Source organism: Triturus cristatus, chromosome 3_1 (assembly GCF_964204655.1).
Source record: "Triturus cristatus chromosome 3_1, aTriCri1.1, whole genome shotgun sequence".
NCBI classification, from domain to species: domain Eukaryota; kingdom Metazoa; phylum Chordata; class Amphibia; order Caudata; family Salamandridae; genus Triturus; species Triturus cristatus.
The window spans coordinates 978982289-979054377 of record NC_140583.1 but is presented as its reverse complement, the minus strand read 5'-3'; positions in this window follow the sequence as shown (position 1 = coordinate 979054377).

The following is a 72089-nucleotide window of genomic DNA, read 5'->3' as shown; positions in this document are numbered from 1 at the left end:
AAAGCGGTTTTGTATTGTAAGTAAAAGTTCTTTATTCACCAACACAGCTCCGCAGGTGGAGTGCAAGAATGCATCCGCTGCTGTGGATCACCAGCTGTCAACTGTCATCAACTGCCAGCTGGTGATGTCACAGCTGCCAACAACAATGGTACGGTGTCCTCGCAGGGACTCGCAAGAGCAAGTGACACAACGGTGTCCCCAAGTGGTCAATACAAGTACACAACAAATGTTCCTACACAAGACAGGAAGTGTGCTTGACTTTTCAACATATCACCTTATCATATATAATGTTCCTTACAATCTGTTTTTGTTAACCAATAACAATCATACCTTTAAAAAACAAAAATATACACCCTACCTTTCAGTGTAGAAAGTTGTTATACAACCAATGATTTCTTGTCGTTTTTCAAAAAACGTTGCCGTGGATCCGCGCACCCACCGCGAGAGAATCCGTGCATCCAACACGATAGGATGCGTGCACCGTGCGCGCATTTCGCCGCTTTTTTTTTTTTAAAAAGGGGGGCCACATGGGGTCCTTCTGGGACCCCCTAAGCAGATCTAGAGGGTCAGAGTATTTCCACTCTGCCCCCTTCATATCTTTTACACACTTATTCCCCTTCCATCTTCAGCCTCGCTTCTACCGAGGCAGAAAATGGCCGCCAACAGTTCCTGGTTTCGAATGTAGAGAGACGCTCGACAGCCAATTAGCATTCAGCGCGCGATCGGGAGGGTGCGCGCTCCGTTCGGGGAGGGTGCGCTTACGGTGCGAGTACGGTCCGCAGATCCTCCCCGGCCATAGATATCACTAACTTTTTTACCCTCATTTTCTCAGGAACTACTGAACAGATTCATACCATTTATGCAAAAGGCACGAGTCTGAAGTGAGGACTACCTCTTTGCCAAATTTGGTGTCATTCCGTTCAGCGGTTCGGGCTGTAGCTACGACAACAGATCCTATGGGAAATTGCATGGGGAAAACGCGTTTTGGGACCCCCCTTTTTTCTCGGCCCCTGCTTGGCAGACCACCGCGAAACATTTGAGGGTAGGAGCGGAGCTGGAGATAAGTTTGGAAAATTTCGCGAGGATTCATCAACCGGCGCCAGACTTATTGGGAATAGAATGTTGCGGATTTCCTATAGAAAATAGGTCCTAACTATAACTATCTACTGGCGACCGCCAGTAGATAATATATATATATATGAAAAAATGAAGCAGAGAACTGTGGGTAGTTCTCAAGTTTAGGTGGAAAGCAGCTCCTGTATAGAGCACCCTCAAAACCAGCAACACTGTAGATCTGCTCACCTCAAATGTCTGCTTTTCTATCAAAATCTTTAAGCATAGGATTAGCTCAGTGCCATCCACGCCGAGATAGAAAGGGACAAAGTCTTTTGCCATTTCTACAGATCAGTCTTCAAGCATAGGATGAGCACAGTGCTGTCCAGGCTGAGCTGTAAAATGACAAAAGCCATTTATCACTCCAGGCACAGTATTACTGCTTTGAATTGGTAAAATACCAACCAAGCCAACCTGAAATGAGTAAAAGCAACCCCTGACCCAGTGTTTTGCTCTACTTAGAGCTCTTCAGAGAGGTTTTTTGAATAATAGTTTTATATTATATATATGTATCTATAAACCTACACACACATATATATCTGTGGGCATGTTTCTATATGTATATATTTATATATAGTATTAAATATTACTTACATTTATTTAATTTACATTATATTAATGTTCTACATTAAAATACTTAAGATTTATTATTTTAAACTATATATATATTTTTAACGATATTAGTGTGACACTGTGTTTTTTTTCTCGATATTTTTGTAATCAATATTTAGACACAATATTTCCGTATCTTGATATTGTTGTGATCGATATTATGGCAGTGATTCCATACCTTTTAACCCCATCGCTGCGGCACAAATTCTGCCACGGCGCTGGGGGGGTGCGGGGTGAGCGCGGCGCCGCCATGCTCGTGACAAAACCACGCCGTCATGAGTCACGGGCGAGCTGTGCTCATGACGGCGTGGTTCTGTCACGACTCCGCCCACTCTCTATTTCGCCCGCACAGGCGGGGAATCAGTGCCGCGTGGGAGGAGTGGCCGCAGCATGACGGAACCACGCCGTCATGAGCACACGCCGCCCGTGGCTCATGACGGCGTGGTTCCGTCATGAGCACGCAAGGGGTTAAACAGAGACTCGCTGAGCACATGACTTCTAAAAAAGTGCTTTTCTGCTGTGTTTGTTTCTTTCTGCAACTGAGAGCCTCATTACGATGTCGGTCGGAAAGCATTCCGACTGACGTGGTGTCAGAATGTTTTCCAACCGACTCGGGTTCAGGGAGTCCGACCGATTATAACGGTTCCGAACACAGTTCGGTTGGATTCCCATTGACATCAATGGGAGCCTGTGCTCCGACCAACAACACAGGCTCCCATTGAAGAAAGGTGAGGTTGTGGAAAACTGTGCGCCCTGTGGTGGGCACCCCATGGTGCCTGCCACACTGTGCATGGTTGCAAATACTGGTTCCATGGGTACCCCCACAGACCCCAACCAGTGGCCTCCGGGTGAAGGGGGGTCTGCTACTGGCCCCCAAAGTTGGATTCCAACGGCTGATCCGTGTCAGACATACCAAGTCTGAAAGGCTGTCCGAATCCGTCATCGTAATCTGTCGGTCGGAAACGCGGTCCATTAAGCCGTGCGAGTTGGGTCCGGCCGGTTGGAACAGAATCAGGTGGACCTAATGGTCACCTACCATCGTAATCGGTCAGTCGGAAATGTTTCTGAGTCGGTCTGAAGCAAGGGTTCCGACACGAATTCGGACAAACCGAATGCCATTCGGAGCCTTTCTGACCAACATCGTATTTAGGCCTGAGTCGTAATGGGCATGATTCCCACTAAAAACCTGTAATGAAGAACAAACTATGCAGAATGTCAGGCTCCTCTTTGCTTTGCTAGTCAATGTAATGACTGTCACTGAGGTGTTCCATCTTTGCTAGTAAGTTAGGCATAAAGAGTGATATTAACATAATACTGGTATCCTGCCGTTCCTTACCACTTGACATTATGAACTTTTATGTCTGTATCGTATCTGATTTAATTGTCATGATTCATGTATGTATTAAATATTGTGTGCTACTTTACGACATGAAATAAACACAAAACATTGTCCTTTGGTGGTACAAGAGAAAGGGGAGATATTCGTACGGTGGCTGAATAGCATAATGTGTAGCAATGAACCCAAGGTTCAAATCTTGGCTTCCCCACGTGACCAAATTGTGTTATGTTATGTTATGTTTTATATTTTGCAGAGAACGCAAATTACTATGCAAGTGTCTTGACACTGAAAGAACTCGTTAGATAAATTAATTTAAAAAAGGAGGCTAACTCCTATAAAGCCAGGTCTTCAAGGCATTCCAAAATCATTTGCAAACCACTTTATTTTATTTCACTGTATCTCATTTTGCCTGGGGGTTAGAATTGAGAACACCTTGAAAGAATTCAGTTCATTATGGTGAAGGCGATAAGCTTGGTGGGGTGTTAAAGTGTAAAAGCTAATAATTGTAACAGATGTCAATACAGTCATAGGGCCCGATTCACAGAACTAACTTAAGACAAAATCCTAAACTTACTACCATTTTCGTATTCACAGAAGGCACTTACTCATTTTGGTATTCACAGAAGACACTTACTCATTTCGGTATTCAAAGAAGTTAGGAGTCCTAACTTTAGGACTCCTAAATGCCTTCTGTGAATACCGAAAGTCTTAAAATTAGGATTTTTCTCAGTTTAGGAGTCCTAAAGTTAGGACTCCTAACTTTACTACTACTAAACTGAGAAAAATCCTAATTTTAAGGCTTTCGGTATTCACAGAAGGCATTTAGGAGTCCTAAAGTTAGGAGTCCTAACTTTACTACTACTAAATTGAGAAAAATCCTAATTTTAAGACTTTTGGTATTCACAGAAGGCATTTAGGAGTCCTAAAGTTAGGAGTCCTAACTATACTACTACTAAACTGAGAAAAATCCTAATTTTAAGGTTTTCGGTATTCACAGAAGGCATTTAGGAGTCCTAAAGTTAGGAGTCCTAACTTTACTACTACTAAATTGAGAAAAACCCTCATTTTAAGACTTTCGGTATTCACAGAAGGCATTTAGGAGTCCTAAAGTTAGGAGTCCTAACTATACTACTACTAAACTGAGAAAAATCCTAATTTTAAGACTTTCGGTATTCACAGAAGGCATTTAGGAGTCTTAAAGTTAGGACTCCTAACTTCTGTGAATACCAAAATGAGTAAGTGCCTTCTGTGAATACCAAAATGAGTAAGTGCCTTCTGTGAATAACAAAATGGTAGTAAGTTTAGGATTTTGTCTTAAGTTAGTTCTGTGAATCGGGCCCATATTATCTAATATAACAAAGTGTAACACAGCATTCAAAATTTAATTTAATTTGTAAATCCCTTTAAAATATGATGATTGATGTGTCATTTTCATGCCTAAACGTTTGATGGCTCAGCTCCTTCTTTGGCTCTTACAGCCAAGGCAGACCTCTGGCTCGACTCTGCTGAGGACTCTGCTGGCTTGCCCAACTAGAGCTTTTACAGACTGTGCAGCAGCAACATCCATCCTGGTGTATTGGTGGTATGATAAACCTTGTTCATTTTCCAAGAATAATTCTTGTTTGAGAACCTGCCAGTAAGGGATGCGCAGATATAAGCTTAAATGAGCCACTGCCCCAGTCATAGTGAATCCAAATTGGAGAAAGTTGCTACATTAGTCATTAGTGCGAAATGTCTCTCTGTGGTGCCCATCTTTGGGAAATGTTATGATGAATACTGGGAGGAGGTGAGTGGCTACTTCCACTTTATCTCATCTATTAGGAATACTCCACCATGGATGTCATTTTTAGTGTAAATGCCATGGGAGGAGTTCCTCAATGTAGAAGGATGACGTTCTGACCCTGAGCACCAGAAAGTGTTCCGTGGCCTTCCTCAGGACTTCCTCTTAAGCTGAAAGCTGTTCATAGTACCAGAGCAGAAGAGCTACTTTACACAAAGAGGCCGATTATGACTTTGGCGGTCCAACCACCGGGCCGTCATTGAGGTGGTCGGGAGTATGCCGCCAAGACAGCGGCATCCCGACTGCCTCATTACAAGTTAACCGCCGGCCAGCGGTGTTGCGGCAGCGGTGCCATGGCAGCAGCATGCTTCAGCTCATAGACATCGGCACATCAGTGTACTGTGTACTATGCACCATGTCGTGCATGGCACACATTGCACGCACAACATTACAAGAAGAGGTGGGCACAGCATGTGCCCCATGCACACGACCCATGGACTACAATGCCCTGGGGCCCTGTTTGGGGCCCCTTCCCTGCCTTTCCTCCAAGCTTTTCATGGCGAGGTTCCCGACATGAAAAGGTCGGCGGTAGGGCAAGCCGTAATATGTATAGCTGTTCCGGCATCGGCACCATCACCAGAGACTGCTGCTTTCCCCATCCACCGCTCAGTCAGGATCCTGGCGGTGGTGTTGCTCTTGCGTCAGCCTTGTGACGATTGGATCGCCAACCTCGGAATTGGTGCTGGACGTCTGAGGAGGTGACAGTTGGACTGCCACTGCGGGTACAGCGGTATTGTGACTGCCGTACTACCAATGAGGCCCTTAATCTAAGAGGATCAATGTTTGATCCTCACTCAAAGCTGGCTACAATATTCACACTAGTGATTTAAATGGGCCGGTGTACTCAGGTACTGAGTATCTGCACTTTTTTTATTTGAGACAGTGAGTACCTGTACTTCGCAGCAGAAGTGAGATACTTTTAATTACAGAGTACCAACACCTCTCAGGCAGGTACTCCGGTATAGGGTACCTACACTTATATTTTTCCATTTCAAGCACTGTCACTATGCCTCTAGTTTAGAATAGGAGCAGAACTCTCTTCACATCCAGAAAACACTGCATGAACCTACTCCAATCGCCCCTCATTCAGTCCTGTATTACACAGATATAAACAATTGCTTTACCAATAAGCTCAACAGTTGATCGACACAATATTGACCCAATCAATGGACACTCTATTAACAATCTAGTACCCCAGCACAGCAGAGAGCAATACATATCTGCGAAGCAAGATTATGTCAATACTCAAAGCCACTTCTATAACGATGACATGCGCCCTTCTTACATCATGAAAACTACTTTTCCCCTCTGAGTAAAAAGGCACCATTCATGTGGGCCTCTGATGCAGATCAGTTCTCACTCGAACGTTTCACAAAATCCACCGTTAGACCCCATATTTCTGAATGAATGTATCCTTTGTAACCAACGGAAGGCGCTTTTGCAATTGTTTCTATATAACCATCTACAGCCTAACAAAAATCTAAAACAAAAACAAGCACTGGCAAAGTCAATAGGTCTCACCCATACGAGGGCTATTGGCTTTGTCAGCGTCTTTCATCCAAGTGGTACAGCAGCTTGGCTACTGTGCAGTATGACAGGAAGGTAGAAAAAAAGTGCTATGACGCAGATAGCACTGTTCGTGTCATACTGCTTTTTAGGGCTCGCCCCTAGTGATGCAGTGCGCAGCACTGCTTGCGCAGGCGAGTGCCCTTTTATGGAGGGTTCCAAAATGGACCCTGGAATCGCACATGCTTGTGCGTGTGCAATTCCTTTTGGTCCACGGTATTGGCGTTTGCGGTCGTCTTTTTTAGACAGACAGCACACAATAGGCCAAAGGCGGTCGCGTTGCTCCGCCCATGGCCTATTGGTGTCTGTTACCCGCACGCCGACATCTGTTTTCAATTATCGTGCCCAGACACGGGCGCGATCATTGAAAAAAGATAGTTTGCTGTGGCGCGCTTACGACTCGCGGGAGGCAGCCAGAGAGGTCGCTTGTTTAGCTGAGGCGCCAGTTGTTTTGGCCCAATTAAGTCTGAGGATACGCTGTCAGCATTTTGTGTATGGATTACATGGTGCAAAGCTATGATTCCTGGAAAAAACACAAGCCTGAAGGGGAAAGTTGCCAACCTCGAATGCTAGGGCTGCAAACATACTCGTATATAGATGCATAATAACCTTGTTTAACCTTCCTACGTCGAAGTAAGGGTGCGTCTACGAGACAAAAAGCACCTGCCACCAAGTTTCTGGTGCAGACAACACAAGGTGAGGCTGGAGGAGAGGGCCCGTCAGTGAGTGTATGAAGGAGGAATTGGTCTTGTGTCTGCTGCAGGGAGGGACAGCGCCACTCAGGTACACTCAGAGCCTAACACCGGGATCTTGGGAAGGTTTAGTTTACATTAGTGGACGGTATCGGAACGCATTTTACTCAGTGCTTAATTTGCGCCGCTATTTGCGGGCGGTGGGCATCGCCACTCGTTTTTCGTCATCAGATTTAGTGCCAGAGCGGGAGTGACGAAGGGAGAAAGGAGAAGGAAGAGAAAGATGGGAAGTGAGAGATGGAGAAAGAAGGTATGAAAAAGGACCTGTAAGAGTGAAATTAAGAAGTGCGGGTTGTGCAAAAACAGAAGCATTAAGGGAGATCAAGACAAGGCAGACTTTTTTTTCTACAAATTAATCACTGATAATTATGGATTTCAAATGTTCACAATAAGCCTAAAATCACCAGATGCATTTGGGTTGACTATATTTCCGTGTTTTTGCTGTCTGTGTAGTAAGTTAGCCAGTGCAAACATGCCCCCAGTAATGATATATTCAATATATTTCGCATTGTTGGCGAGTCGATGCCTGCTAGATAAGAATGCCTCGAGAGAGCAGGTGCACCGCGGGCCTGTTTATTTCTACAGTTGATGTTGAAGTAGTGGCACCAGCTAAACTTTGCAGGCGTCACGTCTACGCATGCGTAACCATCCCCCCCACCCTCAGGGTAAGGTAGATGTGCTAGTTGAGTGTCCCAGGCTGCTGCTGAGAATAAAGAACTTTCCATGGGAAAGCAGGCCAAGACAGATATTCAAATAGTGCAGAAAGCTACTTGTTTGACACCTTTATTTGTGTATAAAATGCAGATCGCAGATTCCAGTCCTGTGCAAATCTGCTCGAGGGGATAGCGCACCTGCTGAAGACATGTGTGACCAGGGGCGGAGAGCACAGGTTCCAGTCTCAGCCATAGTGCATGGAGGGGCATGTGTACAAGCACCACAACGTCACTTTTAACAACGTTGTGGTGGCGATTGGGGCTTAACCTTATTTACAAGGCAGTATTAAGCCGTGGCTTAACGCTGCCTTGTAAAAAAGGCCCCCTTTCATGCTGTATTTAATGTGAAAGGGGTGGGCAGTGGGTGTTGTGGTGGGCGTTCCACTGCAACACCCATTGATTTTGACGCTGCCCCCTATGTACAAGGGGAGCGTACATAGGAGGCAGCGCCAGAATTAAGACCAGGGAAAACCTGGACTTAAGTTGGCGAAATGAGTAGAAATGCATTATTATGTCTTGTTTTTGCTTTTTCCATGTGTGCTGCCGTGTGCAGCACACATGGAAAATGCAAAATGCCTTGGATTGTTTATGTACAGGAAGGTTCCCCTTCCTGCACATACAAATCTTTTTTAAAAATATGCCATTTTGTGACTTCCATGTGTGCTGCATTAAGCAGCACACATTGAAGTGACAAAATGGCATTTAAAGATTGTGTATGTACTGGAAGGGGGACCTTCCTGTACATAAGCAATCTTTCCACTGCACGCAGACACCCTTGCACTATGGTGCAAGGGTGCCTGTGTTGGCGCTACAGTGCTAAGAGTAGCTCCAGCGCAGGGGAAAAGGCAAGGCTGCACCATATCGTTGTAAATATGGTGCAACCTTGCGTTTCTGAAGTGGCGAAGTGAGGCGTTAAGCCATGACGGCTAACGTCTCACTCCGCCACTTCCTTGAACATATCAAAGTCTGATCAGGAAAAATAACTGTTGGTTCCCAAATATGAGTGCCAGTGGGCCCCACCGGTTCACATTAAGCACCGGGTAAAACACATTTTTTAAATTCTTAGCATCCAGCATCAATACTGAACAAGCATTTGCAATGCAATAGGTCCCGCATTTGTGAGACTCTGAGCTATTGGCATTGAAAATGACAATGCCTTTTATGTATGTGTTTTAAAAACTTGCAAGCGGTCATAAACACGAACTTTTCTACTTATAGTCGTTGCTTACCAGAACCAAGGCTAGCAGTAACTGCGCCTCGTTTACTGTGAGACTCGCTTGTCGTAAGCAAGGACTACAAGTACAGAGTGCTTATTTACGCACCGCTTTCAGGTTTTCAAAACACATAAATAAAAGGTATTGTCATTTACAATGCCAATAGCTCAAACTCTTGCAAATGCGAGACCTATTGCATTGCAAACGCTTGTTTCTGTTGTGATGGTACGAGGATGTGCTCCTTTTACGACAATGGAGGAAGCAAGAATAAATAAAAAAGAAGGGGCCTGGGTGTTTGTGCAAGCGTGAACAGCTGGAAGGGGTGGGGGGAAATGGGGCAGCAACACAGAGAAGTTGTGGGTGGAAGGGGAAAGAAACAACACAGACAAAAGATTAAATATTGGAAAAGTACCCAAATCACAGCGCAAACAACTGAGAGATGACAGGGGTGGGGGCACCAACACAGAGAAGTGGTTGGTGGGAGGGGTAAGAAGCAAAACGGGTAAAAATAAGTAGCAGGATGTGAAGTCTTGCCTGTGCTGTCCACATAGGAGGCAGCAAAAAAGAGTGGTACTGAAACAAACGAATGGTAAGCAGTGGACGGGCTCAAAGCTCTTTTTGTAAACAATAGTGTTTCTCAAGCGAGAGTGCATGCACTAGTGCATGGCTCATGCAGGCTCAAACCTAAAAACAAAAAAACAAAAAAAACAAGAGTCGAATGTGTTGCAGTTCAGGTCAAGAAGAACATAAAGACCAAGAATGATAGCATTCAAGTTGTTTGTTTTAGTGCATCCATGATCCGATTCAAGCCTCTTTTCTGAAGTAAAGTGCATTATAGCATGCTGCTCTTTATTTAAAAAGTATAATTTCAGAAAATATATTGCTTTATTAATTAAAAATTGTTTAACAAAAATATAGACAATATTGCTTCAATTTTTGTACTCGCCAACCTTTTCAGAAAACATCATTGCACCAATCGGCTGCTGCAAAAAATTATACTTTGCGCAAAAAATCGATTGCTGTAAACATTGATGCCCAAATGCACAAGATGTTTTCTCTAAGTAATCTGACCCTGTGTTGAACAGTATCGAAGGTTTTACAGAAATTTAAATTGAACACACCCATCACTCAACATTACATGGTTTTATTTTCCTCTTGTGAAAGCATGTCCCCATACTCACTGCAACCTTCAAGTTATCTTCCTGTCTTTGTATTTATGCCCTATTTACTTGGCATCATTTCTTTTCTTCCGTCACACTCGGGCATATTTATCAAGTAGTTGCGTTGCCCTTGCACAACGCAAAGGGGCTCAAGGGCGATGCAACTACTAAGTTAGATTTATCAAGCCACGCAAGGGCACCAGGCCTGGTCCTGAGTGGCTTGATAAATCTAGAACAACGCAACACAGTTCAAGTCGCTGGGTTGCGTTACTCTGCCTCAGGGAGGCATTCCATGGGTGGTGTGTGGGTGTTCCCATGCAACACCCATGGATTTTGGCGCATTCCAGGTTTATCATTATCATCATACGCATACCAAGGGGAGGCGTAACAAGGAGAAATATCTGTACCTCTGCAGCACACATGGAGGAAAATGCCTCAGGGGATTGTTTTTGCGTAGGAAGGTGTTCCTTCCTGCAAAAAAAACAATCCTGCTTTGGCTCTAGGCAGCACATTGTACGCCAGCACTGGGAAAAGTTAGAAATGCGTGTGCCGTAGTATGTTAACTATGGCGCATTCCTGCCAGTGTTGGCTGATGACCTTTAAAAGTGGTGGGGGTAATCGTTGATTCAAATTCCAATGAGCTTCTTCTTGAAGAGTTCTCTCACACTTTCTTGCACTAAGAGCCTCATTTACAAAGATTTAAGGTAGGGTAGCACCACAAGTGTTTTTGCTGCGTTGCCCTACGCCAAATCGAAAGGGCAGGGATGCAACCTATCTTCAAGATACGGTGCATTCCTGTCCTTTCAACCAGCGCCAGCGCACAATTTGGTGCCTAGTGCCAACACAGGCACCCTTGTTCTGCATTGTTGGCAGGATATTTGTGTGCAGGAAGGGGAAGCATAAGGTTTAGGAGCTGCCCCAGGTTTATGGGACTTGGTAAATCTGAGGCAGCATCAAAATCCATAGGTGTTGTGTGGGGACACCCACTGGAATGCCCATAGAACGCCTCTTTGACACAGAGGAAGGCATGCAGAGCTTTGCTCTCCCTTGTCTTCCTCCATATCTATGAGGCCATGCAAAGCCACACAGGGTGGCTTTGCGTCGCCTCATAGATATGATTGAGAGGCCTGCACCACCGGAATGTCTAAAAAAGTGACACTCCAGCAGCGCAGTCTTCGAGTAAATAATCCCCTAAATTTACTGCCTCACTTTGACTCACTCATTCTCATTCTCTCTCACTAATTCAGGCAGTCTGACTCATTCTACTCTGACCACTCTGTCTCACTCAGTCCCACTCATTCTCACTTATTCTGAATTACTTAGTTTTACTGTGCCTCATGTGCAGTAACACTCAGTTTCACTCACTGTCAATCTCACGCACTCACTCACATTTATTCGTCCTTACTGTCGCTCATTCTCACTCACTCTGACTTACTCCTTCACTGACTCTCACTTTAGGTCACACACATACTCACACAAACATGGTCACGGTGCTGGAATGACGCAGGCACCTTCATGCACCTGTGTCCGCAGTTGCTAGATCAAAAGCAGGTCTGCGCTGTATTTTAATTGTACCAAGAGTGAATAATTTTTCACTCTTGATACAATAAAAATGGACCACAAAACAAGAAGGGTGTACTGTAGCTGTAGAGCCCATAAATGAGAGCTGCCACTGGTCCAGGGACAACCATCCATCAAACCAATCCATCCACTCAGTCATCGGTCCTTTCACTTATCCACCCCATTTCATCCATCTATCCATTCATCCATCCTTTCAATCATTCAACTTTCACTTATCCATCCACCCTTTCACTCCATCTATTCATCATACATCCATCCATCTACTCCTACATCCCTCAATTTACCCTTTCACTCAGCCATCCATCTTTTCACAAACTCATCCATCTATTCATCCATACATCAATTCACCCTTTCACTCATCCATCCACCCATCCTTTCATCCAGACATCCATCTATCCTGCCCTTCACTCATCCATACATTGTTTCCTCATTCAGCTTTACATACATCCTTTTACTCATCCATCATTTTGCTCATCCATCCATATTTTCACTCCATCCATTCATCCACCCATCCAACATTTTACACTTTCACTCATCCATCCTTTCACTCATTCTTCCATCCATCCAGCCTTTCTCTCATCATCCATGTATCCATCCTTTCACTCCTCCATCCATTCACCCTTTCACCTATCCATCCATCCATTCATTCATCCACCCTTTCACTCATACACCCTCTTTCCCTTTCACTCTTGCATTCTTACATCCATCCTTTCACTCATTTATCCATGCATCTATCCATCCACCATTTCGTCCATTCATTATTCCTTTCACTCCCAAGTTCATTATGAGTCTTTGTCTGCCAAGCTGCAGACAGAAGAGGCGCATCAAGAACCCCACAAATTCTGTAGCTGCTAAAGCAGGAAGGGGCTTGGGGTGGGTCGTGACGATGCCCCTGATGCAGAGGCTCAACTGCACACTTACCACTTAGTCCACTAGTGCAATTGTTGTCTGCAGCTGGTTCCTTCCTTCTCCTGGGTCTCTACTGGTAGAGATAAGGAGCACTCTGTGTGCTCAGCTCCATAATGTTTTTTTTCAAAGTGAAACCAAATGCAGTATTAAACAAGTGTTACTGCTTGGAGAGCAGCCCCCTGCACCCCTCCTACAACCAGCCCCTCTGTGTTAATCAACAAATTTTTGCCACCCATTCCCTCCTTGTCCTCATCGGCCTGCCCCACCCTCAGCCATTGAGGTGCATGGAGTTTTGTAACTCCTCCCAGTGCCACAGTTCATGCGCCCCAAAAGCAACAAGATCCATAGCATTCTAATTTAGCACTCCCTTTCATGTGATGTCACTGCTGTAACTTGTGCCTGCAGGTCAAAGATAATCCCTCCAGTCTGATGCTTGCACATTAGGACATCTGCAAAGTTCACTAGAGTTCCCCCAGGAGATTCAGCACACCACTTCAGAGCAGTCATTTCTTTTCAGCTGCTCTGTGTTTATTCTCCCTGTTCTTGCCTCTTCTTCGCGCGTGGCAGGGCAATGCCCCTTATGCTCATGAACAGCAGTCACCCCTAATTCATGCCCTTTCCCTATCACGCAGTGCAGCAAATTAGCTTGCTATGCTGCGCTGTGTGATATTTATAGAAATATGTCCCTCAATTTCTTTCAACTCATCTGAGGACCCTCGTCATTGCTTTGTGTTGCGAATGCTGTAAAATGTTATACTAATAAGGTTGGCTTTTTCCTGATGTTTTCTACCCCTGATCCCCTTTTTCAGACTCTTCCTCCATCCTGCTTTCTAAACTGCACATCATGTGTCATGAAGCTGAGAGCTTTCACCTCTGCTTGTGCCTTTGGTAACTTACCTTTGTCTTCATCTCCGACCCGTGTGAACCCATGTATCTGACATTTTCACCACTCTTATCTCCAGTACCTCTTTTAGGTCACATTACATAACTATGATTTTCACACTTGCATTTGTGTACTTTCTTAGCATATAATGGAGCACTTGCAAGGACTAGATATGTTGATTCCAGTACATCATTATGTAAATGAACCCTCCTTTTAGGAGTTCTTTAGAAAAAAATATTTTCTTCGTAAGCATTGCAGTCTCATTGTGGTCTCTACCTTGAAATGTCTTCCCTCTGCTAATGTTCTTAGTTTGAGATACACTGATGTGCAATACACCCAGTTGACTAACCTTCACACTCTTTCAAGAGAAGATCTTGCACACGTAGTCCTCTCCTTGAAGGCTACATCCCTTCAAGGAGACCTTCCATCATCACCCAAGACTGAGACATCTGGAGAAACTTTGCCACCACTACTAGACTTCAAGAATCCCTCTCTTCTGAAAAACACCTTGCCCTTTGGCCTCAGGACCAGACAGATCCCAAACAGAAGCCAAACCTAGGCCACAATGACCTTGCAAACAACTCTCCAATTGGGGAAGAAAAAAGACTGTCTAGTTGAAGGTCCAAGCCCATCCCGCAAAATAAAAGTCTGGCTTCAGGCCGCTATAGCATGGAATCAGCGCGAGGTTTTCTGTACTCTTCAGATTACAGATAACGGTGGCCCCTGCTTTCATGACCTGCACAAGCCTTCAACACCATCAAACCTCATCTCTCATAGATACTCTAATGCTCTCGAAGGGTTTGATGACCTCACCATGCAATAGTTTGAGAAATTTGTGAAGAACAGATAACAGCTGTTCCTGGACGGTTCCTCCAGATCAGAGTTCATCCCCGTAACATGCAGGGCTACCCAAGGCTCCATTCTCTTGTAATACTAGCCAGAATGTGTATGGAGCCCAAGGTAGTCCTAGTGGCTGATTATGATCAGCATTCACTACTATTGAGATGGTAGCTAACTCCACCAGAGGGTCTACCCTAGAAATATGTTATCACCTGATTGATGGATTCATTCGCAGCCTTCCAGGGTGGATGTTGAAGGCCTATCTTTGGATGGCTGGTTACTCATCTCTAATGCCAACATCTGATCATGAAAAGGCTATTTGAAATACATCTGGATGGCTTCACACTGCAATGCCCCTACAGCTCCAAAGTTGTGGGTTTTTACTTTGATATAAGCCACAATTTCAGGATGCACATCGCTCACCAGACCAAGAACGCCTGACCCGGCATAGACTGCTCCACAGGATGAAGCTCTTCCTACCTGAAGGTGATTGCAGAACAATCAGCAAGGGCTGATCATCCTCAGTGTAGTGGTGTAAGTACTGTACTGACCACCATCCTCACAAGTGTTTCAACATGTTTCATGCAGCAGCTCACCTCAAGAAAAGTCTTTGGAAAGTTTCACAGGTCAACCACAACTCTACAAGAGATTCAGTGGCTCCTTCTTCTCACCTGCACCCCCTTCAAGACCGCCTGCATCATCTGTTAGACAGTCATAGTACAACTTTGTTCCTGGAGACCAAGATAAAGACATCTGCAGCAGCATTGCCAGGCTGAAATTCAGGAACTGCCGGAAGCCCAAGTGCAGACACCAAGCTTGGGCCTGCTACACACTGTGGCTGTGGAACTTCACCCCAACTGAAATCCACCAGATACCAGCCCCTTCCACTTCAAGGCACACAAAACCCTGCTCTTCAAACAACATTTTATTGTAGGTTAGACACCCGTCAGATACTGCACCAGAAGGGAACCATCTGTGGCAAATCCCACTTCCACAACCATGCAAGGAGCGAAGCTTCCATTGTTGCAGTAGGTGCAGTGGCACCAGAGCACAGAAGCTCAAGGGGCCCACCAAATCCTGATTATTGCTATTGTTCACAGTACAAAGAGAAGCTAGAGGGTCCATTTCCTTCCTTGCACTAGGGGTCCATGCCACACTGGCTATGTCATTGAATCCAGACTTCCTCTCCCCAACCTAACCCCCTTCCACCCTGTTACTGCTCCAGACTCAGACACTCAAGAGCATATTTACAAGGGCTTATTGCCACAGGAATGTCACCTTTTGTGATAAACCCTTTTGACAAGGCAGCGTTAAGCTACTTAACGTGGCTTAAAGCCACCTTGTAAATAATGCCCCCTTTCACGCTACACTTAGCGTGAATGGGGTGGGCAATGGGTGCTTCGGTGGGCGTTCTACCGCAACACCCATTGATTTGACGCTGCCTCCTATGTTCAAGGATGGTGTAAATATGGGGAAGTGCAAAAATTAAGACCAAAAATAATTGGTCTTAACACAAAACGAGGAGAAATTATTAACTTCTCCTCGTTTTTGCTATTTGTATGTGTGCTGCACATAAGCAGCAAATAGCTATGAATGACTGTTTATGTGCAGGAAGGGTCACCTTCCGGAATATAAACAATCATTCCCTCAACGCAGGCACCCTTGCACTGTGGTGCAAGTGTGCTTGTGTTGGCGCTCGGCAGCTGAATTTAGCGCGAGCGCAGGGAGAAACGCTGGGGTGTTCCCTATTACTGTAAATTATTGTAAATATGCCCCATAAACCTCCTCCAGCCCCTCACCCACCCATCAACCCCCGACCAGAAATCTTTGCACCAACCATCCTCTCCCTTCTGTTTTTGAACTGCACTAATGGTCTTCTATACAAAACAAACATTCCTTATCATTGCCACATTAAAATCAAATTAAAAGAGAGCTTTTAAATTGAATTGTTTAAAAATCTATGAAATCTACAGTTAATGACTGATCAATAAATATACGTTAAGTCAGCAGCAACATTTATATAAAAAAACATTTTACCGTGCTACCACAATAGTCAGACTTTCCTTCTCGTGTATATTAAAAGACCCCCCCCCCTTTCTCCCCCATCTGCTGACCATCACCAGCATCAAGGAATTAAGCAGGTCTACATGTCCTAAATCCCAAAGGAGCCAGCCTGGGCCTCATGTGCATTGTTCTTATTTCTGTGTGTCAATTCAAAAAGTGCATAATTACACAGATACCCGTCACATTGGCTTAGGTTTAATTCAGCTGAAGGAGCTGAGCTGCAGATACCAGAAGCATTATGTCTTAAGACAGAGGCTGAATCCTGTCAACAAGTTTCTGCTGAATACAGCTTCCACCCATTGTCGGAAGGGCAGTCAGATGGGTCATTATTCCCTAGGCCCCACGCTTGTGCCTCAACATCCATTAATAGATTGTTAAAGCAAGCCTGCTCTGTTTAAAATTAAGGACGCCTCTAACGTGGAGCATCTGCTGCCTTCTACCAGTAGATGGCGTCAGAGGCTCTGTGTTTGATGACTAGGACACCGCACAATCGTTTGACACGCCTAAATCTCGAGAAGGATGTGACATTTAAGAGGAATGTAGGGCTTTACTGAACACTCACCATTGCTACGTAAATTGTTCCCCTTTACTTTACAGTACGTGTCTCTGTTACTTTGCAGTTAGGGTTTCTATACATAAGTGCGCCTATCAAGCACTTAACTTCATATATGCAAGGGCTGAATTTAGACTAGTAAATTAGCCTGGATTTAGGCATTTAAACCAGCTCAAAATCTTTATAAAGTGATTTGATTTACATTGTTTTGAGTCCCAAAACTAGACAACTTGGCGCTCTGGAACAATAAAACAGGAAAACCTAACAGTAAATAAATACCGGCATTGGCTTTACCAATTGTTTCAGACTGTATCCCTGCGGCTTCGCAGCATGACTAAAGACATTTAAAAAATGCCTTTGAGGCGGCCATCCGGTCTCGCATTTGCAAAAGTTAGACATTTTGGCGATGTAAATGACTAAGGGGCATATCAACAACAACCGGCGATAATTATCGCTCAGCGCTCTTAGCGTGAGGATAATTATCGCCGGCTAGCGCGAATTATTATCGCTGAGATAGCGTGCTATTAGCAACGCTTATCTCAATAGCGATAAAAATCTACACGCTAACAGGCTAACGTGAGATTATCGCTGGAAACCCAGCGATAATCATACGTTACCTTGTTGATAGGGACAGACAAACTTAGCCATGATATCCTCCTTCCATAGGATATCATGGCTAAGTCTGACATGGGCATATCAACAAGGGCTTTATCTCTGCTTTTTTGGCTTTAAAAGCCAAAAAAGCAGAGATAAAACTAGCGCCCTATCAACAACAGGGTGCTAACACGCAAATTTGCATGTTAGCACCCTTTTACTCTACGCTTCCCCTTGCATCTCTAATGAGATGCAAAGGGGGCGTTCCAGAGTAAAATAATAGGAGAAATGTCGCTAAGCGAATATCAAGAATGTCGCTAACCCTGTTAGAGACAAAAAAAGCAGCGCTAACCGCGGTTAACGCTGCTTTTTTTACGTCTGCTAATTTTCAGACTTAGCCATGATATCCTATGGAAGGAGGATATCATGGCTAAGTTTGTTTGCCGCCGAGCTCTTTGCCAGGGCCGGTTTTCGGCCGATTTTGTTACGGGCCGATTTTGCAAAAACGGCCCTGTAACAAAAACGGCTCCCAGGGGCCCAAAACCGGCACCCACCCGTGCGGCGCACCGGGGGATTGCCCGGTGCCCGCTACGGCCAGTCCGGCCCTGGTGGTGTGTAGTTTATTTCCTCAGTTTTCAGAAGACACGTACTAAAAGCCCGACCCCAGCACGTCCCACTACGGGAACCAGAGCCGGGGTAGGAGAAGGGCTAGTTGCCACGCCGCCTATCTCGGAGTATGTGAGCATGGAAAACGCCTGCCGCTCCCGGTAAGAGGAAGCACGCTATAGTCTTGAACGCCTGTCTTTTCTTGAATGCCTGTCTTTTCCTGTACCGTTTCTCCCGCATACAGGTCGTGAGTAATGACGCGCTCTGTTAAAACGCTCCAGTCAGCTGAGACCTTCAGTACATGGGGTGAGTGTTTATCACTAGTCTCTTTTTGGACAAATATGCATGGCGTAATGCTCCACTCTATAGCGCCTACCTCACTCATCCTTGATTGGAGCTAGGCACATAAGACAGCGTCATTTGCCTGCACTCAACTATGTGTTGGTTTGGTTTGTTTTGTCTTGTCTTTTTGTCGTGGAGTGCTACAGGTTTAGCCTCCTTTTTAACACGATGACGGTTGAGGTACCTACCCGATTTTGGGACACGCATGAGAGCAAGATATGCTGCTATAATCTGTGTTTTCTATTTTAAATAGCTCATTTCCAGCATCGCTATTCAAGCCATAACTTCCGAGATCCCACCCAAACTCCGGGTGGTATTTTGCTCAGGAACTAACTCCTGATATCCCACTGGGGCACAATGTTGCATCACTAGTAAGTCATTAATTGGGATCCCCATAAGATATAACATTTTGCACTGTTACTTGAACAATATGTGGGATCACTTTATGATATACTATCATGCGCCTCTGAGTCTTTTTGTCACGCTGCATTTAAAAGTGTTTTTTAGGTCTCGCATACGCAGCACGCATGCGCTGCTTAGGAGGGCCTTTAGCCTCCGCTCTGCTCATTTTCAAGCACACACTCATGCTTGTGGTGGATCCACCTTGTGGTAGTGAGCAGGGGCGCGCTACAAGCACGAGTGCAGTGCTTGAAAATGAGCAGACTGCGCGCTCACGCACGCACCACTCTCAGGCTCACCTCCTGCTCCCCCTCTCTCTCACGCGCATTCCTTGTTTTGTCATCTTGCGGATGACTCATCTCCACAATTTCCCGATTTAACTTTATCACTGATAGCACTTTTTAATCAATTCCCTTTGGGGAAATTAAAAGTGAAAGCCCTTAATTTTTCAAACAGTCAAAATATTTGAAATGCGTTTCATTTGTATGTGTCTTTTTAAATAGCATCCGATATTTCACTCATACAGTGGAAGTTTTGTTGAAGCAAATGTCTTGTATCACCATGCTGTATGGATCCTAACAGCAAATGTGCCAGCTAGTTGAACACCACATCCACCACCACCACCACATCCACCACCACCACGTCCATCACGTCCACCACCACGTCCACCAACACCACCACCTCCACCACCACCATGTCCACCACCACCACATCCACCACTACCACATCCACCACCACCACCACATCCACCACCACCACCACGTCCACCACCATATCATCCACCATCACATCCACCACCACCATGTCCACCACGTCCACCACCTCATCCATCACCACCACCACGTCCACCACCACATCCACCACCACCACGTCCACCACCACTTCCACCACCACCATGTCCACCACCAGGTATACCATGCCCACCACCACCACCACATCCACAACCACCACATCCACCACCACCATGCCCTTCACCCCACCACATCCACCACCACCATGTCCACTACATCCACCACCATGTCCACCACCACCAGGTCCACCACTACCAGGTCCACCACCACTACCATGTTCAGTACTACCCCATCCACCACCACCATGCCCTCCACCACCACCACCATGTCCACCACCACCACCATGTCCTCCACCACCACCACGTCCTCCACCACATCCACCACCACCACGTCCACCACCACCACATCCACCACTTCCATCACCACATTAACCACCACCATGTCCACCACCAGGCTCACCACCGTAATGTCCACCACCACCACGTCCATCATCTATTACCATGTCCACCACCACGTCCACCACCACCATGTCCACCACCACCACATCTACCACCACTTCCACCACCACCACATCCAACACCACCACCACATCCACTACTACCACCACGTCCACCACCACGACATTCATCACCACCACGTCCACCACCACCACCATGTCCACCACCTCCACCACATCCACCACCACGTCCACCACCACCACATCCACCACCACCATGTCCACCACCACCACCACGTCCACCACCACCACGTCCACCACCACCACGTCCACCACCACGTCCACCACCACATCCACCACCACCACCACATCCACCATCACCACATCCGCCACCACCATGTCCACCACGTCCCCTCCACCATGTCCACCAGGTCCACCACCACGTCCACCACCACCATGTCCATCACCACCACATCCATCACCACCATGTCAAACACCACAACATCCACCACCACATCCACCACCACCACCACCATATCATCCACCATCACATCCACCACCACCATGTCCACCACGTCCACCACCACCACCTCATCTATCACCACCACCACGTTCACCACCACATCCACCACCACCACATCCACCACCACCACATCCACCACCACTTCCACCACCACCATGTCCACCACCAGGTCCACCATGCCCACCACCACCACATCCACAACCACCACATCCACCACCACCATGCCCTTCACCCCACCACATCCACCACCACCATGTCCACTACATCCACCACCATGTCCACCACCACCAGGTCCACCACCACTACCATGTTCAGTACTACCCCATCCACCACCACCATGCCCTCCACCACCACCACCATGTCCACCACCACCACCATGTCCTCCACCACCACCACGTCCTCCACCACATCCACCACCACCACGTCCACCACCACCACATCCACCACTTCCATCACCACATCAACCACCACCATGTCCACCACCAGGCTCACCACCGTAATGTCCACCACCACCACGTCCATCATCTATTACCATGTCCACCACCATGTCCACCACCACCACGTCCACCACCACCACATCCACCACCACTTCCACCACCACCACATCCAACACCACCACCACATCCACTACCACCACCACGTCCACCACCACGACATTCATCACCACCATGTCCACCACCACCACCATGTCCACCACCTCCACCACATCCACCACCACGTCCACCACCACCAAATCCACCACCACCATGTCCACCACCACCACCACGTCCACCACCACCACGTCCACCACCACGTCCACCACCACATCCACCACCACCACATCCACCATCACCACATCCGCCACCACCATGTCCACCAGGTCCACCACCACGTCCACCACCACCATGTCCATCACCACCACATCCATCACCACCATGTCAAACACCACAACATCCACCACCACATCCACCACCACCACTTCCACCACCAGCACATCCACCACCATCACCCCCACCATGTCCACCACCACATCCACCACCACGTCCACCACCATGTCCACCACCACGTCCACCACCATGTCCACCACCACCACCACATCCACCACCACCACATCCACCACCACCACCAAGTCCATCACCACCACGTATTCGACCACCACATCCTCCACATCCTCCACCACCACATCCACCACCACCACATCCACCACCACCATGTCCACCACATCCACCACCACCACCACCACATCCACCACCACCACATCCACCACATCCACCACCAACACCATCACCACATCCATCACCACCATGACCACCACCACCATGTCCACCGCCACGTCCATCACCACCACATCCACCACCACCACCACATCCACCACAACCACTACGTCCACCACCACATCCACCTCCACGTCCACCACCACCACCACGTCCACCACCACATTCACCACCACATCCACCACCACATCCACCACCACCATATCCAACACCACCACCACGTCCACCACCATGTCCACCACCACCACCATGTCCACCACCACCACATCCACCACCACCACGTCCTCCACCACCACCACGTCCTCCACCACCACCACCACCACCACCACCACGTCCACCACCACCATGTCCACCACCACCACATCCACCACCACCACCACATCGACCACCACCACATCTATCACCACCACATCCTCCACCACCACCACATCCTCCACCACCACCACATCCACCACATCCACCACCACCATGTCCACCACCACCACATCCACCACATCCACTGTGGGAAATTGGCCTGGCATATGCTGTCTCCTAGTTATAGGGACACCTTGCACCAGTCCAATTCGACTCTTATTGATGATAGGTTTAAGACAACCTTTAAAGAAAGCTATCCTAGTGGTAGCTGTGGAGAGCAGCCTTCAGACTAAGTCTTGAAGGAGTGTTAAGCTTATTGTTTTACCATAATAACCTCTTGAATAACCAAATGAAAGAGTAGCCCACACAGGTATATATATAAAATATATGTATTTATTCTAGACAGAATCCCACAGTCTCTTTATGAAGCTGTGGCAAAGTTACAATATCAAACAAGCATTGATAGACACAATAAACAGCACTATTAACATTGGGCCCCAGGGGGGACCAAACCATATACTTAAAAAGTGGAATAAGAACCACGACAATTCTACAGGCAATGCCTAGGGCATTCAGGATCGCTGTCCCCTTAAGAATCCACCCCAGGTTATGAGTAAGGGGACCCACGGGAGGCACGTGCAGTGCAAGTAGCTGCTATCGGGATCTCTGTTACAGCCTATGGAGAATGTCGCGGTTGGAAATAAACAGTTTAAAAATACTTCTAGCAGGAGTACAAAGTTAAAACGTTAGACTTAAGCTTTTGAGATGCCCACTACCATGAGAGTACCGAGGTACCACTGTTACCTGCCCCAGGGAAGCCGGGTGCATAGGTCGTTTCTGCTGTCGGGTCGCGGGCTGATTTTCAATGGGAAAATAGTCAAAAGTTCTGCTAGCCAAAAGCGTCGATGATGCCGTGAAGATCAAAGATGTGAAGATTGTAGAGAAGAACCTGAAAGCAGAGGGGACAGAGTCTGGGTCACGGAAAAGTGACCAGGAGGCTCAAAGCAAAGAGCCCTTCGATGTCGGATGCTTCAGGTGGAAAGTGGTGTAGCTTGGATCTGCAGCCACGGGCTCCGGTAGGCTTCAAGGAAGGCCAGCTTCAGGACGGCAACTGTCCCATATCGAATGAGGGTCGCTGCGGTGTTAGTGTCCAGGTTGGATCCACTAAGCCTTGGCAACCACAACCCACAAAGAATGAACAAATCTGCTACAGTGCAGACCCACGAGGTCTGGGAGAGGTCTCCTTCAAGGAGACTGTAGAGCAGGCCTGGAGCAACCAGGGGAACTCTTGTTTTCAAAGATAGACCTCCGCTAGGGCCCACAAGTCGAGAGACAAGGGACCGCAGGAGGCGGCAATTTGGCGTGCGTAAAAGGGCACCCACGGGCCACCGGAGGGGGCTAGGGTGCTGGTCTTTGGCACAATTGCTGTAGAGTGGTTGGCTCGTAAACGGGCCAAAGCACAACTTCCCCACTTGTCAGGGTCGTGTGCTATGCAAGAGGTGGCTAGTGTCTTGGGGTATTGGGGATCTCGGCACCCACGTGGTCCACGGTACCCAAACTCGTTGAGCACACTCACTGGCCTCTGGGATGCGCTGGAAACCCACCTCAAGCTTTCTGGAAGTCGTCAAAGTTCGTGAGAGCAGCGAAGTTCCAACTGGGTCGCTTGCAGTGTTTCAGGTGCCTGCCAAGCAGGGGGATAACTCCTTTATCCCAAGGGAGATTTCTTCCGTCAGCTGGGCAGCAGCAAGTCGAAGGTCAAGACTGTAAAGTTCAAGATTCATCTGAGGCTCTGGGGCCACGTTATTCACCTTTATCCCCAAGATTAGGGGAGTGTCCAGCGTAGTGTCCACCAATGGTAGGTGAGGCGGGAAAGGGTGGCTACACCCTCTCCCCTTTGTGTGTTTCCCACCTGGGCGAGGGGCAGGATGCCCCTGAACTGGTTCCAAGCGGTGTATGCAGAATGAGGCTTCTGCAGCTGCCTACGTGCAACTCTGAAAGGACTTTTGGTGCACCCACCCTGTTCCAATCCACATTATCCTGTCTGGGGAGATGCTAGCACCTCCCTGCCACAGGAGCCCTATTGTCCAGCTGGCGAGGCTGGGGTTTTCCCCAGCAACAGCCAGCCAGGGTCGTGTAGGTGGCGGGTAGTAGTCATTTTGTGAAACTTGTGCACTTTTAAATTGGTGTCTGAATTCTGCCGCTTTTCCCATATCGCCCCTCTAGCAGGGGGGAATCGTACCCTCATGCCCATGGCTGGACTGGGGGTATGATTCCTACATGTTTGACACCAAACACGATATGGTTCTGTGTAGCCATTCTCAAGTTATCGCGATATCGCAATAGACTTATAATGCGGTTAAGTGTATATGGTATGGCTACACTACAAACAACCCAGCAATGATTTTACGAAGGTTGCAGAGAGGCCCTACTCATGTAGAGGTCCCCCCTCACACATACCCCAGTACCCTGCCTTGTAGGACTACCAAGGCCTGCTATAGGGGTGACCTATGAGAGTATATGTGTTGTAATGGGGTGGGAGGGTGGGATATAGGATACCTATATCCCTGTAAGGGGTGCTAGCACCACCTTACCCAGAATATAGTAGTGGTCTGGTGGTGTCAGTTTGTATGGCTGTCCCAGGGTGGCACAATAAGTGCTGCAGCCCTGGTAGGCCTACTGAGGGACCCATGCCCTGGGTACCTAGGGTACCATCTACAAGGGACTGTCAGGGCATCCTCAGAATCCAATTAGTTTGTACATAGGGTACTTCACATTAGTTTTCGGGAGAAAGCAGATAGGCTGGGGTCCTGGATAGCAAGATCCCAGCCAGACTAGTCAAAAACCACTCAAATACCAGGCAAAAAGTTGGGGGAAACCATTAGTCAGATTCCACCTTCCTACATCCACCAACACCATGTCCACCACCAGCATGTCCACCACCACCACCACCACATCCACCACCACCACATCCACATCCCCCATCACAATGTCCACCACCACCACATCCACCACCACCATGTCCACCACTATGTCCACCACCACCACATCCACCACCACCACGTCCACCACCACCACATCCTCCACCACCACATCCTCCACCACCACCACGTCCTCCACCACCACCACATCCACCACGCCCACCACCAGCATGTCCACCACCCCCACCACCACATCCACCACCACCACGTCCACCACCACCACCAACATGTCCACCACCACATCCACCACACCCACTACCACCACGTCCACCACCACATCCACAACCACCACCACCACGTGCATCACCACTTCCACCACCACCACATCCACCACCACCATGTCCACCACCACGTCCACCACCACATCCACCACCAAGTTCACCACCACCACGTATTCCACCACCACATCCTCCACCACCACCACATCCACCACGACCACATCCACCACAACCACATCCACCACCACCATGTCCACCACATCCACCACTACCACCACCACCACCATGTCCACCACCACCACGTCCACCACATCCACCACCAACACCACCACCACCACGTCCACCACCACCACGTCTACCACATCCACCACCAACACCACCACCACATCCATCACCACCATGTCCACCACCACCACATCCACCACCACCACTTCCACCACCACCACCACATCCACCACAACCTCTATGTCCACCACCACATCCACCACCATGTCCACCACCACCACGTCTACCACCATCACCACATCCACCACCACATCCACCACTATTTCCACCACCACCTTGTCCACCTCCACCACCACGTCCACCACCATGTCCACCACCACCACCATGTCCACCACCACCACATCCACCTCCACCACATCCACCACCACCACGTCCACCACCACCACCATGTCCACCACCACCACCATATCATCCACCATCACACCCACCACCACCATGTCCACCACCACCACTTCATCCATCACCACCACCACCACGTCCACCACCACATCCACCACCACCACGTCCACCACCACGTCAACCACCACCACATCCACCACCACCATGTCACCCACCAGGTCCACCATGCCCACCACCACCACCACATCCACAACCACCACATCCACCACCACCATGCCCTTCACCCCCACCACATCCACCACCACCATGTCCACTACATCAGCCACCACGTCCACCACCACCAGGTCTACCACCACCACCATGTTCACTACAACCACCATGTCCTCCACCACATCCACCACCACCACGTCCACCACCACCACATCCACCACGTCCATCACCACATCCACCACCACCATGTCCACCACCAGGCTCACCACCGTAATGTCCACCACCACCACGTCCATCATCTATTCACCATGTCCATCACCATGTCCACCACCACCACGTCCACCACCACCACATCCACCACCACTTCCACCACCACCATATCCATCACCACCACCACATCCACTACCACCACCACATCCACCACCACGACGTTCATCACCACCACGTCCACCACCACCACCACCATGTCTACCACCTCCACCACATCCACCACCACGTCCACCACCACCACGTCCATCACCACCGCGTCCACCACCACCACCACGTCCACCACCACGTCCACCACCCCATCCACCACCACATCCACCACATCCACCACCACCACATCCACCACCACCATGTCCACCATGTCCCCTCCACCATGTCCACCAGGTCCACCACCGCATCCACCACCACGTCCACCACCACGTCCACCATCATGTCCACCACCAACACCACATCCACCACCACCACATCCACCACCACCACCAAGTCCACCACCACCACGTATTCCACCGCCACATCCTCCACCACCACCACATCCACCACCACCACATCCACCACCACCATGTCCACCACATCCACCACCACCACCATGTCCACCACCACCATGTCCACCACATCCACCACCATCACCACATCCATCACCACCACGACCACCACCACCATGTCCACCACCACCACGTCCAACACCACCACATCCACAACCTCTACCACATCCACCACAACCACTACGTCCACCACCACATCTACCTCCACATCCACCACCACCACGTCCACCACCACCACCACATTCACCACCACATCCACCACCATGTCCACCACCACCATATCCAACACCACCACCATGTCCACCACCATGTCCACCACCACCACCATGTCCACCACCACCACATTCACCACCACCACATCCACCACCACCACGTCCTCCACCACCACCACGTCCACCACCACCATGTCCACCACCACCACATCCACCACTACCACCACGTCTACCACCACCACATCTACCACCACCACATCCTCCACCACCACCACATCCACCACCACCACATCCACCACATCCACCAAAACCATGTCCACCACCAGCATGTCCACCACTACCACCACATCCACCACCACCACATCCATATCCCCCACCACCACGTCCACCACCACCGCATCCACCACCACCATGTCCACCACAATGTCCACCACCACATCTACCACCACCACATCCACCACCACCACATCCTCCACCACCACATCCTCCACCACCACGTCCTCCACCACCACCACATCCACCACCAGCATGTCCACCACCACCACCACATCCACATCCACCACCACCACCATGTCCACCACCACATCCACCATGCCCACCACCACGTCCCCCACCACCACCATGTCCACCACCACGTCCACAACTACCACCACGTGCACCACCACTTCCACCACCACCACATCCACCACCACCATGTCCACCATCATGTCCACCACCATGTCCACCACCAAGTCCACCACCGCCACGTATTCCATCACCACATCCTCCACCACCACCACATCCACCACCACCACATCCACCACCACCACCACGTCCATCACATACACCACCACCACCATGTCCACCACCACCACGTCCACCACATCCACCACCAACACCACACCACATCCATCACCACCACGTCCACCACCACCATGTCCACCACCACCACATCTACCACCACCACTTCCACCACCACCACCACCACCACATCCACCACAACCTCTACATCCACCACCACATCCACCACCACGTCCACCACAAACATGTCCACCACCATCACCACATCCACCACCACATCCACCACCATTTCCACCACCACCATGTCTACCTCCACCACCACGTCCACCACCACCACCATGTCCACCACCACCACATCCACCACCACCACATCCACCACCACCACATCCTCCACCACCACCATGTCCACCACCACCATGTTCACCACCACCACATCCACCACCACCACCACGTTCACAACCACCACGTCCACGACCACCACATCCACCACCATGTCCACCACCAGCATGTCCACCACCACCACATCCACATCCACCACCACCACGTCCACCACCACCACCACCACCATGTCCACCACCACATCCACCACCACCATGCCCATCACCACCACATCCACCACCACCATGTCCACCACTACCACCATGTCCACAACCCCCACCACGTACACCACCCCTTCCACCACCACCACATCCACCACCACCACGTCCACCACCACATCCACCATGTCCACCTCCACCACATCCACCACCACTTCCACCACCATGTTCACCACCACCATGTCCACCACCACATCTTCCACGACCACCATGCCACCACCACGTCCACCACCATGTCCACCACCACCACATCCACCACCACATCCACCACCACATCCACCCCCACCACGTCCACCTCCACCATTACATCTACCACCAGGTCCACCACCACCACCATGTCCACCACCACCATGTCCATCACCACCATGTCCATCACCACCACATCCTCCACCACATCCTCCACCACAATGTCCACCACCACTACAACGTCCATCACCACATCCACATCCACAACTGCCACTACATCCACCACCACCACATCCTTCACCACCACCATGTCCTCCACCACCACCACATCGTCCTCCACCACGTCCACCACCCCATCCACCACCACCACATCCACCACAACCACATCCACCACGACATCCACTGCCATGTCCACCACATCCACCACCACCACCACGTCCACCACCACATCAACCACCACCACCATGTCCACCACCACCACGTTTACCACCACCACCACATCCTCCACCACTACCACATCCTCCACCACGTCCACCACCACCACGTCCACCACCACCACCACCACCACGTCAGCCACCACCACATCCACATCTACCACCACTACCACCATGTTCACCACCACCACATCCACCACCACCATGTCCACCACCACAACCACCACCACCATGTCCACCACCACCACATCCACCACCACCACTATGTCCACCATCACCACCACATCCACCACCACGTCCACCACCACCACCACGTCCACCATCACATATACCACCATGTCCACCACCATGTCCACCACCACCACGTCCACCACCACCACATCCTCCACCACATCCACCACCACCACATCCACCACCACCACGTCCACCACCACCACGTCCATCACCACCGCGTCTACCACCACCACCACGTCCACCACCACCACCACGTCCACCACCCCATCCACCACCACATCCACCACATCCACCACCACCACATCCACCACCACCATGTCCACCATGTCCCCTCCACCATGTCCACCAGGTCCACCACCGCATCCACCACCACGTCCACCACCACGTCCACCATCATGTCCACCACCAACACCACATCCACCACCACCACATCCACCACCACCACCAAGTCCACCACCGCCACGTATTCCACCACCACATCCTCCACCACCACCACATCCACCACCACCACATCCACCACCACTATGTCCACCACATCCACCACCACCACCATGTCCACCACCACCATGTCCACCACCACCATGTCCACCACATCCACCACCAACACCATCACCACATCCATCACCACCACGACCACCACCACCATGTCCACCACCACCACGTCCAACACCACCACATCCACCACCACTACCACATCCACCACAACCACTACGTCCACCACCACATCTACCTCCACATCCACCACCACCACGTCCACCACCACCACCACATTCACCACCACATCCACCACCATGTCCACCACCACCATATCCAACACCACCACCATGTCCACCACCATGTCCACCACCATGTCCACCACCACCACCATGTCCACCACCACCACATTCACCACCACCACATCCACCACCACCACGTCCTCCACTACCACCACCATGTCCACCACCACCACATCCACCACTACCACCACGTCTACCACCACCACATCTACCACCACCACATCCTCCACCACCACTACATCCACCACCACCACATCCACCACATCCACCAAAACCATGTCCACCACCAGCATGTCCACCACTACCACCACATCCACCACCACCACATCCATATCCCCCACCACCACGTCCACCACCACCACATCCACCACCACCATGTCCACCACAATGTCCACCACCACATCTACCACCACCACATCCACCACCACCACATCCTCCACCACCACATCCTCCACCACCACGTCCTCCACCACCACCACATCCACCACCAGCATGTCCACCACCACCACCACATCCACATCCACCACCACCACCACCACCATGTCCACCACCACATCTACCATGCCCACCACCACCACGTCCCCCACCACCACCATGTCCACCACCACGTCCACAACTACCACCACGTGCACCACCACTTCCACCACCACCACATCCACCACCACCATGTCCACCATCATGTCCACCACCATGTCCACCACCAAGTCCACCACCACCACGTATTCCACCACCACATCCTCCACCACCACCACATCCACCACCACCACATCCACCACCACCACCACGTCCACCACATACACCACCACCACCATGTCCACCACCACCACATCCACCACATCCACCACCAACACCACCACCACATCCATCACCACCACGTCCACCACCACCATGTCCACCACCACCACATCCACCACAACCTCTACATCCACCACCACATCCACTACCACGTCCACCACAAACATGTCCACCACCATCACCATATCCACCACCACATCCACCACCATTTCCACCACCACCATGTCTACCTCCACCACCACGACCACCACCATGTCCACCACCACCACCACCATGTCCACCACCACCACATCCACCACCACCACATCCACCACCACCACGTCCTCCACCACCACCATGTCCACCACCACCATGTTCACCACCACCACATCCACCACCACCACCACGTTCACAACCACCACGTCCACGACCACCACATCCACCACCATGTCCACCACCAGCATGTCCACCACCACCACATCCACATCCACCACCACCACGTCCACCACCACCACCACCACCATGTCCACCACCACATCCACCACCACCATGTCCACCACTACCACCATGTCCACAACCCCCACCACGTACACCACCCCTTCCACCACCACCACATCCACCACCACCACGTCCACCACCACATCCACCATGTCCACCTCCACCACATCCACCACCACTTCCACCACCATGTTCACCACCACCATGTCCACCACCACATCTTCCACGACCACCATGCCACCACCACGTCCACCACCATGTCCACCACCACCACATCCACCACCACATCCACCACCACATCCACCCCCACCACGTCCACCTCCACCATTACATCTACCACCAGGTCCACCACCACCACCATGTCCACCACCACCATGTCCATCACCACCATGTCCACCACCATCACATCCTCCACCACCACCACATCCTCCACCACAATGTCCACCACCACTACAACGTCCATCACCACATCCACATCCACAACTGCCACTACATCCACCACCACCACATCCTTCACCACCACCATGTCCTCCACCACCACCACATCGTCCTCCACCACGTCCACCACCCCATCCACCACCACCACATCCACCACAACCACATCCACCACCACATCCACTGCCATGTCCACCACATCCACCTCCACCACCACGTCCACCACCACATCAACCACCACCACCATGTCCACCACCACCACGTTTACCACCACCACCACATCCTCCACCACTACCACATCCTCCACCACATCCACCACCACCACGTCCACCACCACCACCACCACCACCACCACGTCAGCCACCACCACATCCACATCTACCACCACTACCACCATGTTCACCACCACATCCACCACCACCATGTCCACCACCACAACCACCACCACCATGTCCACCACCACCACATCCACCACCACCACTATGTCCACCATCACCACCACATCCACCACCACGTCCACCACCACCACCACGTCCACCATCATATATACCATCATGTCCACCACCATGTCCACCACCACCACGTCCACCACCACCATGTCCACCACCACATCCTCCACCACATCCACCACCACCACATCCACCACCACCACGTCCACCACCACCACATCCACCACCACCACATCCGGCCCCACATCCACCACTACATCCACCACCACTTCCACCACCACCACGTCCACCACCACATCCACCACTACATCCACCACCACCACATCCACCACCACCATGTCCACCACCACATCCACCACCACCACCACCACTTTCACAGCCACCACCACCACATCCACATCCACTACCACGTCCACCACCACATCTACCACCACCATGTCCCCCACCACGTCCACCACCACCACATCCACCACCACCACGTCCACCACCACCACATCCTCCATCACCACATCCTCCACCACCACCACATCCTCCACCACCACCACATCCACCACCACCATGTCCTCCACCAGCATCTCCACCACCACCACCACATCCACATCCACCACCACCACGTCCACCACCACCACCACCATGTCTACCACCACATCCACCACCACCACGTCCACCACCACCACGTCCACCACTACCACCACGTCCACAACCACCACCATGTGTACCACCATTTCTATCACCACCACATCCACCACCACCACGTCCACCACCAAGTCCACCACGTCCACCTCCACCACATCCACCACCACTTCCACCACCATGTCCACCACCACCATGTCCACCACCACCACATCTTCCACCACCACCACAGCCACCACCACATCCACCACCATGTCCACCACCACCACATCAACCACCACATCCACCACCACATCCACCACCACATCCACCACCACATCCACCACCTCCACGTCCACCTCCACCATCACGTTCACCACCACGTCCACCACCATGTCCACCACCACCATGTCCATCACCACCACATCCACCACCATCACATCCTCCACCACCACGTCCTCCACCACCATGTCCACCACCACCATGTCTACCACTACTACCACATCCACCACATCCACATCCACCACTGCCACCACATCCACCACCACCACATCCTCAACCACCACCATCTCCTCCACCACCACCACATCGTCCTCCACCACGTCCACCACCATATCCACCACCACAACATCCACCACAACCACCACGTCCACCACCACATCCACTGCCATGTCCACCACCATCACATCCACCTCCACCACCACTTCCACCACCACATCAACCACCACCACCATGTCCACCACCACCACGTCCACCACCACCACCACCACATCCTCCACCACTACCACATCCTCCACCACGTCCACCACCACCATGTTCACCAGTACCACCACCACATCAGCCACCACCACATCCACATCCACCACCACCATGTCCACCACCACCACATCCACCACCACCATGTCCACCACCACATCCCCCACTACCATGTCCACCACCACCACATCCACCACCACCACCATGTCCACCACCACCACCACATCCACCACCACGTCCACCACCACGTCCACCACCATATATACCACCATGTCCACCACCATGTCCACCACCACCATGTCCACCACCACCACTGCCACCACATCCACCACTACCATGTCCAACCCCACATCCACCACTACATCCACCACCACATCCACCACCACCACGTCCACCACCACATCCACCACTACGTCCATCACCACCACATCCACCATGTCCACCACCACATCCACCACCACCACATCCACGTCCACCATCACCACCACCATGTCCACCACCACCACATTGTCCACCACCACATCCACCACCACCACGTCCACCACCATCATGTCCACCACCACCACTACCATGTCCACCACCACTACCATGTCCACCACCACGTCCGCCACCATGTCCACCACCACATCCACCACCACCACCATGTCCACCACCACCATGTCCACCACCACCACATCCACCATCACCATGTCCTCCATCACCACCATGTCCACCACCACCACGTCCACCACCACCATGTCCACCACCATGTCCACCACCACCACATCCACCACCACCACATCCACCACCACCACATCCACCTCCACCACCACATCCACCACCACATCCACCATCACACTGTCCACCACCACACCCACCACCACATCCACCACCACGTCCACCACCACATCCACCACCACGTCCACCACCATGTCCACCACCACCACCATATCCACCACCACCACCATGTCCACCACCACTACATCCTCCACGTCCACGTCCACCACCACCACGTCCACCACCACCACCATGTCCACCAACACCAACACATCCAACACCACCACCACCACCACAATGTCCACCACATCCACCACCACCACGTCCACCACCATTACATTCACCACCACATCCATCACCACCACGTCCACCACCACCACGTCCATCACCACCACCACGTCCACCAACACTACTGCTTCCACCACATCCACCACCACATCCACCACCAACACCACATCCACCACCACCACCACATCCACCACTACCACCACAACTGCGTCCACCACCACCATATCCACCACCACCACATCCACCACCACAACATCCACCACCATGTCCATCACCACCACGTCCACCACCACCAGGTCCACCACTACCACGTCCACCACCACATCCACCACCACATCCACCACCATGTCCACCACATCCACCACCACCACGTCCACCAGCATGTCCAACCCCAATGTCCACCACCACCATGTCCACCACCACCACATCCACCACCACCACGTCAACCATGTCCACCACCACCATGTCCACCATGTCCACTACCACCATGTCCACCACCACATCTACCACCATGTCCACCACCACCACCACATCCACCACCATGTCCACATCCACTACCACCACCACGTCCAACACCACCATGTCCACCACCATGTCCACAACCTCCACCACCACCACGTCAACCACCACCACCACGTCCACCACTAACACGTCCACCACCACCACATCTGCCATGTCCACCACCACCATGTCCACCACCACGTCCACCACCACCCGTGACAGGTAAAGTGTCACTGGAGGGCAGGGGTAATAGGAGTGTCAACCTCAGCTGTACATGGGTGATTTAAGGATGCATTGTGTGTGAGAAGACGAGAATAGTTGCTAGAAGTATTACACCAGACCCAATATACATTTTGAAGAGGTGCAATGTCACAGGGGCTCCTGTAAAAGCACTCGCAGGATCTCTACCTCACAGTGGCTTACCTGCACAAGCCACTCACTCAAAACAAGCATTGGCATAGCCAATAGGTCTCGCCTTTGGGACCTTATCAGTGTTTAGCCATGCAACACTTGATGTTGTTGCACCAAGGATATTGTGCTGGATAACTAAAGACTTATAAGGTCCCAAAGGCGAGACCTATTGGCTATGCCAATGCTTGTTGTTATTGCTTTCTCTTTCAGGTCGCACAGTACTTGTTGAATCAGACCTGGTATTTATTGCAGTAGTGTAAGACTACGAAAATTTCCGCAACTCACCGGTCCTGCTGAATTGCCATAAGACCCGTTAGGGGCTAACAAAGGCAAGAAACATGTTGACCTTTCACACCACACATGCCCTTTAGGACCATTGTATCTGGTTGGAGCCATACTGTTTTAGACAGGTTAGTGAGACCAAGGAATACAATTTTAGGCAGTAGGGCCTCCCTAAACCTATTTTGCACACCAATCTGCACCCACAACACTACTCTTTCCACACACCCCCACGCCCCAAATGGCTTCACCAAAAAGATCTCTTCTAAAGAGCCCCTTCGCGGGTGCCCGTCGGGCATTGCAGTGCCCGCCTGACGAGGAGCAGGCCTATATGATGAAGCATGACATCTTTTGGGTGTGTGAAGGCATTTTTTCTCAGACCTGAACACCCTCATTCGCACCAAGGAACTGCACACCAACTTGAAATACTTTTAAATATGTGCCCCTTTCATGGAGAAAACTGCGTAAAAGGGGCGTTCTATGGGTCTTGATGGGTGTGTTCCCTGCAACATGCATGGCTTTTTGACATTGCCCCAGATTTACGAATCTTAAGTCTGAGGCAGTGCCAAAAAGGAGGGCACTACGAGGATAAATATCTTTATTTCTCCTCGTTCTTCCTCTTTCTTTCTTCATTCTGCAGCACACATAGAAAGAAGAAAAAGCCTCTTGTGATGGTTTTTGTGCAGGTAGAATTGCCTTCCTGCACTAAAACAATCATCCCCGCAATGCAGGCCCCCTTGTACCATAGTGCAAAAGTGACTGTGATGGCGTACGGCAGCCCATTGTGCAGCGACGCAGGGGAAAAGGACAGGAATAAGCCGTATTTAATAGATAAAGAGCATTCTTGCCATTTTCTTTTTTTGTAGGGCAGCGCAGCAGTAAGGCTTTCTGTGCTGCCCTATGGCAAAAAACCCATAAATGAAGCGCACTCGGTTTTACATGATAGTATCATAAAGATATAGATACTTCAGGGGTTTACTTTGTGAAGAAAGAATGTGCAACACGAGACACAGGCCAACAGCAACTTATGCCTCTACCTCAGACCTTAGGGATTTTAGTGTGAATAATCACATCCTGATTGCACGCACAATCTAAATAAAACCCTAACCGACATAGCGGTTAAGAAAGAAAGTTCAAATTTGAGGACTACATCTTTAACATATTAGCTCCTTTCCTTGCCTTGTAGAGTCTCTCATAGTAGCTCTGTGAAGAGCTGTAGCATCTTCCTACGCATACCTCATTGTGAACATATGTATGGAAGTGGGTATTTAGAGGAGGCATTGCCAAGGACACACACACCAATTTTAATAACGCACATAGGACTAGCAGTCGTCCCAGATGGCATGTGACTTGGTGAACATCACACACACCCCAAGACACCACCTCACTGCTGCTATTGTTTCCTATTTCAGCCCTGCAAACACCTCTGACAGTTACACAACGAAACAAGTGCTTGAAATCCACCTAATTAATCACACTCACAACACTGCTGATGAGCCCGCCGAAAAGAACCAGAAAACAGAAAAAGGCTGCACCGCATTTGGGCTACTCAGGTTAGATTCCTCCTTGGTTGGCCGAGGCTGCCAGAGTACACAGAGGGGCTTATTTACAAGCCTCTTGCGCCGCTGGTATGTAACTTTTTCCCATATTAAATGTAACGCATTAGCAGTTCAAGGGGCTTGTAAGTAAGCCCCTGAGTGCTGACCATGGACATCTCATACACGGCCCTGCACACACGGTGACACTGGAAACAAACTGACGCGTTGAAATCTAAAGCACTACATAGGTCTAAGCGACTAACTAGACGCTGACATGCAGTGTTTCTAAAGAGAATATGCCGAACGTTTCCAGCTTCCTCATCACGTCATCATGAAAGTGCCAACGAAAGGACAGCCTGGATGGTGCACTGGGCATGTGGCAGCCGCCGCGCTCAGAAATAAACACTGTGAACGTAATCCAATTTCACCATAACATTTCCTTAATGGTCCTGAAGTCACAAAATAGTGACACTAAAAGCATCAAAGCTGCTCAAAATAATGCAACACAAACATCGAGTTTTGGAAAAGAGCGTCATAAGCCAAACGGGCTCAGCGCTGCCACAACAACAAAACACAATCACTTAGAAGAAGTGCTCATTCTACATTAAAAAAAAATTGCCTGCCCAGCTGGCTCGCCTCTCTCTGTGCCTGGTGACCGACTGCTCTGGCAGCCGTGCTGCAAAGCGAACAACCAAAGATTGCGCGAACACAAAGGGAAAAACCCTTTGTGAAAGGGTACCCTTAATAGGCCAATATTCCAGAGGAGGAGCAAGACACAAGAAGGTGGGACATAGAAGGCAAATATACCATTGAGAAGCAAGCTTTTGCGAGTGACGCTCTCCTTAATCAACAGCGAGGGGCAGAATGAAATCCCACATACTGTATGTAGGATGTCTTCCAGACAGCGCATGCTGCTTAGGCTTGACCTAAACAGCGCACCAGCATGTTTTAGGTCTTGCCAAGTGACGCAGCACATGCACTGCTCGCTCCTGGCGAGATCTATTGTCGTCGCTTTAGCTTGGAAGCGAGGGTGGAAGCTCCACCCATGCTTCTGATTGGCGCTGGGCGAATGTGCGCGCTTTTCATTGTCAGGGAGGCAATTTTTATTACCTCCCTGTCTCCAGCTCGCCGTGCCTGCCCGGACAGGAGCTGTGCATGTGCATGGTGTCTTTCGCTCGCGGCGTTTCAGGCAAATGTGCGTGCTTTCACTTTTATTTTCCTTTTCCTCGCGCCTCGCGTCTCTGACAATTTCCTTTGATTCCTTTGAGTGGGGCCTCCTGCTGTCACCACAGGCCGCACCCACACCTAGATGGGCCGCCTCCATTGAATCACCAGGGCAAGCACTCTGCAGCCCCCCACTAACAGTGACTTCACTCACTGTGTGCCGGGATTGTGCCGCTTCCCCCAAAGGTAATGCTTACACGCCGCTCGGGGTGTGTGCAGTTCTGTGTGCTACGTGCTGCTAAGTACGCGGCGCGGCACAACTAAACAGACAGACTGTACAGACTGTGCCTTACCACATGTGCCACGCCCCACCGCACCACCGCGCCACTCAGCCACACGCCACCCGAGCAGACACACTGCCCAGCAGCCGATGTTGCAGTCTCGGCTCGGCTCAGGTCAGGTCCGGTTTCGAGCCTCAGGCTTCATGTCCAACCTGACTTTTCGGGTGCCTGAACCGCGTCCACGTCTGGTGCCTCTCGTCAATTTCATCGTCTGCTCTGCCTCGCAGTCACGCCCAGCCTCGCTCAGGCACGAACAATCGATTCGGAAAACCATTACCATTACGTTTCAGCACACCGCTATGTTTTTGTATTAATATGCCACCAAGCTGCTTCAGTGTGCACATTTGTATATGAGGCATAGCAGAAGGACATATATTGTAGTGGGATGACTCACGAGACGGCGCACACTCGAAGAGTGGAACTGCTCTGTCCAGTTTGCACCTCTAATCATCACTATGATCGAATTCCATTCCATCTTTTTATAGCTAGTTGGTACCATTACAGAAAGGACCAGCTGCATATAATTCAGTCTTGGTACTGCTCCAAAAGAATCTTGTACTAACTTCCAAGGCATTAGCCCTCTCTGCCCAGGGAGGTAAGCAAAACCAGATGGTGTTTTGCACTTTTTGAATCTCATAAGTGAGGTGAGCTTGGGTCCCTGGGCTTGCATTTGATACAGGTGAGGGAGAGTTCTTGTATGATCTTTTTCCACGTTGCACGTTTATGTGATCCTGGGCACATTACCTTTTCTCCCTTTGCCTAGTTTCCCATACCTGTCAACATTAGGAGTACGTAGACATGGGCTAAATACCAGCATGAAATACTGCATTGCTATCAGTAAACTTACATTTAAGCCCTTGCCTGATTTTTGCCTCGAAAACCCCATAGAGTACAGTGTTTTTTTTACTTTGGGAGAAGCCCCTTAAGAATGGCTGAAGGTGAAGGCCCTCCCTAGATGCGCCTTGGGAATATTGAAGCCTTTATGTAAAATGTCAGTTATGTGAGAATGGTACATCCAAACATGTCTTGTTAAGACATGCCCCTGTGCTTTGACACAACAAAACATGCACGTCAGCTGATTAGAATACAAGAACCCTGTTCCACGCCATCACATGAACCCTGTTACTCTATGTCGCTGTGACACGATGCGGCCTACCTGTTTTCTGAACGGTGTATTCAAAAGCCCTTCCTTCGAGGCTTTATGGGCTCTTTTAGGCAACAATTCATACCGTTTGGGGTGTTGTAAGTAAAACAGTAGACAACATGACAGCACTTTTAGTCAACTTCTTGGAGTCCCCATAAAGTTACAGGGTAACCTTGTGTCAAAGGGGACATTCTTGATGTCATGTAATATGTTTTTCTTTGACAATGTAATGCATTCTGGGAGTTAGTATCTTGTTTCAATTCAGCAGAACCAATTGGCCCAACACTCCTGAAAACAATAATTTGTGAAAGGAAGAAGCATGACTGGACCCCGGTGTCCCTAAAAACAGGGGGCTATCTTGTAATCTCAGGTGTGCCTCGCCTTCCCATCAGAGTGGCGAAACGCTTGCTATCCTTTGCCAACCTTGCACCCTTCCACTCCATTGTATGTTTTTTTTCTTTGACTTTTTTTTGATCTTGTATCTCTTTTCATCTGTCACTGGCACCCTCTCACTATCCTATCTCGTTCTTCAAGCCTCACTTGCCCTCTTGCATCTCTTTCATTTTCTTCTGTCTCTCTGCCCTTCGTGTCTGTCCCTACTTCTGTCTGTGTATCTGACCGTGTCACTCTTTATCTCTGTGACTCTTGTTTGTGTGTATATGGTGTTCCCCGGCTTTGCACCTCTATCTGTGTCTGATGGTCAGCCCTCTCCGTGACTCAGTCTCTGTCCTTTTCTTTCTCTCCATCTCCATTTCAGTTTAATTCATTCTTTCACTCTTTCTGCTCTCTCTCTCTCAGTTCACCTCTGTGTCTGTCTTCTTCCATTCTTTACATCGTACCTTGTTTCTCTCCCTACTTTGTTTCTCCCCCTCTCTTGCTCTTAGCCACATTGCATAGGTATCCATCTGTCTTTCCGTTCTGTCTTCCCACCTATCCTTTATTTCTCTTTTTTCGCCCTTTCTCCCCCTCTGTTTCCCCCTCTAACCTCCCTACTGTCCACACATCCCTCTGACTTGCACCTTCTTCGGCCTCTTGCTGTCTTTTTCCCTCCAGCTTCTCTCTGGCTCCCTCTCCTTCGTGACATAGGCACATATACCCAATGCAGTCATTTCACTATACCAGCCTCTTATATCCGTGTGCTGTGCCTTTCCCTGCTTTCCACGCACAAAACTACATGTCTCGCTGTCTTATTTTTTTTGTTGTGAGAACAGGAGTTATAATGTTTTGAAGCTACACCACTGAGCCTTAAGCATCTAAACTGATTTCCTACAGATGGCCGAATATTAGAACACGGTATCAGGTTGACTGCTTTGTGGCTCTTTTGTGGCAGAAATATTATTCGCTATGAGAAGCCATGTTTCCATGGTTGTGGGTCATGAATGTAATACTGAAAGCAAAACAACTACATGGAGGCAAGGAAAGGTAACTGCGAAGGAAGAACTAGTTAAAGATGCTTTAGATGGTTACTAAGCAGGATAGCTCGACATTTTTCAGTTTGTGCTCTTAGCCGTCTTGTATATGGAAGGTTACTTGTCTGTCTCATAGTACATAGTGCTGCTCTGCGAGCCATGCTGTATTGGAGTATGGACTTGAAGCCCCGCCTCTCTCTGCCCATATTTATCATTGGCTTGTGTCATTGTCCTTCCTAAATGCTGGCTTCTGATTTGTTAATAGGCTTGTTAGTCCCTCCTTAGTACCGCCTCGTCTTTATTTGTAACCTCCCATGAGGACTGGCCCTTTTACTTCCGTTGTTACATGGTACGTCTTATTTACTCTGTAAGCACTATTTTTTTAATGGTTTTTCCTACTGCAGGCACTACATGCTTTCCTGCAACATTCAGTGCACCATGCACGCTTTCACATGCCACTTTTACATGCCGCTTTTACAAAACAAGCCTTTGGAATGCAATAGGTCTCACATTTCCGAGAATTTAAGCTATTAGCATTGTAAATTACAATGCCTTTTATTTATGTTTTAAAAAACAAAATATAAATAAAAGGCATTGTCATTTACAATACCAATAGCTCAAACTTGCATAAATGCGAGACCTATTGCATTGCAAATGCTTGTTTAAGAGAATGAGAAGGGAAGTAACATAGACAGAGCTATACGGGGGTGCCAAAGCAACACAGGGCGGAATCAACAAGGGGGTGGAAGTGACACATAGGGTGTGGAGGAGAGGAGAAGCAAAGTGCGAGAGGCACGCAAGTGGGCATTGTGAAGCACAGGGGGGAGCAGGCAACCGGCAGAGTAAGAGGTGGATAGGAGAAGCAACGGGTAGGAGAGATGAGGGTGGGGGTAGCAAGACAAAGGGCTGTGTGGGGAGGAGAATCAATGGGCAAGAGAGCAGGTAGAGGCACAGGGGCACAATGCAGCACACATAGAAAGAGCAAAAATTAGGATAAGTTAATAATTTCTCATTGTATCTCTGTTCTAAGACCAGGTATTTCCTGGCCTTAGTTTTTGGCGCTGCCCCTGCCCCTGCCTCATAAATCTGGGGCAGCATAAAAAAATAATAGTTGTTGCGGTGGAACGCCCACTGCAACACCCAATGCACGCCCCACTGCCACAAAGGACTGCAGCGGAAACTGTCATATTTACAAAGTGACGCTGTTGAGCCACGTTAAGTGGCTTAGCGGCACTGTGTGATTATGTGGAATGCCGCTATGCCACTGGACCATCATAAAAAGTGATGCTCCTGTGGCGTTAAGGGTTTGTAAATATGTCCCTGAGTGTTTGCTCCTCTTTGGCAGGAGATTTAAAAACCCTCCCACCAGACGGAAGTAAACACACGTTTCCCTGCCCACACTGGTGTGGGCAGGAAAACAACGGAGTCCTGAGGGTGGGCACCCGGGGGAACTTTAAGCAAACTGGGACCAGGTAATGGCGTCCCCGGGGCCATTAACAACTTAAAGAGGGGGGCCCGTGCAGCCCCCTCCCCTTTTGATACATTTTGGATCCAGGGGGTGGGGTCCATGGGGCCTATTTAGGCTCAGGGTGGTGGGCCGTGTACCCCCCTCCCTTTATGTTTTTACACGGCCCCCGGGGATGGGGTTTCCACCAGGGCCTTACTATGCTCGGGCAGGGGGGCAGCACTCTCACCCTCCACTTTATTAAAATGGCAGCCTCAAGAGATGGGTTCCCGGAGTCCTTCCTAACCTCCAAAAGGGCATCTATGTGTCCCACCCCCCTTAAAATAATATATGTGCTGCCCCCATGGGTCCTGGCCAACCTGAGGGTATTTAATAAAACAAGCACGGGACCCCGCGCTTGTCTTTTTTAAAAATGTTGCCACAGATTCACAGATCCTCTTGGAATTTGCAACAAAATTTAAAAAAGAAACATTTTTGGCCACAGACAGGGTAGATGTGGGAACCCAGCATCAGGCTTTTGGGATCAGGGTATCCCTACCCTGCACACTAATGTCTTTATTTTGCATTTTTTCTGTGACTCGGACTGAGTCCCAAGTCCCAAGATGGCTGCCACCACTTCCCAGTTGAGGTGGTGGCAGCCTATCAGATCTCAGGATGAGATCTGTCAGCTGTGCAGATCATCCGCAGTGTGGAATATATGCAATTTGTTTAGCATCAAGAACTAAACACTACTTAACAGATTTACACCAAATCAGAAGAAACACTCTTTCTGGACCAAGATTTAGCTTTCTGCCAAATCTGGTGTAAGTTCGTTCAGCAGTTTGGGCTGTAGCTGTGTCCAATGGAAAAATGAATGGGGAAAATGTCATTGGAACCTACCTTTTACTCGGCCCCTGCTTGACAGATATCTCCGAACCATTCCTTGCGCAAACTATTAAAAAAGTAGCACTTTCAAGGAGATTCAACAAACAGTGCCAAAGTTATTAGCAACACAAAAAAGACATTTCCTTTAGAAAAACGATCCTAATTATATATATATATATATATATATATTTTTTTTTTTACTGAAAAAAACAATAGGTTTCAGGGACGTTATAGTTAGTTAGACATTTCACTCGTATAAAACCAGAGAAATTCGTCCATCATAGTTAGTAGAGCTAACTATTACTTGCGCCCCCGCAATGCACTGCTGATGATGTAACATCTTACATAACTCATGATATGCTCAGTGACATCACTGATGACATCTCAAATGACATCACTGATGACATCATCCAGTGACTGAGTGTTTCTTGAAAGTTCAAAAATGTTATATCTCCATGTGCCAAGGTATATTAAAGAATGATTGGTTGTCTGAGAACCTGCAAGGGTGCCTGAGTGTCTGTGTGGTTGGGGGGTGCTACTCCCTGTATGGATGTGTGAGTGGGTGATTCACTGGGTATATGTGTTTATGAGTAGTGTATGGGTGAGTCAGTGTACCTATAGCTGTGTTGGTGAGTGAATCGATGTCTTAGTGGTATATGTGTAAGACACTACATATGTGAAAGGTAGTATTTGTGAGTGCTGGAGTACATAAGTGAGTATTTATGACAGGGAGTGATTGTGACAGTGGCTGCATGGATAAGTGTGTGCTTATGTCAGTAATTGTTGAAGACAGTACGTATCTGTATGAATAAGTGACTTGGTGTGTGTATAACTGTATAGGTGAGTAAATGGCAGTGTAATTAATTCTTTGAGTGGCTGACTAGGTTTTTGAGACTCTCTTTGGGTGAGTGGCAGTGTGTGAGTGTCTATATGGGTGTATGAGTGGATATATCAGTGGCTGTATTTATGAATGACTACGTGTATGAGTGACTGTATGGGTTAGTGGGTGGATGTGTGTGTGTAGACGTATGAATCACTGAGCAGGCATGTACTCACTGCTATTGGTCGGTCTATGGTTTCGATATTCGTAGTCTGTATTTTAGAGTGGGTGTATAAAAGCTTTTATTAGGGTGTGAGGAGGTGCATCAGATGATCACGTGGATGATGTTGTCAGTGATGTCATCAGTGATGTCATTTCAGATGTCATGGGTGATGACACTGAGCATGTCATGAGTGATGTAATATGTGAAATCATCAGCAGTGCATTGTGGGGGTGCGAGTTATAGTTAGCTCTACTAACTATAACAACCAAATTTCTCTGGTTTTATACGAGTGAAATGTCCAACTAACTATAACGTCCCTGAAACCGATGGGTTTTTTCAGTGAATTTCTAAGGTTTTTTAAATGCTAATTTCTAACTATGAAATCCCTGAAACCTATGTTTTTTCAGTGAAGCTCTAAGGTTTTTAAATGCAAATTTCTACCTATAACAAAGCAGTCGCGTTTGCAGTGTGGTGGAGAAAGGTGAGCATGGCCTCCGAACACCTCTTAGCAATCCCACTGTGTGGGATCTACTGGAGGTAACAGGAGTGGTAGTTAGCCCCCAATTTCAATCTTGGGGGCCACCTACCCCTCTTATTACCTCCAGTAAGTCTCACACAGCAGGATTGCTAACTTCTCATACCAGGCCACGCCCCCTTTCTCCACCACTCTGCAGACGCACCTCCTGGTGCGTTCTGAGTTGGGGGATTAAGTCCCCTTGAATCCTGAGGATCCCTGGGTGCCAACTAGCACATGAGGTACCTCCAGTAAGCGTCACAGAGCTGGATTGCAGAGAGGTGGCCTGAGGCCACGCTCCTTTTTACACCACTCTGCAAATGCGGCTCCAGGAGCACTGCTGCTTAGAGGATGAAGTCCACTTGTGTCCTGAGGTCCTTAGGACACAAGAGGACCTCATTACCCCACCTGCAGTGTGCCAAGAGGCGCGTTTGCAGAATGCAGGCCCCCGCTAATTAATTACACATTGCCCCCAGGACCTGACCCACCTGGGGGCTTACGGATAACGAAGCGCGGGAGTCCGCGCTTAATTTTTTGAAAAAAAATTCAGCTGGATTCACGCACCCAGTGCAAATTCGGCCATTTTTTAAAAAACAAAAATGCTTTTTTTGGTCCTGGGGTCCTTGTGGGACCCCCTGAGCAGGCCTAGGGGCTAAGGGTGTTTCTGCCCTGCCCCCTTTCCTTGTTTTTCATCTTTTTTCTACCCTTTTTCTTGTGACTCGGTTACCGCGCCACAAGATGGCTGCCAACACTTCCTGGTTTGGAGTGTTGACAGCCAATCAGAGTGAAGCTCGTGCCCCGGAGGGCTCGCGAATCCTCCTCGGTGCTCAGATTTATATATTTTTATTTTTTTAATTTCTCAGCAAATACTGAATGGATTCACATCATTTAAAAAAGCATGCTTTCTGGACCAAGACCTACCCTTTTGCCAAATTTGGTGTAATTCTGTTCACCAGTTTCAAAATCCCTATGGAAATGACCATGGGGAAAACGTGTTTTCGGGCCTCCTTTTTTCTTGGCCCCCGCTTGATGAACCATCCCAAAACTTTCAAGAAACGAGCTAACCTGAGCGAACTATTAGTCTTAAAAATTTCGCAAAGATTCGTCAAGCGGCGCCAAAGATATTGGCAAATCAAGAAACGCTTTTCTTATGGATAATAGGTCCTAACTATAACTACCTACTGGTGACCGCCAGTAGGTAAGATATATATATATATTCACGGAAAAAAACATAGGTTTCGGGCACGTTATAGTTAGGAATTAGCATTTAAAAAAGCTTAGAAATTCACTGAAAAAACATAAGTTTCAGGGGCGTTATAGTTAGATGGACATTTCACTCGTACAAAACCATTTAAATTCCCCCGTTATAATTAGTTCAGCTAACTATAACTCGAGCGCCCGCAATGCACTGCTGATGACATCACATATTACATCACTCATGACATGGTCAGTGACATCACTCATGACATCACTGATGACATCTCAAATGACATCACTGATGACATCATCCAGTGAATGTGTGTTTTTCTGAAAATTACATATGTTTTATATATGTATATCTCAAGGTCGATGGAAGAATAAATGGGTATATAAGTGTCTAAATGGATGATTTGTTTTTGAAAAATTGATTGTATAACTGACTGATTGAGTGTATCTTAGTGAATACATGGTTTAGTGAGTAATCTTTAAATATGTAAATATCTGTATCAGTCTCTCACTTTGTGTATAAGTGGCTGCATGGGTTGGTGAGTAGCTACATGAGTGTCTATATAGGTTATTAGTTGGTTTTTTGAGTATCAGTATGAATGTCTGAGTGTCTGTATGGTTAAGTGGGGGGTATTACGTAGTGCATAGGTGCATGAATGAGTGACTCACTGTTTGTATGTGTTGAAGACAGCATGTGTGCAGGACTGTATGGGGGGATGAGTGTGTGCATGGGTGTGTTAGTGAGTGAATGACTGTCTCAATAGTGTCTTTATGAGTAACTTCATATGTTTTAAACTAGTATATGTGACTATTGGTGTATATAAGTGAGTATATGTGAGAGATTGGAAGAGTTCCTGTATGAATAAGTATGTGTTTCTATAAGTGATTGTTTAAAAGACTAAGTATGTGTAAGTTTCTGTAGAAGTAAGTGTGGTGGTGTGTGTATAACTGTATATGCAAGTAAATGGATGTGTGATTCTTTATTAGCATGAGTGACTATGTGTGTGAGTAACTCTATGGATGAGTGGCGTTGTGTAACAGGATGTATAGGTGTATGAGTACATATGATGAGTGAGTACATGTATGAGTGACTGTATAGGACTGTTGGTGAATGAGTGGATGTGTATGTGGATCTTAGAATTACTGAATAGATTGTTGTAACTGGTATTGGTATGTCCGTTGTTTTGAAAATTTTAGTTTCTATTTTTGAATGTGTGTATCAAAGGTTATATTAGGGGGAGAGAAGATCTGCCACTCTATCACAAGGATGATGTCATCAGTGATGTCATCAGTGATGTCATTTGAGATGTCATCAGTGATGTCATGAATGATGTCACTGACCATGTCATGAGTGATGTAATATGTGACGTGATCAGCAGTGCATTGCGGGCGCGCGAGTTATAGTTAGCTGAACTAATTATAACGGGGGAATTTCAATGGTTTTGTACGAGTGAAAAGTCCAGCTAACTATAACGCCCCTGAAACCTATGTTTTTTTCAGTGAATTTCTAAGGTTTTTTAAATGCTAATTCCTAACTATAACGTGCCTGAAACCTATGGTTTTTTCAGTGAATTTCAAAGGTTTTTTAAATGCTAATTTCTAACTATGCCTACAGAGATAGGACACGTGAAGAAAGAAGAAAAAACGCACAGAAAGAAAAAAGAGAAATGCAGAAAGAAGCAACAGAAGTCCTCAAAGACGAAGAAAAGTGCAGGAAGAAGGATAACGTGCAGAAAGAACACACAGAAGAGCAGAAAGAAGCCTTGTTGCAAAATCATCCTGTACCCTCAACTTTTTCAGACGGATACTGGTGGTAACTGAGTCTGACTAACCAGTCCTAGAGCCAGTGCTATGTTAAAAGACACTCAGAATACAGTGAAAACACCTACATACACTAGGGAACACTATGCGTTGGGGTCCCCCTGTGATTAGCATGACCTCCTCTGTAAGCCCCTAGTATATAATAGCGTTTCAACAAACAAATGATGGACGGAATGCTGACAATGCATACATTCTCCCCCAGTCAAGAGATCTGGGTTAAATCCATCGTTCTTTTGCCCACTACACCACCCCAGTTTAGACATGGCCATATGCAAATCAGTCTTGACCCTGTGCCTCATGGGAACAGTCCAGCCCGAACTGCCAAGCCATGTCTTCCCTGGACCGGAATCAAGCATCCTAGGACCGGTTTCTGGCTATCAGCCGTCATCAGCCAGGATAGCTTGACTCCAGTGGCGTAGTGAGCACGGGTCCCACGTCTGGGAATACCCATCCCACTTAGGGCGAAAAGCGTTTCAACAAACAAATGATGGACGGAATGCTGACAATGCATACATTCTCCCCCAGTCAAGAGATCTGGGTTAAATCCATCGTTCTTTTGCCCACTACACCACCCCAGTTTAGACATGGCCATATGCAAATCAGTCTTGACCCTGTGCCTCATGGGAACAGTCCAGCCCGAACTGCCAAGCCATGTCTTCCCTGGACCGGAATCAAGCATCCTAGGACCGGTTTCTGGCTATCAGCCGTCATCAGCCAGGATAGCTTGACTCCAGTGGCGTAGTGAGCACGGGTCCCACGTCTGGGAATACCCATCCCACTTAGGGCGAAAAGCGTTTCAACAAACAAATGATGGGCGGAATGCTGACAATGCATACATTCTCCCCCAGTCAAGAGATCTGGGTTAAATCCATCGTTCTTTTGCCCACTACACCACCCCAGTTTAGACATGGCCATATGCAAATCAGTCTTGACCCTGTGCCTCATGGGAACAGTCCAGCCCGAACTGCCAAGCCATGTCTTCCCTGGACCGGAATCAAGCATCCTAGGACCGGTTTCTGGCTATCAGCCGTCATCAGCCAGGATAGCTTGACTCCAGTGGCGTAGTGAGCACGGGTCCCACGTCTGGGAATACCCATCCCACTTAGGGCGAAAAGCGTTTCAACAAACAAATGATGGACGGAATGCTGACAATGCATACATTCTCCCCCAGTCAAGAGATCTGGGTTAAATCCATCGTTCTTTTGCCCACTACACCACCCCAGTTTAGACATGGCCATATGCAAATCAGTCTTGACCCTGTGCCTCATGGGAACAGTCCAGCCCGAACTGCCAAGCCATGTCTTCCCTGGACCGGAATCAAGCATCCTAGGACCGGTTTCTGGCTATCAGCCGTCATCAGCCAGGATAGCTTGACTCCAGTGGCGTAGTGAGCACGGGTCCCACGTCTGGGAATACCCATCCCACTTAGGGCGAAAAGCGTTTCAACAAACAAATGATGGACGGAATGCTGACAATGCATACATTCTCCCCCAGTCAAGAGATCTGGGTTAAATCCATCGTTCTTTTGCCCACTACACCACCCCAGTTTAGACATGGCCATATGCAAATCAGTCTTGACCCTGTGCCTCATGGGAACAGTCCAGCCCGAACTGCCAAGCCATGTCTTCCCTGGACCGGAATCAAGCATCCTAGGACCGGTTTCTGGCTATCAGCCGTCATCAGCCAGGATAGCTTGACTCCAGTGGCGTAGTGAGCACGGGTCCCACGTCTGGGAATACCCATCCCACTTAGGGCGAAAAGCGTTTCAACAAACAAATGATGGACGGAATGCTGACAATGCATACATTCTCCCCCAGTCAAGAGATCTGGGTTAAATCCATCGTTCTTTTGCCCACTACACCACCCCAGTTTAGACATGGCCATATGCAAATCAGTCTTGACCCTGTGCCTCATGGGAACAGTCCAGCCCGAACTGCCAAGCCATGTCTTCCCTGGACCGGAATCAAGCATCCTAGGACCGGTTTCTGGCTATCAGCCGTCATCAGCCAGGATAGCTTGACTCCAGTGGCGTAGTGAGCACGGGTCCCACGTCTGGGAATACCCATCCCACTTAGGGCGAAAAGCGTTTCAACAAACAAATGATGGACGGAATGCTGACAATGCATACATTCTCCCCCAGTCAAGAGATCTGGGTTAAATCCATCGTTCTTTTGCCCACTACACCACCCCAGTTTAGACATGGCCATATGCAAATCAGTCTTGACCCTGTGCCTCATGGGAACAGTCCAGCCCGAACTGCCAAGCCATGTCTTCCCTGGACCGGAATCAAGCATCCTAGGACCGGTTTCTGGCTATCAGCCGTCATCAGCCAGGATAGCTTGACTCCAGTGGCGTAGTGAGCACGGGTCCCACGTCTGGGAATACCCATCCCACTTAGGGCGAAAAGCGTTTCAACAAACAAATGATGGACGGAATGCTGACAATGCATACATTCTCCCCCAGTCAAGAGATCTGGGTTAAATCCATCGTTCTTTTGCCCACTACACCACCCCAGTTTAGACATGGCCATATGCAAATCAGTCTTGACCCTGTGCCTCATGGGAACAGTCCAGCCCGAACTGCCAAGCCATGTCTTCCCTGGACCGGAATCAAGCATCCTAGGACCGGTTTCTGGCTATCAGCCGTCATCAGCCAGGATAGCTTGACTCCAGTGGCGTAGTGAGCACGGGTCCCACGTCTGGGAATACCCATCCCACTTAGGGCGAAAAGCGTTTCAACAAACAAATGATGGACGGAATGCTGACAATGCATACATTCTCCCCCAGTCAAGAGATCTGGGTTAAATCCATCGTTCTTTTGCCCACTACACCACCCCAGTTTAGACATGGCCATATGCAAATCAGTCTTGACCCTGTGCCTCATGGGAACAGTCCAGCCCGAACTGCCAAGCCATGTCTTCCCTGAACCGGAATCAAGCATCCTAGGACCGGTTTCTGGCTATCAGCCGTCATCAGCCAGGATAGCTTGACTCCAGTGGCGTAGTGAGCACGGGTCCCACGTCTGGGAATACATGGATTAAAACCATGATCTCTTGACTTGGTAAGAGTATTCTGCATCATTCAGAAACTCTGTCCATCACCACCCCCTTTTTCCCAAATCGATTTTATCCACACTCAGTGTGGGAGGGTATGCTCAGACGTGAGTCCCTTGCTCATTGCACCATCAGGATTCAGGCAAGCCGGGCCGACGAAGGCTGTGATGCCAGAAACCGGTCCCCGGAAGCTTGTTTCCTTCCCAGTTTAAGAATTGGCTTGGTAGTTTGGTTTGCCCTGTTCCCATCATGCACTGGGACAGGTACAGACTAATTTGCATGTAGCCAGGTTCTGAGCTGGGATGGTGCAGGGAGCTAAAAAACGGTGATGGATTAAAACCATGATCTCTTGACTTGGTAAGAGTATTCTGCATCATTCAGAAACTCTGTCCATCACCACCCCCTTTTTCCCAAATCGATTTTATCCACACTCAGTGTGGGAGGGTATGCTCAGACGTGAGTCCCTTGCTCATTGCACCATCAGGATTCAGGCAAGCCGGGCCGACGAAGGCTGTGATGCCAGAAACCGGTCCCCGGAAGCTTGTTTCCTTCCCAGTATAAGAATTGGCTTGGTAGTTTGGTTTGCCCTGTTCCCATCATGCACTGGGACAGGTACAGACTAATTTGCATGTAGCCAGGTTCTGAGCTGGGATGGTGCAGGGAGCTAAAAAACGGTGATGGATTAAAACCATGATCTCTTGACTTGGTAAGAGTATTCTGCATCATTCAGAAACTCTGTCCATCACCACCCCCTTTTTCCCAAATCGATTTTATCCACACTCAGTGTGGGAGGGTATGCTCAGACGTGAGTCCCTTGCTCATTGCACCATCAGGATTCAGGCAAGCCGGGCCGACGAAGGCTGTGATGCCAGAAACCGGTCCCCGGAAGCTTGTTTCCTTCCCAGTATAAGAATTGGCTTGGTAGTTTGGTTTGCCCTGTTCCCATCATGCACTGGGACAGGTACAGACTAATTTGCATGTAGCCAGGTTCTGAGCTGGGATGGTGCAGGGAGCTAAAAAACGGTGATGGATTAAAACCATGATCTCTTGACTTGGTAAGAGTATTCTGCATCATTCAGAAACTCTGTCCATCACCACCCCCTTTTTCCCAAATCGATTTTATCCACACTCAGTGTGGGAGGGTATGCTCAGACGTGAGTCCCTTGCTCATTGCACAATCAGGATTCAGGCAAGCCGGGCCGACGAAGGCTGTGATGCCAGAAACCGGTCCCCGGAAGCTTGTTTCCTTCCCAGTATAAGAATTGGCTTGGTAGTTTGGTTTGCCCTGTTCCCATCATGCACTGGGACAGGTACAGACTAATTTGCATGTAGCCAGGTTCTGAGCTGGGATGGTGCAGGGAGCTAAAAAACGGTGATGGATTAAAACCATGATCTCTTGACTTGGTAAGAGTATTCTGCATCATTCAGAAACTCTGTCCATCACCACCCCCTTTTTCCCAAATCGATTTTATCCACACTCAGTGTGGGAGGGTATGCTCAGACGTGAGTCCCTTGCTCATTGCACCATCAGGATTCAGGCAAGCCGGGCCGACGAAGGCTGTGATGCCAGAAACCGGTCCCCGGAAGCTTGTTTCCTTCCCAGTATAAGAATTGGCTTGGTAGTTTGGTTTGCCCTGTTCCCATCATGCACTGGGACAGGTACAGACTAATTTGCATGTAGCCAGGTTCTGAGCTGGGATGGTGCAGGGAGCTAAAAAACGGTGATGGATTAAAACCATGATCTCTTGACTTGGTAAGAGTATTCTGCATCATTCAGAAACTCTGTCCATCACCACCCCCTTTTTCCCAAATCGATTTTATCCACACTCAGTGTGGGAGGGTATGCTCAGACGTGAGTCCCTTGCTCATTGCACCATCAGGATTCAGGCAAGCCGGGCCGACGAAGGCTGTGATGCCAGAAACCGGTCCCCAGAAGCTTGTTTCCTTCCCAGTATAAGAATTGGCTTGGTAGTTTGGTTTGCCCTGTTCCCATCATGCACTGGGACAGGTACAGACTAATTTGCATGTAGCCAGGTTCTGAGCTGGGATGGTGCAGGGAGCTAAAAAACGGTGATGGATTAAAACCATGATCTCTTGACTTGGTAAGAGTATTCTGCATCATTCAGAAACTCTGTCCATCACCACCCCCTTTTTCCCAAATCGATTTTATCCACACTCAGTGTGGGAGGGTATGCTCAGACGTGAGTCCCTTGCTCATTGCACCATCAGGATTCAGGCAAGCCGGGCCGACGAAGGCTGTGATGCCAGAAACCGGTCCCCGGAAGCTTGTTTCCTTCCCAGTATAAGAATTGGCTTGGTAGTTTGGTTTGCCCTGTTCCCATCATGCACTGGGACAGGTACAGACTAATTTGCATGTAGCCAGGTTCTGAGCTGGGATGGTGCAGGGAGCTAAAAAACGGTGATGGATTAAAACCATGATCTCTTGACTTGGTAAGAGTATTCTGCATCATTCAGAAACTCTGTCCATCACCACCCCCTTTTTCCCAAATCGATTTTATCCACACTCAGTGTGGGAGGGTATGCTCAGACGTGAGTCCCTTGCTCATTGCACCATCAGGATTCAGGCAAGCCGGGCCGACGAAGGCTGTGATGCCAGAAACCGGTCCCCAGAAGCTTGTTTCCTTCCCAGTATAAGAATTGGCTTGGTAGTTTGGTTTGCCCTGTTCCCATCATGCACTGGGACAGGTACAGACTAATTTGCATGTAGCCAGGTTCTGAGCTGGGATGGTGCAGGGAGCTAAAAAACGGTGATGGATTAAAACCATGATCTCTTGACTTGGTAAGAGTATTCTGCATCATTCAGAAACTCTGTCCATCACCACCCCCTTTTTCCCAAATCGATTTTATCCACACTCAGTGTGGGAGGGTATGCTCAGACGTGAGTCCCTTGCTCATTGCACCATCAGGATTCAGGCAAGCCGGGCCGACGAAGGCTGTGATGCCAGAAACCGGTCCCCGGAAGCTTGTTTCCTTCCCAGTATAAGAATTGGCTTGGTAGTTTGGTTTGCCCTGTTCCCATCATGCACTGGGACAGGTACAGACTAATTTGCATGTAGCCAGGTTCTGAGCTGGGATGGTGCAGGGAGCTAAAAAACGGTGATGGATTAAAACCATGATCTCTTGACTTGGTAAGAGTATTCTGCATCATTCAGAAACTCTGTCCATCACCACCCCCTTTTTCCCAAATCGATTTTATCCACACTCAGTGTGGGAGGGTATGCTCAGACGTGAGTCCCTTGCTCATTGCACCATCAGGATTCAGGCAAGCCGGGCCGACGAAGGCTGTGATGCCAGAAACCGGTCCCCGGAAGCTTGTTTCCTTCCCAGTATAAGAATTGGCTTGGTAGTTTGGTTTGCCCTGTTCCCATCATGCACTGGGACAGGTACAGACTAATTTGCATGTAGCCAGGTTCTGAGCTGGGATGGTGCAGGGAGCTAAAAAACGGTGATGGATTAAAACCATGATCTCTTGACTTGGTAAGAGTATTCTGCATCATTCAGAAACTCTGTCCATCACCACCCCCTTTTTCCCAAATCGATTTTATCCACACTCAGTGTGGGAGGGTATGCTCAGACGTGAGTCCCTTGCTCATTGCACCATCAGGATTCAGGCAAGCCGGGCCGACGAAGGCTGTGATGCCAGAAACCGGTCCCCGGAAGCTTGTTTCCTTCCCAGTATAAGAATTGGCTTGGTAGTTTGGTTTGCCCTGTTCCCATCATGCACTGGGACAGGTACAGACTAATTTGCATGTAGCCAGGTTCTGAGCTGGGATGGTGCAGGGAGCTAAAAAACGGTGATGGATTAAAACCATGATCTCTTGACTTGGTAAGAGTATTCTGCATCATTCAGAAACTCTGTCCATCACCACCCCCTTTTTCCCAAATCGATTTTATCCACACTCAGTGTGGGAGGGTATGCTCAGACGTGAGTCCCTTGCTCATTGCACCATCAGGATTCAGGCAAGCCGGGCCGACGAAGGCTGTGATGCCAGAAACCGGTCCCCGGAAGCTTGTTTCCTTCCCAGTATAAGAATTGGCTTGGTAGTTTGGTTTGCCCTGTTCCCATCATGCACTGGGACAGGTACAGACTAATTTGCATGTAGCCAGGTTCTGAGCTGGGATGGTGCAGGGAGCTAAAAAACGGTGATGGATTAAAACCATGATCTCTTGACTTGGTAAGAGTATTCTGCATCATTCAGAAACTCTGTCCATCACCACCCCCTTTTTCCAAAATCGATTTTATCCACACTCAGTGTGGGAGGGTATGCTCAGACGTGAGTCACTTGCTCATTGCACCATCAGGATTCAGGCAAGCCGGGCCGACGAAGGCTGTGATGCCAGAAACCGGTCCCCGGAAGCTTGTTTCCTTCCCAGTATAAGAATTGGCTTGGTAGTTTGGTTTGCCCTGTTCCCATCATGCACTGGGACAGGTACAGACTAATTTGCATGTAGCCAGGTTCTGAGCTGGGATGGTGCAGGGAGCTAAAAAACGGTGATGGATTAAAACCATGATTTCTTGACTTGGTAAGAGTATTCTGCATCATTCAGAAACTCTGTCCATCACCACCCCCTTTTTCCCAAATCGATTTTATCCACACTCAGTGTGGGAGGGTATGCTCAGACGTGAGTCCCTTGCTCATTGCACCATCAGGATTCAGGCAAGCCGGGCCGACGAAGGCTGTGATGCCAGAAACCGGTCCCCGGAAGCTTGTTTCCTTCCCAGTATAAGAATTGGCTTGGTAGTTTGGTTTGCCCTGTTCCCATCATGCACTGGGACAGGTACAGACTAATTTGCATGTAGCCAGGTTCTGAGCTGGGATGGTGCAGGGAGCTAAAAAACGGTGATGGATTAAAACCATGATCTCTTGACTTGGTAAGAGTATTCTGCATCATTCAGAAACTCTGTCCATCACCACCCCCTTTTTCCCAAATCGATTTTATCCACACTCAGTGTGGGAGGGTATGCTCAGACGTGAGTCCCTTGCTCATTGCACCATCAGGATTCAGGCAAGCCGGGCCGACGAAGGCTGTGATGCCAGAAACCGGTCCCCGGAAGCTTGTTTCCTTCCCAGTATAAGAATTGGCTTGGTAGTTTGGTTTGCCCTGTTCCCATCATGCACTGGGACAGGTACAGACTAATTTGCATGTAGCCAGGTTCTGAGCTGGGATGGTGCAGGGAGCTAAAAAACGGTGATGGATTAAAACCATGATCTCTTGACTTGGTAAGAGTATTCTGCATCATTCAGAAACTCTGTCCATCACCACCCCCTTTTTCCCAAATCGATTTTATCCACACTCAGTGTGGGAGGGTATGCTCAGACGTGAGTCCCTTGCTCATTGCACCATCAGGATTCAGGCAAGCCGGGCCGACGAAGGCTGTGATGCCAGAAACCGGTCCCCGGAAGCTTGTTTCCTTCCCAGTATAAGAATTGGCTTGGTAGTTTGGTTTGCCCTGTTCCCATCATGCACTGGGACAGGTACAGACTAATTTGCATGTAGCCAGGTTCTGAGCTGGGATGGTGCAGGGAGCTAAAAAACGGTGATGGATTAAAACCATGATCTCTTGACTTGGTAAGAGTATTCTGCATCATTCAGAAACTCTGTCCATCACCACCCCCTTTTTCCCTAGTATATAATAGGGCAGGGGATTAAAACTACCTCTTTAAACGTGTCACAGGGCGTGTTTGCACACGTCACCTCAGGCCCCGTCCCCTCCCTTCCCCACTGTGTAAACATGCCCTGTGGCCGTTTTAAGTTGGGAGATTAAGTTCATTTGAATCCTTAGGGTCCCTAGGGTGCAACTAGACCACTAGGTACCTCCAGTAAGCGCCACAGAGCTGCGTTGCAGAGAGATGTAAAAAGCGGCACGGCCTAGACCACCTCTCTGCAACGCAGCGCAGTGGCGCTTACTGGAAGCACCCGGTGGGCTAGTTGGCCCCCAGGGTCTCTCAGGATTGAAGGGGAATTATTTCCCCAACTTAAAACGCGCCACAGGGCGTGTTTGCACACGTTAACTCAGGCCCCGTCCCCTCCCTTCACCACTGTGTAAACACGCCCTGTGGCCGTTTTTAGTTGGGAGATTAAGTTCATTTGAATCCTGAGGGTCCCTAGGGTCCAACTAGCCCACTAGGTACCTCCAGTAAGCGCCACAGAGCTGCGTTGCAGAGAGGTGTAAAAAGTGGCACTGCATGGATCACCTCTCTGCAACGCAGCTCAGTGGCGCTTACTGGAAGCACCTGGTGGGCTAGTTAGCCCCCAGGGGCCCTCAGGATTGAAGGGGAATTATTTCCCCAACTTAAAACGCGCTATAGGGCATGTTTGCACACGTCACCTCAGGCCCCCTCCCCTCCCTTCCCCACTGTGTAAACACGCCCTGTGGCCATTTTAAGTTGGGAGATAAAGTCACCTTGAATCCAGAGGGTCCCTAGGGGCAAAATAGCCCACTAGGTACACCCAGTAAGCCCCATTGCAGAGAGGTGTAAAAAAGGGCATGGCCTGCACCACCTCTCTGCAACGCAGAGCAGTGGCGCTTACTGGAAGCACCTGGTGGGCTAGTTGGCCCCCAGGGTCCCTCAGGATTGAAAGGAAATTATTTCCCCAACTTAAAACGCGCCACAGGGCGTGTTTGCACACGTTAACTCAGGCCCCGTCCCCTCCCTTCACCACTGTCTAAACACGCCCTGTTGCCGTTTTTAGTTGGGAGATTAAGTTCATTTGAATCCTGAGGGTCCCTAGTGTCCAACTAGCCCACTAGGTACCTCCAGTAAGCGCCACAGAGCTGCGTTGCAGAGAGGTGTAAAAAGTGGCACTGCCTGGATCACCTCTCTTCAACGCAGCTCAGTGGCGCTTACTGGAAGCACCTGGTGGGCTAGTTAGCCCCCAGGGGCCCTCAGGATTGAAGGGGAATTATTTCCCCTACTTAAAACGCGCTATAGGGCGTGTTTGCACACGTCACCTCAGGCCCCCTCCCCTCCCTTCCCCACTGTGTAAACACGCCCTGTGGCCATTTTAAGTTGGGAGATTAAGTCACCTTGAATCCTGAGGGTCCCTAGGGTTAAAATAGCCCACTAGGTACATCCAGTAAGCACCATTGCAGAGAGGTGTAAAAAAGGGCACGGCCTGCACCACCTCTCTGAAACGCAGAGCAGTGGCACTTACTGGAAGCACCTGGTGGGCTAGTTGGCCCCCAGGGTCCCTCAGGATTGAAAGGAAATTATTTCCCCAACTTAAAACGCGCCACAGGGCGTGTTTGCACACGTTAACTCAGGCCCCGTCCCCTCCCTTCACCACTGTGTAAACACGCCCTGTGGCAGTTTTTAGTTGGGAGACTAAGTTCATTTGAATCCTGAGGGTCCCTAGGGTCCAACTAGCCCACTAGGTACCTCCAGTAAGCGCCACAGAGCTGCGTTGCAGAGAGGTGCAAAAAGTGGCACTGCCTGGATCACCTCTCTTCAACGCAGCTCAGTGGCGCTTACTGGAAGCACCTGGTGGGCTAGTTAGCCCCCAGGGGCCCTCAGGATTGAAGGGGAATTATTTCCCCAACTTAAAACGCGCTATAGGGCGTGTTTGCACACGTCACCTCAGGCCCCCTCCCCTCCCTTCCCCACTGTGTAAACACGCCCTGTGGCCATTTTAAGTTGGGAGAATAAGTCACCTTGAATCCTGAGGGTCCCTAGGGGCAAAATAGCCCACTAGGTACATCCAGTAAGCACCATTGCAGAGAGGTGTAAAAAAGGGCACGGCCTGCACCACCTCTCTGCAACGCAGAGCAGTGGCACTTACTGGAAGCACCTGGTGGGCTAGTTGGCCCCCAGGGTCCCTCAGGATTGAAAGGAAATTATTTCCCCAACTTAAAACGCGCCACAGGGCGTGTTTGCACACGTCACCTCAGGCCCCGTCCCCTCCCTTCACCACTGTGCAAACGCGCCCTGTGGCCGTTCTAAGTTGAGAGATTAAGTCCCCTTGAATCCTACGGGTCCCTAGGGTCAAACTAGCCCACTAGGTACCTCCAGTAAGTGCCACAGAGCTGCGTTGCATAGAGGTGTAAAAAGGGGCATGGCCTCAGAACACCTGTCTGCAACGCAGCTCCCTGGCGCATACTGGAGATACCTTTTGGGCTAGTTGGCCCTCAGGGACCCTCAGTATTGAAGGGGAATTAATTCCCCAACTTACAACTGGCCAGGGGGCGCGTTTGCAGAGTGCTGCAAGGAGGGGGCGTGGCCTCCGGTGCGATGCCGGTCTTTTATTTATTTTATTTTTTTACGAACGAGGGCTGTGTGGCCCCCCTTCTTTTTCTAATTTATTGGCCCTGGGGACCCCATCCCCCCAGGGCCTGCACCCTAATTTTTTGTGTTGAAAAATATATATTTATAGAAACACCTAGGACATGCTGGACAAACCGTATGTACCTATCACCATGACGATTTGCGTGATTTTCATTAAAAGGCGACTATGCATACAATGAATCCACGTGGAATGTATTTACACCACTAGTGAAGCTTTGACGTGTCTGACGCCCTACCGTGCCTAATCCCGGCACCCCCGCCGGTGGGAACTCTCCAAGTAGACACCCTTGTTGTTTATCTATACAAACATGGGTAGCTATTGACGGGCACATTTATTACACACGCACACCAAGCCATTCAAAGGGGATTCGACAAAAATTCGACCAAACTATGCAAGAAACCCCCCTCACGGTTAATAAAACATACATCCACCGCCGGATGTGTAATACTTTTTATTTTACTCTCTGGAAAGGAGACGAACCTCACTTGAGAGTCACAGCGTGCTCCTGGCTGAGCCCAATGCTGTGTCACACCCATCAGTGCCCGCTGAGTGCCACACACCTCTGTATTGTATTCCACCAGCTAGTGCGTATGCTATGACACTCTCTAGCCCATGTGCACTGTAACACCACCCCATGAATATGTCATGCCACACTTGCCTTCGCACGGGTTATATTGCCCCATCTAACGTGCCTTCCTCGATGCCTATGTTATAACGCACAGCGCTATGCCATACATATTACAATCTGGGATCCAAATCTTTGTCACAGTGCATATACAACGTTACACTCCCCAACACATATTTTATATTACAACTTTAGAGACTAGTTAGGTTACACAACACTGCCCTGTGCATATTACACTCCAAGGCGCATATCGCATAGCACGCGCTAGTGCCTGTGCTATCTCGCGCTCTCCAATTAATCTGTAATTGCGCACAATGTATTGCATATAATATTTCATGCCCGGTTCATCTTATATCACACTTTTTGGTGCATAGTTTATAACATATACTATATCTAGTTTTCATTTTCAATCGTGCTCTCAGGACTATGTTCTATATAACACTGCGTCCACCTACCCTTTTCACAGGCATTACATTTTGCAATGAGGGTGGAGGGTCAGGGGGTGTTTCTGACAAGTGAGCCCGGAGTCACAGTCACAAATGTCGTCTTCTTCCTGAATAAAAGTGAGATTATGCTGCATACTTGTTCATATTTTAAGTAGTTCGCACAGACACACATTTTAAAAACAATAAAGTTCCTAATACCCACCTTCTCTGAACAGTTAGCTTGCTGCCCCATCCACCTCCTCCCTATCCTCTGTTGTCTGAATCCATGGACTAGCCTCCTCCTTCCTGCCATGCATGGTCTGATGTGCTTCCACTGCCCTCCATTTAGCATGATGTACCAGTCCACTCCTCCTGCCCTCCATTGCCCAATTCTATGGCCCATCATTGACCTCCTGCTTAGCCTCTGTGCTTAGCTTGCTGCCTCTATTCTCCTTCCCCCTGCCCTCCGATGTCTTTGTGCATGCCCCTGCTCCATCCTTTTTGCCCACCATGTTCCATGGACCTGCCACTCCTAAGTACTCTGAGTGTTCGGTTGAGCTGCCACTCCCCTCCCGCCTGCCTAGCATTGTCAGATGACTGTAACCTGTCCCTGCCACCTCCACCCTGCCTGTCCACATGCCATGCCCCTATCCCCTTCCTCCTGTCCTCCATGGTCCATTTTACTGCCACACCCTTCTGCCCTCCCTGGTCTGTTGTGCTGCAACTGCTCCTCCTGCCTGCCCCGCGCGGTCTGTTGCGAGGCCCCTTTCCCTGAACTCTCTTGTCTGTGCCCAGGTCCTGACCCTCCCTTCTATCCTCCATGGTCCTTTGTGCATGCCCCTGCACCCTCCTTCTTGCCCATCAAAGCCATTGTGCTGCCACTAACCCTCCCTCTTGCCATGCATGGTCTTCTGTGCTACCATGGCCCCTCCCACCTTCCCAGTGTGGTCAGCTAGCTGGCCCTGACCCCCTCCCACCTTCCCTCCATGGTCTGTGTGTATGCCATCATAGTCTCACTGTTGCTCTCCATGGTGTGTCTTGTTTCTAGTGCCCATCCTACCTGACCTCCATGGTCATCTTGCTGCTCCTGCCCTGCCTCCTTGCCCCCAGCCCTCTGTTTCCATGTGCAGACCCCTATTCCCTCCCTCCTGGCTTGTCTGTTCCATTGTAATGCCGCGGATCCGTCCCTCCTGCCCTTTATGGTCTGTTATGCTGCAGCTGTCTCTCCTGTCTGTCCATTATGGTCAGCTAGCTACCATTGCCTCGTTCCCCTCTGTTCTCTGTTGTCCATGTGCATGGTCCTGTCCCCTCCCTATTGCTTTCTATGGATTGTTGTGCTGCACTCCCGTCCCGCATGCCCTGTGTGGTGTATTGTGCTGCTGCAAACCCTGATGCCTGCCCTGTAGGGTCAGTTTGGTGCACCTCTCCATGTCCCTCCTGTCCTCTGTTATCTGAGTCCATGTCCCTAGCCCAATTCCTCCTGCCTACCATGATCCAATGTACCATACTTGCGAACATTTTGAACTTGGTAAGAGGGAGATTTTGAAAAAGAACTGAGGTATTGATTTTCCCCTTTGAGTTACATTGAAAAAGAGGAGATTGCAGACAGGGGACAGATCAAATAAAGCCCATTTGAGCTTAAAAACATTGGACGTTTCCTGGCTGAAACAGGTTTGTTGGCATGTATGGTTGTACTACCACTGCCTCTTCCTTCTGCCCACAATGGTCTATTATATTGCCACAGCCTCTCTTGCCAGTCCTGTTTTGTTGGTTTGTTGCCCCTGTCTCCCTTTCCACTGCCCTGCATAGTCTGTTGTGCTGTCACTGCCCTTCCTGCCTGCCCAGTGTCGTCAAATTGTTGCCTCTGCAATCTCCTACCTGCCTTCAATTTTCAGAGTCCGTACCCCTGGCCCCTGCCACTCAACAGTATCCCAATGAACAACTAGATTGCTAACATGCTAAATTTATTACAAAAGTGTGGAACGCCTGACGTCATCTTGATGTAATCTAAACTGTAATACCTAGAGCATTTCCTTTAGAAATTACATATATGAGAAGGTCTTATTTGCATCAAAATTATGGTTAGTGCTCTAAAAAACAAAGAACTTTTAAATTATTTGTAATCTTTATGTTTTTTTATCCAGTTGACCACTTGATTAAATGATTCACTTGGGGGAGAGGATGTGGTGTTACTTCCAGAGCTGCAGACTTTGCAACTGGGGAACCAGGTTGGAGTTTCTGCTTCTGCTCAACATTCTGTGATTCTGGTCAAATCACTTAATCTCCCCATGTCTACAACCAAAATGAATTTGATCTTGTGTGATGTAACCAATGCTCATGTAAAGCACTCCAATACCTGACAAGTCTGCACTATATAAAACTGCAAATACTTAAAAAATAAGTGTTTTGCACACTTCTGGCATTGGGCTACATGTGGGCTACATCTGGGTGATATTTGTGCTGCATTTAGGCTCTTTTGTCTCTGGTTGCCATCTTGGGAGATTTATTTAATATGAAGTTCCCTAATTTCCTCATTTACTGCAGTCTCCTCAGTAGGAAATGCTTTCAGTTTTTTACTTTGATTCCATCAAGAAGGTATTCACATATGTCACACATTTGCCATAAATTCTGAATGTTAGCACTCCAGTTGCTCATTAGATCACTGTAGTAAAGCTACTGCTCACCACGGAAGTCTGCTGCTGGTATTAAAAGTGCATGTTTCAGTTTGCATATCTGAATGTTTTAATGAAATAGAAGAGGATTTGAGAAGTCACTCAAAATGTTTCCTCATTTTTCTTTCTTCTGCACTAATCATAATGTTTATGGCAAAATTAACCCCCTCATTGTGTTCCTTTTTAAATTAAATGTTTTAAGTGTTAACAGTTTATTCCAATCAAGATGGCTTCAGGTGTGCCATACTTTTGTCATAAGTAAGACAGTAAGCGCTCTAGTTGTTCTTATGAACACTCTGGGACATTCTGTCATTGGGCTATACTTGGGCTACATCTGGGTGATATTTGGGCTACATTTGGGCTCTTTTGTCTCTGGTGTCCATCTTGGGAGATTTATTTGTTATGAAGTTTCCTAATTTCCTAATTTACTGCAGTCTCCTCTGTAGGAAATACTTTCAGTTTTTTACTTTGGTTCCATCAAGAAGGCATTCAGATGTATCACACATTTGCCATAAATTCTGAATGTTAGCACTCTAGTTGCTCATTAGATCACTGTAGTAAAGCTACTGCTCACCAGGGAAGTCTGCTGCTGGTATTCAAAGTGCATGTTTCAGTCTGCATGTCAGAATTTTTTTATGAAATAGAAGAGGATTTGAGAAGTCAAAATGTGCCCTATTTTTTCTTTCTGCAGCACTAATCATACTTTCTATGGCAAAATGACCCCCTCATTTTGTTCCTTTTTAAATTAAATGTTTTAAGAGTTACCACTGTATTCCAATCAAGATGGCTTCAGGTGTGCAATACGTTTGTCATAAGTAGGATTGTTAGCGCTCTAGTTGTTCTTTAGAACACTCTGGGAAGCTGCAGTAGAACACAAATGAATCAACTGACAGTCTCTGCCCTTGTTTGGATGTACATGTTTTACTGAGAATCTCAGACTTCATTCTCACATGACTGAGAAACATAATGTGAATTTACAGAAAATATGCTCTCAGTTTAGCTTTCAAACCTCTGTGAGAAAAGCATGAGAAAATAGTTTTCTCTCAAACATGATTCATGATATCACAGCAGAAGGCTTTTTCACATGGTAAAATCACCTTAGAACACACCACAATTCCTAAAATGAGTATGGTACCATCAACAAATGATTTATAATGTAACTACAGTCTTAAAACCTTCTATTAACTGCAATGCTTTTTAATGAGGTGCTATCATGTATATTGGTCCCAAGATGGCTGCCAACACTTCTTGGAGGAAGTACTGACAGCCAATCAGATCTCACAATGAGATGTGTGGTTAGGCTCCACCCAGATATATCTATCTATTTAACTCTATTGTTCTCAGGAACTACAGAATGGATTTACACCATTTAAGCAAAAGGCACGAGTCTGCACTGAGGACTACCTATTTGCCAAATTTGGTGTAATTCCATTCAGCAGTTCGGGCTGTAGCTGCGTCAACAGGTCCTATGGGAAAATGCATGCGGAAAACGCGTTTTGGCACCCCCCTTTTTTTTTTGCCCCTGCTTGACGAATCACCGTGAAATTTTCAGGATAGGAGCGGACCGGAGCTGGCCAAAAGTTTGGAAAAGTTCACGAAGATTCGTCAATCAGCGCCAACGTTATTCCAAATAGAATGTTGCGGATTTCCTATGGAAAATAGGTCGTAACTAGAACTACCTACTGGCGACTGCCAGTAGGTAATATATATTATCTACTGGCGGTCGCCAGTAGATAGTTATAGTAAGGACCGTGTTTCCATAGGAAATCCGCAACATTCTATTCGGAATAACTTTGGCGCCGGTTGACGAATCCTCGCGAATTTTTCAAAACTAATGGGGCGCTACGCTCCGCTCCTACCCTGAAAGTCTCGGGGGGATTCGTCAAGCGGGGGCTGAGAAAAAAGGGGGGTCCCAAAACGCGTTTTCCCCATGCATTTTCCCATAGGACCTTTAGTCCGAGCTACAGCCCGAACGGCTGAACAGAATTACTTGAAATTGGGCAGAGAGGTAGTCCTCAGGTCAGGGATGTGCCTTTTGCAGGTCTGGTGTAAATCTGTTCAGTAGGTCCTGAGAAAATAGCATTTAAATCAATATATATATCTGTAAGCGCGCTCCGTGCGCTTACGGTAAGCTTACCGTACGCGTACGGTGCCGTGCGCGAGCTCAATTCTGATTGGCGGTTACATGACTGTAAACATTCGAATCGGTCGAAATCAGAAAGTATCGGCCGCCATTTTCTGTCTCTCGCACTGAAAAACAAAGGTTGATAACATGAAAAGGGGGCAACGAAGAGAGTTGCAGACCCCCTAGCGTTCGTCAGGGGGTTCACGAAGGACCAAAAAGTATAAATTTAATAATTTTAAAAAAAAATCGCGGAGTACGCGTACGGTAAGCTTACCGTACGCGTACGGTAAAAAAAAAAAAAAAAAAAAAGAATCAACAATCACATTTAATATAGAAATCTAAGGACCCCCAAGGGAGAAAAAAACAATTGATATTTTGTAAAAAATGGTGAGGCGTGCAAGGTACGAAATGCGCAACGTCGGCGCTCGGTGCGCCAAGCGCACCGAGTGCCCACAGCGCGCGCACGGTGTGCGAAGTGCACCGTGCGCGCAAAAATTTAAAATAAATACATAACTTAGCATTTAAAAAAACGTACAAATTCACTGAAAAAACCATAGGTTTCACACACGTTATAGTTAGGAATTAGCATTTAAAAAACCTTGCAAATTCACTTAAAAAACCATAGGTTTCACACAAGTTATAGTTAGCTGTACATTTCACTCGTAAAAAACCAATGAAATTCCACGTTATAGTTAGATCAGGTAACTATAACTTGCGCGACCGCAATGCACAATGTGTCATTTCAGATGTCATCATTGATGTCATGAGTGATGTCACTGACCATGTCATAAGTGATGTAATATGTGACGTCATCAGCAGTGCATTGCGGGGGCGCAAGTTATAGTTACCTGATCTAACTATAACGTGGAATTTCATTGGTTTTTTACGAGTGAAATGTACAGCTAACTATAACTTGTGTGAAACCTATGGTTTTTTAAGTGAATATATATATATATATGTCCTCAAAGAAAAAGCCCCTTCCGGACAGCTGGCACCCGTGGAAAGTGGCGTACACGCCAGCGGAGCGTGCTGGCAATGATGAATACAGGCCCCAGCTAGGCCCGCAGGACACAAGGGTTCGCTCTCCTGTAATGGAATCTATAAGGAAGTTGGCACGGAAACTGCAAAGTACAAAGACAAGATTTATTAACCCTTAAGGGTGGTCCTACAATCCATACAATACCCTTCAGTATTGCATAGAGTAGCACACAGAACTTGCATACACGGTCCCCTTTTATACACAACAGAGGGGCTCATAAGTGGGAGGGCACAACATGAGACGAGGAATGTTACCTTTTATGGACATTTGCAATACAAGATCGATATGTGGGCGGAGCTGACATACTCCTTGAGCCCGCGAAAACATGGTCAAGCAAGGACTAACTGATAACAGATGTGGTCAAGTCTGGGCATGCGCCAGACGGACAAAGGAACTATTTATAGACTGTTACTAGGCAGATTACAAGAGCAACTAACACAAAGATAAGACTCTCCTCGTGTTGAGCACGTGGAGACATGACAATACAAAATGGAGTCCGGACTTCAGTCAACATAACAAAAGAGACATGTATAAACCAGGAGAATTCATGTCTTTAGTAAATGCTTAATCACATCGTAGTTGCAATTTACAACAGACGACCCTTTCAGCATTTACTGAAGACATCCGGTTTGCTAGGATAATCATCATATATATCAATTATCATCATCTCTTCTACTTCCTTAGCTAAACGTTTCTGATAAGTGACATTGCCAATAGCTTTCTTATCGGGGATACAAAATGACACACATACAGAACAGAGCAAGGGACCACACTGAACACAGATACAGCAAGAAAATAGAATTGCTATAATTATGCAGAGACCAGTCAAAACCTTCCAACCCCAAGCAGTGATCAATGCCCAAAACCATCCAGAAAAGGACCAAGTGCCGTTTTCTGTATGGATTTCAGCTGCAATTTTATGCAACCTGTTAATTGCATTGTAGACTGACGGTGTGTGGTCAGGAATAAACACACAGCAACTACTTCCGATAATTTTACAGGCTCCACCTCGATCAGCTAACATAACATCTAACACCATACGATTCTGCAATGCAACAATTCTGGTAATCTGTAATTCTTCCGTAAGATTCCCAAGAGCAGCAGCGGTTTGGTTCGTCACAGCCTCTACCACTCGTGTTAATCTTCGAATTTTCCTACTATTTAGGGCAGCTCCAATGAAGAAAAACAATCCTAGATTGAAGTCGATATACTGCTGTAAACTGGTGTCAGTTTGATCCACATCATCAATTGATAAAGTACGTTTATACCTATTTACAGTCACATTATTCAACAACTTTAAATCCTTATGATAGGATGCAGGTGCCAGAAATACAGGAGGTAACAAAAATGATACATAACATACTCCAGACCAACCGGCTGGTAAACGGTAATAACCTTTAGTTCCACACACAAAGTACGTATTATGAGATGCTAAAAAAGTACTGTTATTCAATCCATCGATGTTTAATATGGTAATACAATCGCTAACACCGACAGGAATATAACCCACACTTTGGACACACAGGTCCGCTTGAGCTTGTGCCACTTGAATCACAAATCTGTCTTTTCCCACAGTGTCTCTGGTGTTCGTGAAAACATATGGAATCGATTCATTGTCTGGTCGATACTCTTCCCATTCCCAAATTGTCCCATTCGCTTGCGGATATCCATCTTTATCCTGATGACATTCTTTATTGAGTCTGAAGAGTAATCGTCCCACTGTGGGTTTCCGAGTGGCAAAAAGCAAAGTGTACCATGCTCTACAAGAGCCATTATGAGAGAAAGGAAGAGGTATAAATGGCGTTCCTCCCTTCTTCTGATGAGCTGGCATCATACCACATATCCAACAGTTCGTAGCATTGGTGGCAACGTGGGTATGATGTAACATCTGGATGAAAGTGTTATTCAAATAGGACTGACGATGCTTCAATTCTTGATACGGAAGGGTATAGAAATAGTGCTCCGCGGGCACTGGAGTGGTCAACACAAGCAACTCTCGAGCAGGAGTCACATTCTCCACAAACCATGTGGTTATCCCAACAATAGCTACTGTGAGCATAAAACCTATTGCACAAAGGATCTTCTTTTTCTCCATGTCAAAATAGAAAATCAATATCTTCCTGAAACTAAGGGTTTGTCAGAACTCTTCCCCTTGGGCAGCGGTCGATTTCTTCACCAACGGGCCAAGACGGGTGTCACTACACTAATGCAGGGCTGATCCCCCCCCCCTTGCCTCACTGGCTCTCCGTTTCACTAACCCAAGGGCCGTTCTGACAACATGTCCCGCTACTGAAGGATTCACTTTCTTGGCCTCAGATGATATCGCCTTCCTCCAGGAGTCGCGTGGTCCGGAAAGAGCTCCTCAGCGTCGTTCGATTCCACAGCACGGCCTTTCTCTGTGGTCAGAATCTCTCGTTGATCGGTCAGTACAGCGGGCTCCACCAATCCGGGCGGTACTTTGCGGCAGTGCAGGGAATGGATCCAATTCTTTCTGTTGGAAACTCGCACAGCCATCCTTGTAGCCAGCAAGACTTGCTCAGGGCCCACCCATCTCGGCTCCAGGCTATTCGTCCTGTCGAAGATTTTCAGCATGACATAGTCTCCAGGCCGGAGACTATGTCCTTCGCCGGTGGACCGATCAGGGAGCGCCTCCCGGACCTGTTGATGAATGGAAACCAAGTTATCCGTTAACTGTGCCAGATAATCATTCATCATTACACAAGGTACATCATACACAGTCTTAGGTTTTGGTGGACCCCAAATATTCATTGGACGTCCAAAGACAATCTCATACGGTGTAAGACCGATTCGAGAGTGCGGTACCGACCTAATTGACAACAATGCTAGCGGTAAAGCATCTGGCCAAGTCAAAGACGTTGAAGCTTGAATTTTAGCGATCTTGAGCTTCAGTGTACCATTATACTTCTCGACTAGTCCTGCAGATTGAGGGTGGAATACTGCATGGAACTTCTGGGTGATGCCTAGACCCTTCAAAACATACTTTATAACGTCCGCTATAAAGTGGGGCCCGTTGTCACTCCACAGAAGTCTACAAACGCCATATCGAGGGAAGAACTCCTTCAACAGCATCTTAGCGGTAGTCATTGCAGTATTGTCTTTCGTAGGGTAGGCCTCAACCCATTTGCTAAAGGCACACACCACTACTAGGACATACTTCAAATTGTTACAACGCTCGAGCTGAATGTAATCCATCTGTAAAACCTCAAAGGGTGCAGTAGGCGTTACGAACCCTCCTGCTGGGGTCCGAGTCCCCTTTCCTGGGTTGTACCTCAGGCAGATCATACAGGTCTGCACCACCCTCTTTGCAGTGCTAGCAATCTCTGGATGCTCCCAAACTTGGGTAAGCAATTTTACAATTGCGGAAGCTCCAACATGTGCTAGCCCATGTGCCATCTGAACCATAGGTTGTACAAAAGCTGTGGGTAATTTCCATCGATCCATCTGCTTATTTCTCCAGCAACCCTCATCATCCAATTCTCCCTCACTGGACCATTGCTCCCGTTCTTTGTCAGAAGCGGTCCTCTGTATTTCTCGCACTTCTTCCTTCGCATCATGCCATCTTTCTACTTGTGACTTCACTACATACATGGCAGTAGTACCAGGCTGCATCGCAGTCTCCCGCGCCACTCGGTCTGCTAACGCATTCCCTTCTCCAATTTTATCAACTACTTTCCTATGGGCGCTACATTTAACAATGGCAATTTTCTTTGGATATGTCAATGCAGTTAAAAGATTATGAACTAACTCCCCATGCATTATTTGTACTCCATGCGACGTTAAGAACCCTCTTTCCTTCCAGAGCAGGCCGAAATCGTGCGCTACTCCGAAGGCATAGCGGCTATCTGTATAAACATTCACACACAATCCTGTACTGAGCTCACATGCTCGTGTTAATGCTATCAGTTCCGCTGCTTGAGCTGATTTCTGTGGTATGCGTGCTGTCTCCACTATTGTTTGCAATGTGGTAATCGCATACGCTGCCGAAGTCGTACCATCTGGTAGCTTCAGGCATGACCCATCCACCCACAGTTCTCCATCTACATTTGAAAAGGGCGTATCCTGGAGATCAATACGACCCTTTGTTTGTTCCTCGGTCACAAGGATACAATCATGTGCTTCTCGTGCCTCAGACCGAGTCTCGGGGTATGGCAGCAATGTGGCAGGATTTAACGTCACGCACCTCTTCAACGTGATATGAGGAGCCAAAAGCGTCAGCTCATATCCCGTTAAACGGGCACTGGTCAAATGCTGCGTCTTTGTCTGATTAAGCAGGGCATCAACAGCATGGGGGACTAATACCAACAACTTATGAGATAACACAATTCCCTCGCTCTGGCGTATTGACACAGCTGTCGCCGCAACCGAGCGAAAACAACCAGGCAATGCTCGGGCAACAGGATCAAGTACAGCCGAAAAATATGCACAAGGGCGCTGCTTATCGCCGTGCATCTGCACTAGAACTGATAATGCACATCCATCTTTCTCATGCACATACAACGAAAAAGGCTTGGTATAATCAGGTGTTCCTAATACTGGTGCTGAACAGAGGGCCTGTCGCAGTTTCTGAAAGGCAGTGTCACACTCATTCGTCCAGGGGAGCGGGATAGGTGTATCTTTTGTCAAAAGGGCTAACAATGGCTTGGCTATATACGAAAACCCTAATATCCACTGCCTACAAAAAGAAACAAGACCCAAAAATGCGCGCACGTCCTTCTGCGTGGACGGCGTCGGTGTGTCCAAAATTACTTGGACGCGGTCTGGTGTGAGTGCACGCCCCTCCTTAGACAAAAGGTGACCTAGATAAGTCACCTTTGGTCTACAAAATTGCAACTTTTTCCGAGAGACCTTGTGATTGTGGGATGCCAAAAAGGAAAGCAAAGACAACGTACTCGTCTCACACAACTCCGGGGTGTCAGCCGCCAGCAAGATGTCATCGACATATTGAATGAGGGCGACACCCTCGGGCAGAACAAAGGAGTCCAATTGTCTTTTCAAGGCTTGACTGTAGATGCTAGGGCTTTCCGTATAGCCCTGGGGAATTCTACAAAATCGGTAAGACCT